Genomic DNA, 72,089 nt, shown 5'->3' with positions numbered 1-72,089 from the left:
TCCTGATGAATTTGATCAGATAGCGTGTGTTCTTATGTACGACATCTATCACAGGTGAAATGAATAGTCAAATGCTGTTCTTTTCAGACTAATACGTCACTTATAAGCGTAATACAATGTGCAATAAAATGATAGAAATAAACTACAAGGAGCTAAGGAACGGTTCTTCATGAACAAATTGTTGACCGTTATTCGCGTCCGATAACCTGCAACGACTCTACAAGGCGTTGAAGTTACAGGGACCAATGCCTGTCGCTAGGCCGCTCCTTCGGCTGCGAACGTAATGTCGTACACCAAGTAGTGATTGTTGAGACTCGCGTGGTCGCATTCGATGCGATCCAACGACATGAATGCTGTCAGGTTCATTGCGGTAAGTTCCGTCTAAGGTCTCTTAGCATACAAACTGAAGTGCGCTGTCAAAAGTGCGAACTAACGGTAGACAATAGCCCGTAAAACTTCGAAGAGGTGTAGACATATTAAATTACGTTTGCACACACGGGGTACTATCCTCAACTTTTTCCTAGAGACATCCGTATCGTTCTGCTACACCCAACAAACAACCAGAAGCATTCTGGCTTTTGTGTTGTCGCAGGCATTAGTGACGTCATTGGCCTCAACATCTTGTAATGTTAAATTGTTTAGTGATTTTCCAATTCACATTCCATTTTTGTATAAATCAAATGAAAATTATACTTCGGTAATTCAACCAATAATTTGAAGCAAAGGTTGAGATAGGAATTTCTTGACAAAAAAATTACTGACTTTCGTCGCAGCAATACACATCCGTGCAGACTTACCACCCGTGGAAAGGCAGGCAGTTCTGCTGCCGGCGCTGGAACGTCGCTGAAGCAGCGTGCTTCAAGATCCAAGTCCGCTGCAGTTTTTTCTTTTTCTGAGTCATCAGTCTTCTGACTGGTTTTATGCGGTCCGTCACAAATTCTTCTCCCGTGACAAACTTTACATCTCAGAGTAGCAATTGCAACCTGCGTCCTCAGTTGTTTGCTGGAAGTAATCTAGTGTCCGTCTTCCTCTACAGCTTTTGCCCTCTATAGCTCCCTCTAGAAGCATGGAAATTGTTCCTTGATGTCTTCACACAAGTCCCGTCATCTTGTCCATTCTTCTTCTTAGTGTTACCCACATCTTTCCTCTCCGAGTCTGCGGAGAGTCTCCTCATTTCCTGAAAGCCCATCTAATTCTCAACATTCTTCTGTAACACCACATCTCAAATGCATCCATTTTCTTCTGTTCCGCTTTCCCACAGTCCATATTTCACTACCGCACAATGCTGAGCTCTAAGCGTAGATTCTCAGAAATTTTGTTCCTCAGATCAAGGGCTATGTTTGATACTAGTAGACATCTCTTGGCCAAGAATATCATTTTTGTCAGTGCCAGTTCGGTTTTCATGTCCTTACTCCGTTCATCGCCGGCCGCGGTGGTCTAGCGGTTCTAGGCGCTCAGTCCGGAATCGCGCGACTGCTACGGTCGCAGGTTCGAATCCTGCCTCGGGCATGGATGTGTGTGATGTCCTTAGGTTAGTTAGGTTTAAGTAGTTCTAAGTTCTAGGGGACTGATGACCACATTTGTTAAGTCCCATAGTGCTCAGAGTCATTTGAACCATTTGAACTCCGTTCATCATTGGTTATTTTGCTGTGCAGGTAGCAGAATTTCTTACCTCCATATATTTCGTGATCGCCGGCCGATTTGACCGAGCGGTTCTAGGCGCTTCAGTCCGGAACTGCGCTGCTGCTTCGGTCGCAGGTTCGAACCCTGCCTCGGGCATGGATGTGTGTGATGTCCTTAGGTTAGTTAGGTTTAAGTAGTTCTAAGTTCTAGGGGACTGATGACCTCAGATGTTAAGTTCCATAGTGCTTAGAGCCATTTGAGCTTCGTGATCCTCAATTCTCATAAGCTTCTCACTGTCCTCATTTCTACTACTTTCCGTTACTTTCGTCTTTCCTCGATTTACTCTCAATCCATATTCTGCATTCATTACACTATTCATTCCATTCAACAAAGTCTGTAATTCTTCACTTCCATTGAGGATGGCAATGTCATCAGCGAATATTATAATGGATATACTTTGGCCCTAAATTTTAACCCCCCTTGCTTTTATTTCTGTTTTTGCTTCTTAGCTGTATAGATTGAACAGTAGGGGACAAAGATTTCATCCGTGTCTTAAACCCTTTTTAATCCGAGGGCTTCGTTCTTAGTCTTCCAGTCCTATTGTTTCCTCTTGGTTCTTGTACATACTGTATACTAGCCGCCTTCCCTGTAGCTTATCCCTATTTTCCTCTTGCACCATGCTACATTGTTGATCTCTTTTTGCCGGCCGATGTGGCCGAGAGGTTCTAGGCGCTTCAGTCTGGAACCGCGCGACCGCTACGGTCGCAGGATCGAATCCTGCCCCGGGCATGGATGTGTGTGATGTCCTTAGGTTAGTTAGGTTTAAGTAGTTCTAAGTTCTAGGGGACTGATGACCTCAGATGTTAAGTCCCATAGTGCTCAGAGCCATTTGAACCATTTTTGATCTCTTTTTCAGGTCGAGAAATCATATGAACGTGTCTTGATTTTCCTTCACTCTCGTCTTCAATTAATGCCACCACTTACAAGGACACCACGTAGAAATCAGACTTTTGTAATTTTCTGTATTTGCGGTACTTTAAGGCCAGAACACGAAAATCGGCCAAAGTGGATGAAAGAAATTCTCGAGAAAATCGACTTGGAAGTTTTCCGAGCTTCTTCAATACCCTACAGCACAATCGTCGTTTCCAGTAGACGTCGGGGCTGCGTCGTACAATGCTCATATGCTCATTTATCAAACGGGTAGCACACTTTCGATTCCGATCCCATTTAAAGTTTTAAACAAAGGTGCACGTTTTATGTACAGTTCCGCAAAGCGTGCACAATATGTAAGGATGAAATAAATTATTTATCTAGTTTCTTAAATTTAAAAATCTTTTTTAAAAAATGATATCAAGGATTTACATTTGCAACGAAAACTGGATGTTTGTGGAAGATATTTAATCAGAAATAAGAGTTTTAGTTTTCACAATATTGGCAATAATATATATCTGTTAATTAGCATGTATTTGACGAATTTTATATTTAAATGAGTAGGTATTCGAACTGATCCGAGAAACGCGAAAAAAAACGATAGATGAACCAGCGGATATCAGTCTCGAACGCTACTGATTTTTTTCCATGTTTATGTATCCTAAACTTCACGGAAATGCACCTTTGTTAAAAGAAGAAGTTTGCCGTAGACGAGCATTCCAGTACAGAGTTACGCTGCCTGCTGAGAAAAATTGACCGTACTTTAGCCTATTAAAGACGCTCGGACAACGTAAAAGTGGATTTTCTCGAGACTTTTTGAGAGTTACATCTATAAGCTTTGGTTCGTTGATATTTGTGTTCTGAACTTCAAGCAACATAAATATAAAAAATTACAAAAATTTGACTGCCGTGTGGTCTCCTCGTGAGACATAATTAGCGCACGTCGACGGTCCTATGTGGGCTAATCAGCTCCAGCTACGCCTAGCTCCATCATCCGCTAGCTGCTCAGGCACGAGCCGCTGCTGTACGTGATGATTCATTGGATCGAGACAGAACCACCAAGAGGGGGCACCCCGAGGATGACTTCATTCTGCCTCTGGTCTCCTACAAGGGATCCTCTGTTCAGGACCTGCGTGCCAGTACACACCACGCTCCTGACCGTCCGCTAGGACGATCGGTCGTCTGTCCAGCGCATGTGTCTGTTGCCTGCCGAACGCCTGACGTCTGTCCTGTGTATGCGGGGTCCACGGGAAATACGGGCTCTGCAATGAACCTATGACGTCACACTAGTCGCCTTGTACAACATAAATCGCGAACGCTCGGCTACGTTCGTGGACAGGCGGTAAATCAATATGTCAGCGAAAACTTACCTTTGGCATGTGTTATCGAGAGCTTGAGTCTATTTAAACGAGCAGCTACGAAGTATTAAAGTGGTTTCAAACAGTAACTCGCTTCCTGCTGGAGACGGTCACTGCAGCTCGTACGATCTGTAGCGTCAACTGCTGTGACGTATGCCCCGCGAGCTGTCTTCCTCGTGGGTCTCGTATGTATGCAAGGCCACTTGTTGCCGCTACCACTTTGCTTAGGCAGATCTCCTTCCCGGCACCCTCGCGCTGCTCAAGCCAAGCACGGCGCCTTTTGCTTTGCTGGAGAAGCATTTGCTACTGGGGGTCAACGCACGCTATCTGGCCGGTCACCATCAACCATTGTATGAGCGTATTCCTGAAAAAAAGAATGTAGTTACCAAATTCTTCTGATTCCACGACTGCCATGTTGCTGACACTGTACAACCTATCGTCCTGCACACACTATGTTAGTGTCTTGGCAAATAATGCTGTCTGCACTCCCGGCTCCATTGCAGTTAGCAGTGTAAAAGATTCAAGAAATTAATTATATTTCCCAGAACAGAGCAGAACTATTGTAATTCCATGAAACAAGTTTGCTCCCCCCCCCCCCCCCCTCCCTCACTTGAACCATGGACCTTGCTTTTGGTGGGGAGGCTTGCGTGCCTCAGCGATTCAGATAGCCGTACCATAGGTGCAACCACAACGGTGGCGTATCTGTTGAGAGGCCAGACAAACGTGTGGTTCCTGAAGAGGAGCAGCAGCCATTTCAGTAGTTGCTGGGGCAACAGTCTGGATGATTGACTGATCTCGCCTTGTAACATTAACCAAAACGGACTTGCTGTGCTGGTACTGCGAATGGCTGAAAGCAAGGGGAAACTACAGCCGTAATTTTTCCCGAGAGCGTGCAGCTTTACTGTGCGACACACACACACACACACACACACACACACACACACACACACATACACAAGACACAACACGTATAGACAACAAAGTGGCTGTTTAAAGTGTAGATTCATGACTGACGTTATTTACATTCAAGATTGTAATCGTGGCAGGGAGTTATGACTTGCATGAAACTGAAAGTTTTGTTGGATGATCTCCTTGGAAACAGTAACTACATGAGCAGATGTCGGAACGTTTTCCACTTTCATTACTTTCTCCAATAACTTGATTTAACAGTGTCAAATTCTGTTGATATAAGATTTTAAATTACTTGTATTCTGTCTGGAAACTCAGTCCGAAAAATCCTGGTTGGGCAGGGGTGATAAAGTGGTAAAGGCACCAGATTCAGAGGAATATGATTTAAGTCCCCATTCAGAGAGATTCAGGAGGAACATGGTTTTAATTCCTATAAAGCCATAATAATTTAGGTTCAGAGAGATTCAGGAGGAACATTGTTTGAATTCCCATAAAGCCACAATAATTTGGGTTACCACTGCTGGTTGACTCGTAATTTTGATTTTTGATTTATTTAAGATTTTAAACGCTGTAACTTTCTTAAACAAATGAGACTTCATACTAGAAACAGAAGCTTTTCAACATACGAAAATGAATAATTGTTCACATTCGAAAATAATCTGTTTTACAGTCAATACAGGATGTAAAACTACTGTGTCTCATTTTCTACCGCATGTGTTACCGGCATACGACTCAAATACAGGACTGCTCTCAAGAACGCGCAACACACTTGGAGCTGTGTGCTTAGCTCATTGTCTAGTGGCTAGCTTTCCTGCCTCTGGATCACACGATTCTGGGTTCGATTCCCAGCCAAGTTGGGGATTTTCTCTGCTCGGGGACTGGGTGTTTGTGTTGTCCTCTTCATTTCATCATCTTCATAATCATCATCATTCGTGACAGTGACTACATTGGATTGTGAAACGCAAATTGAACTGTGTAAAAATCGGGACTTTGTACAAGCGCTGATGACCATGGAGTTGAGCGCTCCAGAAACCAAACATCATCATCATCATCAACATCAAGCTTGGAGCTGTGGACGCATCGCTACTGTCACTTGTTAGGACGATATCGTTATAGGCATGAGTCATCGACAGATATCGCCAGCTGACATGGACCTGAGTTACAGAGCTGCACGTGGTTGTACTAGTAGGCGGCAGAGGTCAGCAGTTGATGGACAGTGCTAGCAGTCGTAGTCAAAACAATGTTGTAAAGTTATGTTTGATTAATATTTAATGTATTTACATAATTATAATTGTTTTATATGTGTAGTAATTAGCAGTGTGAGTGTTGTATGAGTGAAGAAGAACAGAAGTAAATGAAAATTGTTTTGTTTATTCACGAAGTACCAGTTAAACTATACAGGGGATTTACTATAATTAAATGTGCAGTAAATTTATGGTACTAATAAATCGTGAGTAGAACACAAATGAATCGGTAATTTCAGAAGAAGTAATTTTATATTTGATACTTTTCTAAATTTATTTATTTAGCAATTGCCATAGAAAGAAATGTTTTACTATGATTGGTCATTGAAGTAAAGCGCAGGTTAGAAACCTGATTTGCTGTTTGTGATGTCAGCCAATCAGAAAAATGCAGGCTCGCGCCAATCTATGCTGGGAACAAAGCCTTTGGTGCGATCTAGTCGGGTCGGGGATGAGGGTTCGAACTAGTAACATCTCACTGAAAGCAGCTCCGGCGAAAGTACTTCTAGTATGATAAAAAAAATATTATTATTATTATTACGTTAAATATATTTCAATTCTATCAATTTAAATCTGTATTTCATACCAGAATGTCGTGTTTCCAGTCTGGCACAGCTTTGCCACAGGAGAGACGAAAGCGGTCGAAGACGTCCGTCTTCTGGTCGGCTCCTGATCGTTGTCAGAAGGAGGCTAGTTTCTGATTACGCAAAGACTTCTATTATTTGGAAAAGAACAACCCGGATTTCTTTACGTAATTAGTATGAATTTTATAATTACCTAAGGGACCTTTCACAATGAACAGTAAAAAAAAAATGCATTTGCAAATGAAATCATTAATAAATGGGGCAGCTATGAATTGTATAGAAGACAAGGAGTGGCCTTCTGTCCACGACCAGGATGCCGCAGTATTCTCTGCTGTAGTAAAGGCTGTTTGACATTTATAAAAATAATATGGCATGGAGGATAAAAACGTATAAAGGAAAAGAACAGAATAAGAAGTCTGGTAAACACTAAATATATTCAAACAATTCTCACTAACAAAATTAGGGCTTATTTATAAACAATACAACTTACATAATTACTATTCTAACAGTATGGTGCGATCAGATTTCAGCCTGTCCTGTCCTGTCTCCTTGGTTCACGTTTGTCACAAATTATAGGCACTACTTTTCTCCTTTCGTTGAAGACAATTCTTGCACTGTTCAACACTTCCGATAACAATAACTTGCTGGTTTACAGTTTCGAACATGAATTACTTTAATTATTATTAATTAATAATGTTGTCTGCACGCTAGCAAGACCGCTCATTTTTTTAACTTAAAGTCGACCTCCTTTACGTTTTCACATAACAAACAGAAGCACATTAAAATCTGAAGATCTACGAAAGTTTTTTACCGTCATCTTTTATTTAGATCGAAGCGGAACGACAGTTCAGCTTCTGTTAAAATGTTTCTTTGACTGCGCAATCGATGTATTAGCGTCCGCGCTAGATGCGCATCTTTACAGTTATGTAAATTATACAAAACAAATGTCTTTCAAAGGGTACTCAAAGCTTTCATAGGACGGAAATACCAATAATATTACATCGCTTCCCGCGTGAGGAGTAATGAGTCTGAAAGATCGTTACGAGTCACGCGCAGTCGTAATATTATTGGATTCACGTACTTAGTGAATTAAGTATTTAAGGATCTCTCCTTGTAGGGAGCAAAACAAACATAATATAAGGCACATAGAATTATATACGTTTCATACTAAGTCGTCAAACCTACTCACAGTTGCCTGATCATTAACAAACTTGGTTGTGGCATGATGCCATCATAAGTGTTCAAGGATTTAACATAGGTTCTCAAGAACTACTCTCATTCAGTCAATTGAAACATTGAAATACTAACACAGATACAAGTACAAATTAAATACACATACAGATACAAATATACATAAATATTGACAATAAGAAAAAAAAAATCGATTACAGTATTGGTGCATTTCCACCAATTTTGAACAGAACATAAAAATTTATCAGTCTTTCTCGTAGTGACGTCACTCTTCACTTTGTAGCTGGGAGTATTTCCCATGAACTCGGGCGATTTTCACAGGGGAATTCTTTCATCGCCTTTCACTTTTCACTGCACTACAACTGGGGATCACCTTTTCACATTCTGGTGGAAAAACGCTGGGAATTTCTCTATGTGAATGGGGGAAGTGATATTTCTTGACTCGACGATCCATCGGGTCATGTCGGGAATCAGGAAAGTTGATGACTGGTTCAATGACGAATGAGTCAGTTTGGTGGCTGTCTTAATCTCATTCCAATTCATGTTTCAGCACATGAAAATACAGAAAAAAAATCTGTATTAGGACTTGGTCATTAACTAGCATCTTAATCTAAGGGAATATAGAGTAAGAATTTAAGACAATAAAAATTACTACATAGACTATGTACATATACATTGTATATTATTCATATTTTGTGTCTAGGTTTTATATTCTTTCGTTGGCAAATATTAGCAAAACACGTTTCGTCTTCTACAGGTCTTTCTTAGGCAATGTATTTAGCAATATTGCCGTAGCAATTTTCATAGTTAAGGAAAAGTCATCATTAGCGTCCTTTTAATGTAAATATAGTAAAATCGTGCGTAGTTTATCAACGTTTTATTATTTTTATGTCCATTTTCATCTCAAATCTGGAGCACGCTCGCGCCCGTTACGGAGAGGAATGCTTATTGTTGAGTACGGGCCGGCGAGCAGTCATTGAATGTTGCCAGAGTGCTTCACAGTCACGTGGTAACGAACTGGCGGTTTGACAGCGTTGGCAGTCCGCGTCCTGCACAAGGAAGATATTTCAGTGGCTACCAACCCTTCTCTTTTTTTTTAAATTTGTGCATTTTGTGGAATCGTGGGTACTGAAGCAGCCCGTCAAGGCGACATGGTCAACCTGGACGGTAAATTGACTGCACCAGCGACCAAGAACAGTCATCGATGAAAATGACTACTGTCACCTATTGCAGTGAGTACAATAGCTTGTCTATCCTTTGACTGATAGTCACTGTATCGTCGTTGCAACGTGAGAATACTTGTAATGCTACTTCACATGCGGAACATCACTCGTGTCCATAAGTTTATTACAGTTTTGATTCACACAAGGGATAACTAGTTTTTCGTGCCCGTACATGTGTCAAATTACGATTTTACACACGTGTCCATCATTTTGTCACTGAGTCACACGCAGCAATCCATACGTGTCCATATAGGTGTCTCTATACCACAGAGTAGCACAGGTAATGCTAAAATTACTTATCATGAAAGGATCATTTACAAAATAAACATAGTTTTTTTTAATTACTGTCCAAGACCTAACGAAAAACGTGTTTGCTATTCTGAATGGTGCTTCTGATGCACGTTAGATTTTATATATATTTTAAATCTGATTCTTTTCCTTTTCTTATTGTTCTATAACAGCCTTTTTTTTCGGTTACATCAATAATCAGTAAAATATACCCACTTTGGCGTGCCGAACAGTTCACGTTCAAAACTTCATCTAACAGAAATCGGGAAAATTATTCCTATTTCCTAGGCTGCTTTTGCTCACAGCAAATCAGATTTACATCACGTTTCGATAAGTAACTGCAGATATGCATTAACCAACGAGCCACGATCGTCAATACACACAGCATACACACGTCAAGTCTTTTGAACCAATTTCCAAATTTCTTCCCCTACCGGGTAGGGTAGAAAGGTAAGAATGCTAAAGAAGAAAACTACAATAGGATAGTGCAAGGAAATGAAAGATACGAAGATAGATAATAGGTGAAATAATCAGTTGAGCAAATTCATTCTTCGGCTCCACCGTTTTTTAGTGTCATCCACGTGGCATAACTTGACTTCAGTATTAAAATGTCGCTCAAATTCGCTTCCAAAGCATCTTCAAATATATTTCAAAATCACGGGATGCGGACATAGCAGAAGAATATAAGCAGATTATCTCAGCCCTCAACTAGGTGTATTAATATCGAAGGTTTCTGTATAATACTCGTGACATAGGAATAGTCTCTCTAAGTTTCTCCAATACAGGACCTAATTCTTATTATAAATGCAAATTTCTTAACTGGTTGACTCATAGTAATAAATAAATTAAAGTTGCTCTCCAGTTGTGAGTACCACTATTCATTTCTTTGTATATTAACTATATGTTGCTGCTTATACTCGGTGTAATCTACAGATTACAATGTATCAGTTTTGCATCTTACATGGTTCTAGCGACTTAAAATATCAGTCCTTTGAAAGCTTAACTTAGGTTAATACTTCACATATACGGACATTCTGGTTTGAATGAGGGATTTAAAGAAAACCTTTACTACTTGGTAAAAAGGAGATTTGCCATAACTTAAAACTAAAGCAGCAGGTGGCACTTTGGCACATCCCTTACTCAATTCAACGACTGCAGTCTTTTATTGCTCAAGAAACTTAAAACTACCTTAAAACTAAAGCAAATCTTATTTTCCAAATCCGTAGAGTACCTTCTTCAATCACTTCATATCTTTCAAGCTCCATCATTACTTTGTGTCCACCTCACTCAAATGATTACGTCACCTGCAGAATACATGTACATGCTGTTGATTCACATACTTTCTAAACAGATCACACTCTTGTTTCAAGTTGCAGCTTAACATAATAAATGATATTTTTTTTAATTTTTTTATGGTACTTCTTTAGGTCTACATGGTGGTAAAGTCCTTTTATTCGTCCACTAACTGGATCTGCCAACACGTAACAACCAATATGTGGCTTCCTGACTATAACAAACGGTCCTTCGTATAGGTGTTGCCACTTACGATTTTTACGTAAGATGAGAGATGGTTTGAAGTGTGTTCTCAGAAGAACACGCTCGTTCAGGCGATACGACAGAACTTTAGTGACATGCTTGTCAAATGCCTTTTTTCTTAAATTGGCATGAGTTGTGAGAGAGATCAGGGCTTATCTTAACTTATTATCTAGGTTGACCTCTGGACCTTCTATCTTGGGGATGGGATCAGTCCATTCATTGCTTTCCCTTTGCCTGGAGATTAGTTCTGAAGGTGTGAAACCGGTCAAAGTGTGCTTTTAGTTTTCCGCATGTTTATTAGATTGAATTTCGCTCACAATTACTTTTGAAGTACCGGGCGGTACGCTCGGTACGAAGTTTGCTTCCGTATTCCACCTAAGTTGCGAGCTATTTGCCGGAATTTCAGTCAAGATGGTGTGTGTTGGCGGGTTTGCTCGGGCATAATAGATGCGAGAATTTTGAGGTTCATGATTTTGACTTCGATAGTTGGTAAAAGGTGGAGGACTATTCCTAAAGTTTGGAGCATACTGTTGTTTGTATTGCTTGGAAGGATCTGGAGGATTTCTCCCTTGAGAACAGTGCTGGAATCTAGGCTGGTTACCATACTGCTGTTGATTGTTGGTGTTAATCCAACGTCCTTTTCCATTGAAATTATTATTATTTTGGCGATCGTTATTGTAGTGATAGCGATCATCATTGTCTGGTATATGGGGTGGTACCTGTTTTGATCCTGGAATTTATGTTTCTGCTTCCCGTTACGGCGATAGTAGTTGTTATTATCGCACGGAACGTCGTGTCCTTTACTGTTCTTGGGTTGGTATGACATACCTGAGTCTGCGCCTACACCGTGCGGCTGTGTAGTGTGCGGGCCAAGATTACAATTACTCCGCGCACTAGCACGCACGTCTTCTTGAATCATGTCAAGGTTGTCAAGTACTGACAGAAAAGCCTCCGTGTCGTCGTCACTGACATTTACTAACTTCTCCCTGATTGATACCGGTAGCTTTGACTTAAGGATCATAACTACGTCCTTCTTGGAAATGGGCGTGTCCCAATATTGTATTTTTTGCAGGTATTTCTCGAAGTACCTACGGAGACCAGCACTTCTCGTATTAAACGGTTCAGCATTATATACTTCCTTTCTAAGGCGTTGTTGTGTGCCTGAACTCCAGAGTTTGTTCAGAAATTGCTTTTCGAAGTCAGCGTAATTATTACATCTGTCAATTACTTCTGTTCCCCAGACAGAACCCTCTCCTTGAATGTAACCTACTATAAAGCGCATACGTTGCTTGTCATCCCAGCTCTCAGGAAAAACACCATTAAATGACTTCAGAAAAACCATTGGGTGGATATTGCGTTTCTCTGGCAGAAAAGGCTGGAATACGCGGTGCTTGAGAACGCTTTCTTCTTTCATTAGCTCGACAAGAGTTACTTGATCATTCTGGTTGCGTAATAACGGATTCTTACTGCTGTGTCCATGTACAAGTGGAGAGAATTCTACACGAGACACGGGATTATTATTGTATTCATGTTCTGAAGAAAGCAAGTGTGAATGCTCACTTCTATTGTCATTAGGAAAATCATTGACTTGTCGTTTCAATTGCTCTATTTCCTCAGTGAGGTGTCGTTTCCACTCGGGAAGATCTCGGTGAAAAACTCTACGAATCTTTCCTAATTCAGTGAGAATCGTATCTCCTGATGTACCTGGAGCAGCTAAAACTTCAACTGTGGCTGACTTAACGGCTTCTTTTAAGTCGTGTTGAACCTTGTTTTCTATGTACTGTTCCTTAGTCTCGACCCATTCTACAAATTCTTTTCCTATCGTGGAACATACGTTGGCTGCAGCATCATTCACCCTCTTTTCAATGTTTATTTCGGATAGCGCCTGTGTCAGGTCATTGACCTGGCCTTGCAGAGTGACGACATTGTCTGCAAGCTTGTTTACTTTAGCTCCGACCTCAGCGGACTTTTTTGAAATTTCTGTTGTAACTGCCTGGCAGCTTTCGATTTGTACTTTGATGTCTTTGTGCACGTTACCTACTGTGCTCTCACATGCATCTACCTTCTGCAGAATACCTTCTATCCTTTCATTAACTTTAGTACTTAATTCCGAGATATATTCCACCGTGACTGTCCTTATTCTTGCCTCTAAGTTGGCATCAATATTATCTAACCTATTTTTCATTGTACCAATCATGGTATTCAGGTCAAACCATTTTCGCTCTGTCTTCCGTTCCTTTTCTTGTCTATCTCGTTGTTTTTGTAATTTATAAGCTTCCCTTTCCCGTTTCTCCTGTTCTCTTTCTTGAAAAAAAATTCTCATCATTTCAACCATCGAATTTTCTCCCGCTTGCTGTGACGATGATTGCTGTGACGATACGTCACGCACACCATCATCGTCTGCCGTTCTCTCCATTCGCGAATCGGGTCTGCCTGTTCCCGTTCGCGAACGTAGTGGGTATGACTTGACAACAGTGTCATCACCGTCATCCACACTGTTTGTCGGCTTTCCTTTGTCATCTGCCATGTTTATTTTCAAGTTTGTGACGTAACTGCTCAAAGAAATATTTCGCGGCACGCCGATCGTCAACTCTCAGATGCGCGCGCTGATAGTCAAACGTCACACCGCGGTAGTTGACAATTGCAGAGCTATACCGGGTAGAAGACAAGATGGCACCTAACTTTGAAAATAAGTGACAAACACCTACTAGACACTTAATCCAGCTATTATGGCATCCATCTTGTGTTCTTAACCGTAGCAACAATGAAGATGCTCATAATACTAACAAATAAACTTTGCATGAAGAGATGATCAGAAATGAATTCTAACTACGTAAATAAGCAACTCTGCAAGAAAATAACAGCGATAGGATAAAATGAAGCAGTAAGGAAAGAAATTCCGGAAATCAGTTTTTTTATACAAGACGCGAGATTCTATGCGTAATGAAAACCGTACTTACATCAGTCGTTTTGCGCACTGTTGTTATTTTCGCATTTTTTTTTTATACTTCCTCGATTTCGTTCAGTACTTCCTTTACGGCTTCCCGATGTCCACCGGATGATGTCATGAAACAATAACAGAACAGATTAAAAAATTTTTATCAGGTCCCTGTTCGGGCGCCACATCTAGTATGATAAAAAAAATATTATTATTATTATTACGTTAAATATATTTCAATTCTATCAATTTAAATCTGTATTTCATACTAGAATGTCGTGTTTCCAGTCTGGCACAGCTTTGCCACAGGAGACACGAAAGCGGTCGAAGACGTCCGTCTTCTGGTCGGCTCCTGATCGTTGTCAGAAGGAGGCTAGTTTCTGATTACGCAAAGACTTCTATTATTTGGAAAAGAACAACCCGGATTTCTTTACGTAATTAGTATGAATTTTATAATTACCTAAGGGACCTTTCACAATGAACAGTAAAAAAAATGCATTTGCAAATGAAATCATTAATAAATGGGGCGGCTATGAATTGTATAGAAGACAAGGAGCGGCCTTCTGTCCACGACCAGGATGCCGCAGTATTCTCTGCTGTAGTAAAGGCTGTTTGACATTTATAAAAATAATATGGCATGGAGGATAAAAACGTATAAAGGAAAAGAACAGAATAAGAAGTCTGGTAAACACTAAATATATTCAAACAATTCTCACTAACAAAATTAGGGCTTATTTATAAACAATACAACTTACATAATTACTTTTCTAACAGTATGGTGCGATCAGATTTCAGCCTGTCCTGTGCTGTCTCCTTGGTTCACGTTTGTCACAAATTATAGGCACTACTTTTCTCCTTTCGTTGAAGACAATTCTTGCACTGTTCAACACTTCCGATAACAATAACTTGCTGATTTACAGTTTCGAACATGAATTACTTTAATTTTTATTAATTAATAATGTTGTCTGCACGCTAGCAAGACTGCTCATTTTTTTAACTTAAAGTCGACCTCCTTTACGTTTTCACATAACAAACAGAAGCACATTAAAATCTGAAGATCTACGAAAGTTTTTTACCGTCATCTTTTATTTAGATCGAAGCGGAACGACAGTTCAGCTTCTGTTAAAATGTTTCTTTGACTGCGCAATCGATGTATTAGCGTCCGCGCTAGATGCGCATCTTTACAGTTATGTAAATTATACAAAACAAATGTCTTTCAAAGGGTACTCAAAGCTTTCATAGGACGGAAATACCAATAATATTACATACTGTAAAATCGCAGAAAAATTCTAATTACGAGTTCGCGAAGTAGTACAAAGTGTATTTAAGTGAACGGTATAGTGGAAGTCGTGTGGAATTTCGGACGTAATATCAAAATTATTGCTTTTGACTGTTAGTTAAAACCGCGTGGCGTGCTGTGCGATCTAAGACTGGAACAGGTATTACGTGTAGAGCAGAGTGCACAACATTTGAGCGAGTATTTTCATTACTACACGATCCGGTGAACTCTATTAACTTCGGTAACGGGTGTAAATACCATAAGCTGGCTACGTGTGTGATTGTGGTGTGCGTGTGAACTTTACATTGTGTTGCCACTTAGTACGGACTTGGCAGTATTAACTGTGATCTTTATCGTAAAAATACACCTGAAAATTTACATTGCCAAGTTAAAACTTTTATTTCAGTAGCTAGCCACATCCCGTTTACCGGACAATTCTGTGTATGTTGCGACCTGCAATAGACAGTAGTGGTCTAGTATTTTCTACTACAGCTTTTGGCTAGACAAATGAACATTGCTGGACACTGGCAGGGCGGTCAAAAAGTAACGTGCCGCGCCGCAGTGTCACTGCTTCTGCAAGGGAAAACTGTACTCAATGGGCAGTGAAGTGACTACCCTGTTAACAGCACACTGGCTGCATGGAGCTAAATATGCATAATAGGTTGTGGGATGGAACTCTGAGGCTGCCTACTGCACTGAGAAGGTGCGAATTGTACTTTTTGTTTTCGGCTACTTACATTTTAACAGCAGGGAAAACGTAAGAACATTTTACTTAAATCTTTTTAATATCGTCACGATTATCGAAAAAGGAGATGAATGGAGGAAACTCATTTTTGTTTTGTGTAACGGTGCAGCGAGGAACGTACTACTTGCTTAATAGTTACGATTAAGAACAGTAGCATTTTAATAGTTACACCAGCTGTTGCGCATCCTTATTTGACAGTGTATTATTGAAATAGCCCAAGTGGAATGGTTCGTTTGATAAAGGACACTGATGTGCCGTTTGTGAGAATGAAATACAGATTATTTTTAGATAATGTCATTAAATTATAACTTTCCATCCTTCTCTATAATGCTTGATTATTATCCCGCAGAGGATAAAATATTAGCAGTCTTTGTAGATGAACACCGGATTTTCGGGGAATGTCTCTTTCTGACAGTTTTTATAAAAATCCCACTCGGCAGAATGACATCAAAGGGAAAAATGAGAACGAAGTAGCATAACGGCCGGTGCTCTTTGCGGCGCTGCAGCTGTATTATTCACAGACTCCTTCATCCTTCGCCACAGACGTGGATGGGCAACAGGGCTTGGCACTAACGGTTTCTTTCAAGTAAGTTATTATTGTCGGCACAATCGACATACATTGCAATTACAACCAACGAATGGGAAAGTGGACTGTAAAGTGGTGCAAAAATAAAATAAAAGTGAACGTATTGTTCAGTAGTTCAAGCAACTTTTACTGTATAGAGAAATAAAATATTCTGCACCTTCTGTGAAACTGCTTTTATCGCATAATCCGTCGGAATTATTAAAGAATAAATTTCTCTTATTTCTATCAATGATGAAAAAGCGTTTGGTCCTTAAACTACCGGTTTCGATCAGCAATGACCATCTTCAGATCTGTTTCATAATACGTCCTAATGCAATAAAACCATTGTGGCATCGTCACAAAATATACACAAAACCAGATTAGCATCGTCACACATATTTAAAATATGTATTGGGGGTAAGAAATGAAAAAGGAAGCCGTCTGGTAGAATTTTGCACAGAGCATAACTTAATCATAACTAACACTTGGTTCAAGAATCATAAAAGAAGGTTGTATACATGGAAGAATCCTGGAGATACTAGAAGGTATAAGATAGATTATACGTATAATGGTAAGACAGAGATTTAGGAACCAGGTTTTAAATTGTAAGAGATTTCCAGGAGCACATGTGGACCCTGACCACAATCTATTGGTTACGAACTGTAGATTAAAACTGAAGAAACTGCAAGAAGGTGGGAATATAAGGAGATGGGACCTGGATAAACTGACTAAATCAGAGGTTGTACAGAGTTTCACGGAGAGCATAAGGGAACAATTGACAGGAATGGGGGAAAGAAATACAGTAGAAGAGGAATGGGTAGCTTTGAGAGATGAAACAGTGAAGGCAGCAGAGGATCAAGTAGGTAAAAATACGAGGGCTAGTAAAAATCCTTGGGTAACAGAAGAAATATTGACTTTAATTGATGAAAGGAGAAAATATAAAAATGCAGTAAATGAAGCAGGCAAAAAGGAATAAAAACGTCTCATAAATCAGATCGACAGGAAGTGCAAAATGGCTAAGCAGGGATGGCTAGAGGACAAATGTAAGGATGTAGAGGCTTATCTCACTAGGGGTAAGATAGATACTGCCTACAGAAAAATTAAAGAGACCTTTGGAGAAAAGAGAGCCACTTGTATGAATATCAAGATCTCAGATGGAAACCCAGTTCTAAGCAAAGAAGGGAAAGCAGAAAGGTGGAAGGAGTATATAGAGGGTCTATACCAGGGCAATGTACTTGAGGACAATATTATGGAAATGGAAGAGGATGTAGATGAAGATGAAATGGGAGATATGATACTGCGTGAAGAGTTTGACAGAGCACTGAAAGACTTGAGTCGAAACAAGGCCCCGGGAGTAGACAACATTTCATTAGAACTACTGACGGCCTTGGGAGAGCCAGTCCTGACAAAACTCTACCATCTGGTGAGCAAGATGTATGAGACAGGCGAAATACCTTCAGACTTCAAGAAGAATATAATAATTCCAATCCCAAAGAAAGCAGGTGTTGACACATGTGAAAATTACCGGACTATCAGTTTAATAAGTCACAGCTGCAAAACACTTACGAGAATTATTTACAGACGAATGGAAAAACTGGTAGAAGCCGACCTCGGGGAAGATCAGTTTGGATTCCGTAGAAATGTTGGAACACGTGAGGCAATACTGACCTTACGACTTATCCTAGAAGATAGATTAAGGAAAGGCAAACCTACGTTTCTAGCATTTATAGACATAGAGAAAGCTTTTGACAATGTTGACTTGAATACTCTCTTTCAAATTCTAAAGGTGGTCCGCAGCTCGTGGTCGTGCGGTAGCGTTCTCGCTTCCCACGCCCGGGTTCCCGGGTTCGATTCCCGGCGGGGTTAGGGATTTTCTCTGCCTCGTGATGACTGGGTGTTGTGTGATGTCCTTAGGTTAGTTACGTTTAAGTAGTTCTAAGTTCTAGGGGACTGATGACCATAGATGTTAAGTCCCATAGTGCTCAGAGCAATTTGAACCATTTTTTTCTAAAGGTGGCAGGGGTAAAATACAGGGCGCGAAAGGCTATTTACAATTTTTACAGAAACCAGATGGCAGTTATAAGAGTCGAGGGGCACGAAAGGAAAGCAGTGGTTGGGAAGGGAGTAAGACAGGGTTGTAGCCTCTCCCCAATGTTATTCAATCTGAATATTGAGCAAGCAGTAAAGAAAACAAGGAAAAATTCGGAGTAGGTATGAAAATCCATGGAGAAGAAATAAAAACGTTGAGGTTCGCCGATGACATTGTAATTCTGTCAGAGACAGCAAAGGACTTGGAAGAGCAGTTGAACGGAATGGACAGTATCTTGAAAGGAGGATATAAAATGAACATCAACAAAAGCAAAAAGAGGATAATGGAATGTAGTCGAATTAAGTCGGGTGATGCTGAGGGAATTAGATTGGAAAATGAGACACTTAAAGTAGTAAAGGAGTTTTGATATTTGGGGAGCAAAATAACTGATGATGGTCGAAGTAGAGAGGACACAAAATGTAGACTGGCAATGGCAAGGAAAGCGTTTCTGAAGAACAGAAATTTGTTAACATCGAATATAGATTTAAGTGTCAGGAAGTCGTTTCTGAAAGTATTTGTATGGAGTGTAGCCATGTATGGAAGTGAAACATGGACAATAAATAGTTTGTACAAGAAGAGAATAGAAGCTTTCGAAATGTGGTGCTGCTGAAGATTAGATGGGTAGATGACATAACTAATGAGGAGGTATTGAATAGAATTGGGGAGAAGAGGAGTTTGTGGCTCAACTTGACAAGAAGAAGGGACCAGTTGATTGGACATGTTCTGAGGCATCATGGAATCACAAATTTAGCATTGGAGGGCAGCGTGGAGGGTAAAAATCGTAGAGGGAGACCATGAGATGAATACACTAAGCAGATTCAGAAGGATGTAGGTTGCAGTAAGTACTGGGGGATGAAGAAGCTTGCACAGGATAGAGTAGCATGGAGAGCTGCATCAAACCAGTCTCAGGACTGAAGACCACAACAACAACAGGTCACCGTGCCTAGGACATGTTATAAAACAGATCTGAAGATGGTCTTTGCTGACCGTCCTTAGGACGAAACCTTCTGTAATCATTGACGAAACTGAAATAAATTTGTCGCAGCTAGTGCACTATTAAAGAGTGTTCATTACATTCAGTCGAGTCGCTATAACTATATATGTTTAGTTTAGTTACGTATATTGTAGTCCATGGCTGTGTTTTACCTCAGTTACGCAGAATTAACCAGTTTAGGGTCTTTGTAACAAGAACTATAAATGCGTTTGCATACTGACTTACGAATGAGTATAAGAGAAAAATAAACTATATGCTAATAACAAAAGCAGGTATAAAATTATTTTACATGTCCTTAAACATCGCCATACATTTCCGACCTCTTCCCATTCGGTTTCCACACTTTTTGGAACTTCCGCAGTGCGGTCGAGACATCATTGGTGACAACGTATCAAATTCGGAGTGTAGGGAAGGTACTGGTAGAGGTGAAGTCATGAGAACAGGTCAGGAGCCGCACCTGGTGGGAGTATCCCCCGCAAAAGACAAGTTTCCGGATGTCACTTGCCGTCGGGAATCTCTGTAATAGCATGCGATACGTTTCAGAGTGAAAGTGTGTTCTTGATTTCAGTGTTCGTAAGTTCTTACAATTTTCCCTTCCCCAACTCACTGTCTCATCGTCGCCCTTGCGTTCCTTTATCTCGATCGCACTTCCGGTAAGAGAAGTCTGTGTGCCTAATATTTCCACTATATTTTCTTTCGTACTTCATCTGATCACTTGTTCCTGCTACACCGTATTTCAAATTCTTCCTGTGTCCTCTTCCGCATATCAACGTCACACAAAGCTGAGTTACAGATATACACTTCTAGGAATATCTTCATTCTGTTTCAGCTTTCAGTGATAATCGGCTTTCGACGTCTTACTTGATGGCTGACTAAAATCATGTGCCGGACTAAAACTCGGAACGAAAAACTTTACCTTTTAAGGCTAAGTGCTCTTGCTGGATAAAATCATACTTTCCAAACTTTGCAGCTCGCAGCTCTTCTGCACGTCTCGCTGGACCAGCACTCCTGGAATGAAGGATATAACACGGAAACGACTTGGCCACAGCCTCAGCGGTTGTTTCCGGAATGAGTTTGTGGTGTTGTCAAAGTTGTTGGCACGTTAAAAATGTTTTCTGGACAGGGAATGGAACGCGGAGCGTTTTTAATGTCTCTACTTAGACGAATAGCGACTAGGGCCGCATGAAACAATCATCAATGCATTTTGGCAACTTAAATAATCACCGAGATGCCACCAACAACTTTTTCCTGATGGGACTATGGTGTTTCTTCCATAAGGACATCGGATCTGCACGAGACAAATTACAGGATATGATTCTTTTATGCAGAGTGTCCCAGAAATGCTGCTACGAACTACGAGGGGTTGTAGAGGGCATTTTGAGGAACAAATTAGGGCTAGCAGGCCATGCCCGGAAACGTCATCCAACAACGCTACAGAGCAACGAAATTAAAAGCGTTAGCATCTGATATTAGGCCACCCACTCGGCAGCAAATTTGACTTAGTACGCTGATACAACTTATAGTATAGGATTTTATGTCTAGAAAATTCTCTGTTAAGACGAAACTTCACGTTACAACTTAATTTCTCTACTAATTCGGCAATTTTAACCGAATTTTAAAACCATGTCTTACGCAAAACGCTGCCACACCCAAGCTCAGAAGTCAGAACTTCGCTGGTGTTTGAATTTTTAATTTTGATATACTTCTTAATGCAATTCAAGAACATCTATTGGTATTCAGACCTCAATTTTCACATTCTAGGTTTTATAGGTACATTCACAATATCTAATTCAACAGTTCTCATTTTCGAACTTAAATTTTTCTTAATTACTGGTACGTAAATGTGATAATAAAATGAAGAAACTTCATTTGCGGTAATATTAATACATATTAGAATGAAAAAGTGTTAAGACTACTTCCTGAAAGAATGTCATCGAGACTGGTTAATGTACATGATGAAAAAATTTGGCAGTCACTTAGAAAAACTAACTTACGGGAAATGTAGTTTAAAATTTTATTAAAAAATGAATGTCAGTACAAGACACATTTCGACTAAAATTCGTCAGCACCATACGTTTTCCCTTCCTCCTCTTGTAAGGCTTCTTCTTCTAATGTCATGGCCAGGGTAGTTTTTTTTTTTTAATTTTCCTTCTGCAGGAAACATTTTGTGGACTAATTGTTCCGTCGTTGATCAATAGATAAGTAGATATTCTTCTGGGAGAGTGATAAAGGAATGCTGGGTGCTGGGACTCTTGCTTTCTACAGTCTTCAGATATCCCATATTGAAGTGGAAAATAGCGTCTACAGGACCCAAAAGTTTTTTTTAACACTGGGGCCATGTGAAACTGTATAAACTTACATCTGCACTTGATATCTTGCCATCAGTGCATCGTGGCAGCAGTGTATCAGTTGCAAGTCTCTGACAGACAGGTACCATCCTGACCACGTTGGTAGGTCAGTGTGTCACGGCCCCTTACACAATCCATATTTCAAGTATTTCTGAGTCGTGTTTGTAATTCGAATACAGGCAAATCGTTTAAGGACCTAAGAGTAAACACTTCAAAGATGTGTTAAAGCATTGTTCAAAGAAAATGAAGTTTTAAGATGGAGTCTCCTGTTTACGTTACAGGACCCGTTTGTCCCTTGCTATTTTCCGTCACTGTGTTTCATCCTCTCCCATATTTCTATTATCTCTCAGTACACTATTACTACCAACCACCCCCCCCCCCCCTCCACACACACATTATAGTTACCTGCAGTCAACAGATACACTGAAGACAGTTCTCATACCGTGTGGGACGAAGAAAGTACCTTTGAATTAAGCGGTTGAAGTTATCCCTCAAGGTTTCAGCAAACAATGTTATCCACTCTTTCTTTCTCATCTTCTTTTTCTCTGTTCCAAAGGAGTATGTCTTCTGTTACAAGCTTCCTTGTGTCACCAGAGTGTATATCAAATTCGTATCTTTGTATTTATTGTTAGTGCTAGCTGTAAATACACTGACTTGCTGCTAACTCATTTGAACGATTAGAAAAAACCACAAATTGGACTGCCCAGAGAAATTTTTTCACACGTAACTATCATCAGACTATTCACGTATAAACCATACTACCCCTGGAAAATACATAGATGTACAACAAAATTAAATAGTGAGAAAATTCTGGACTTCCTTTGCAGACTATGATTTTAACTAGTACGTCAGAGCATTTTTTAGACACGAATATGCACAGTGACAACTACACGAGGTTCAGAAACTTTTTTGTTGAACAGTAATGGCTATCATTTGTATTAGCCATGTTATCGGCAGAAAATATCAGCAAGCACATTACTGTTTGCTATAAAGTTTATTTCAATCAAATGCCTATGTCTTCCTGTTCGTCAGCATTTATGCCGATGCGACATCCCCCACAACTTACAGCTATTTGTAACTATCTGCGGACACAGATCGAATTAATAACTGGAAACCAATTAAATCATTCTATAGAATAATATGAAGTGATGTAAAGTTCACAGTGGAGTTCCGAGTATTTTGGACGAAAAACGTTATTTGTATGCATGGAATTTCACTCTTTTAACAGGCAAGTACCAAGAAAGGAAGTGTGGCTGACAAGGAGATAAACTGTGCAGTGCAACTAGAGGGAACGTCACGGCTTCCAATGAGTAGCTGATTATCATTTAAATGAGATAGTAGAATGTGGAGTTGGAGTTTTCTGTGACATGCAATGGATTACTATGCTAGTAACTACTGCATCAAAAACGCTCTTGCTAGAGAAGGAAATTGGGTTCCGTTAGCAGTAGACAGGCTTCGTGCGAGAAAATAAGTTTTGAGAAACAACATCGAATACTATCCAAGAACACAATTTTCTGGCACGTCAGACGCATACTTGAGGAAGCTGTCGACAGAAAAGGGGGCAAGAGGATGTACGGGTATTGCTTTTTTCTGCCATTTTTATCGGTTTATGATACTTCGAATGTTTCTGCTAAACGGGACGACGCGCCTAGTACACTACCTGATAAAAAAAGTGAAGAAAAATTGAGTACATGATCGTAATGTACACACCATCGGTGGAACTGAAAATGATGCGGGCTGCAGTTATCTGTGACAGAATTACCACCAGAGTGCATTGCTTGCTGTTCGTGTACAGTGTCGTTATCAGGTTTGGGGGGGGGGGGGGAGGGGTCAGACGTTGAGCGATCACTGTGAAGAGCATGGAAATGGTGAGTACTCGTGGATTACAGTGTTTTCTGCACCTGACAGGTTTGAAAGAGATATTATTGTGGGTTCCTATGTGACCAAATGGTTGAACCGTGTGGTATCCAGGTTAGTGGAAGCCTGCGGATGTTACAGCGACCCGATGTTGGATTGCAGGCAGACACATTCGTCATCAACGTTCCAGAGTATCACATCTGAGCGCATAAGCACACTAGCTCATTCGGACCCGCGCCTGCCATCCGAGAAGAAGTAATGAACTCCCCGCATCATTGTGTGTCACCTCGGACCATTCGTCGGTGACTAGCAGCTGCCGGACTAGCTATTAATGGTTCCATACACAGGTTGCCGTTAACATCACAACACAAAATGTTGTGTTTGGAGTGGTGCCGTAACCGGGAAACATGGACTACCGATGAATGGCTTCGCACTGTGTTCACCCCACCGATGAATCGCGGTTCTAGCCAACCCCAATGACCATCGTTGGCTTGTATGGTGGCGACTTAAGGAGAGGTCCCAGTCTTTCAATGTTTTGGGGAGGTACAACGGTGCTATTCCTCCTATAGTGTGATGAGCCATCAGATTTGACTTCAGGTCACGGCTGGTAGTGACCGAGGGAATTCAGACTGTATTACGGTACGTCGCACACAGATCCTGCGTCATAATGCGTTTTCTCCCGTGCGATAATATTGTGGTATCATTTTTCAGCAGGACAATGCTCTCTCATGTGTAGAACGTGTCTCTGTGAAGTATCTCCGTGATGTTGAGGTAATCCTGTGGCCTGCAAGATACTCAGATCTGTCAGCGACAGAACATGTGTTTGACTATCCCAGTGTCGGCATCCAAGGTATCGAGGACCAATTACGACTGTCTTTACAAGACGGGACAGAACTGTTTACGACGCCATTCCCAACAGAATCAGTGCATTTATCCGGATTAGATGGATCGTACATTGTGTGCGTTCAACTTCCTAAGTTATTTGTAAATGTGACTCGCTGAAATAACATCACACACCTTTTCAAAATGTGAAGTTTCATTTCGTTTCCTCCTCCCATTTTTGGTGCTTCACTTTTTTTGTCAGTCAGTGCATGTCGAAGTCAACAGACATTCGATACATGGCCAAAGCTATGTGGACACACGGTTACATTCGTGTTCCTACCGAGGTGGTGGGACTTGATCAGTAGAACCGGTTAACGGACGTGTGTAAGTGACGAGTGGGTAAGTGTTTTCGGGTGGAGCGCCTTCTTTGGTTACCTCTGGTTAAGCCATAGGAGGCGACACGCAAATTGGAATACGACCGAAACAGGTGGGGCAGTTGGTCATTTGATGGGAGTACACGAGAGATGTGGTCTGAACGGATACCAAATGGTTTGCGGTCAGTCGACGAAAACGAGCGAGTGGACTTACACAGTGCGTGTTGTACACTTTAAGTACCACATCGACTAACAGTTTTTTTAGAACATGGCGGTACGTCGACGATGTTCTACCCCCCCCCCCCCCCCCCCGTTTTGTTGCCCTTCATGGCAAGCCATCCTGGACTTATATTTGAACAAAGTAATGTCCGCCTGCACACGGCGAGAGTTGCTACTGCTTACCTTCGTGCTTGCCAAGCCGTACCGTGGCTAGCAAGGTCGCGGATCACTCCCATTTGAGAACGTTTCGAGCATTATGAGTAAGACCCTACAGCCGTATCGGGATCCTGACGCTCTAAGGCGCCTATTGCACAGAAACTGGCATGACATCCTGAGGAGGACATCCAAAAACTCCATCAATCATACAAAGTCGAATAAATGACTGCATAAGGGCCAGAGGTCGATCAACGTGTTATCGACTTGCTCAGTTTGTGAAGCTCTTTCTCTTGAATAAATCATACAGTTTGTCTGAATTTCCGATCCACTTGGATAATTGATTCGTGGTAGTCTTTCTGTCTTACAGTGTATTTTCCTTTGCACTATGACACTTCTCTTACTTCTTCACATTTCATTAATACCAGTGAGATCGCCTTGCTTTTTAATTCACGAGTAAAATTTTACAGGAAATGGTGAGTGGATTCGCATTTGTACGAGACTCATAACTGCTATGCCCTCTTAGGCTAAACATAATGAAGATTAAGACCATTCATCTGCTACATTTCGGGGACCTGAGAGTCTTTTTCCCCACTGGATTCGTGTAATTGTCTATGCCCATCTTGGGCTTACATCGCTTCCAAAGAGTACTAATCCACCTTCGATTATTCGCTCGACGCTTCTGGAGCTTCGTATGTAGTTTGTGCAAAGTATCTTCATTTACACCGATGACGCCTAAGGATGAGTATGGTACGGGATGTGCTCTTTTCTCAGAGAAGAGATAACTGGATATCGCGTTTTAGAACATCGCCCTATTTTTTTCTACGGAGCTATTTGCTCTTTATCAGGCTACCTTGTGCATAAAAGCGACAAGGAATCTCTGAATGTGTTGTACCCTGTGGTTACCTCAGTGATCTCCAGAGCCTCACTCTTGTTTACACGTACCACCGTAGAGTACAACGGATGCAGAAGTGCTTCCACTCGATCGCTGCCGCTGTCATCTCGTCCTCATGGATCCCTGAACAGGTCGAAGTGACAGGGAGGGAATGAGGCCTTTTAGCAACTTAGTCACCTCGGACGATCTCAGATTTGCTATGAGTATTCTATCACTATATTACAAGCAACCTGCCTCTCTGTGGGAAAATAAGCTGAGGGAGATCAGACCCCTTCCTATGGCTTGGACGACTTCCACAAATTCATGAGATAATTTCAAATGGTTCAAATGGCTCCAAGCAATATGAGACTTAACATCTGAGGTCATCAGTCCCCTAGACTTAGAACTACTTAAACCTAACTAACCTAAGGACATCACACACATCCATGGCCGAGGCAGGATTCGAACCTGCGGCCGTAGCAGCTGCACTGTCCCGGACTGAAGCACCTAGAACCGCTCGGCCAAGATAATTTCTCGTAGACTACGCAGTGAGCACTGTCTATCCAGCATTAGTCGTCTGTTAAGCGGCGACTGTACTGTGTAGACGTGTAAATCAGAATGCTGCTTATGTTTAAGAAGTTACAACAGTATGCGCCATGTACAAAACGTCACACGGTGTTTAACTAGCTTCCTGTTGCGTTACTACTCCAGTACACCTGCCGTCCAGCAAGCCAAAAATATGTACAGTGTAGTAGAAGATTTAAGCTATTCCACTCTCTTTTAATGACTATGCATATTGTTGCTTGTAAAGAAGGGAAACGTAGGCTAATAAATAAATAAATAAAATAAACACGCTTTACTTTACAACACGCAACGTGAGTTTAAAAGACTTATGTCAGCAACTCATTTATCACAGGTCCTTCTCGAGAGTAATGAACAATTAGGAAATCGTCTCAGCTCAGACTAATATTAAAAGGCAACATCTTATACAGTGTGTTTCAGAAGTGATGGTCAATAATTCACGCATAGAAAGTACGGACCAAAAGTTGCTGGAAAGCTCCAATAAGCATGGGTCCGCAACTCATCCGGTGCCGAGGTATCGCACTCATTCGAGCTGGGACTCAATTGTAGACGTCCATGGATACCGCTGTACTTATTTTGGTATCTCAACGTTTGGGATCAACTGTCTGTCTGTCTACGCATGCGCAACTACTTCCCCTTCTACCTCCTTGCACTTTGCCGTACCGGGCTCACAATTGGTTACGAACGTGAAGGCACCATGGACAGAGGTTACACCAATGAAGAGTACGCTGACATGAACAGCATGCATGAAAAAGCGAATGGCAGTGCTCTTGAGGCTGCATGGTGTATGAAGAAGCCTTTCCACTCCGGAGGTAGCCCGGCAAGCGTACGTTTAGCCGGTTACATCAGCGCCTTAGAGAAACCGGGAGATTCGCACACCATGTACGAGAAGATAGACCCAGATCCGCAACACCCGATGTTGAGGAGAGGGTGTTACGCATTGTACACGTGTACTTCAGCAAGGAGGATTGCTACCCAAGAGCGTGTCCTGAGTCATAACAGTGCATGGGGGGTTTTGCATCGGCGAGTACTATATCAATATCATCGCCAGTGAGTGCAAGCCCTCAAGAATTCAGACCTCCCTCCTAGAGAGAATTTCTGCCGACTGATGCAACAACACTGTACCCTGAATTCCTTGTTTGTAAGCAGTATTCTGTTCTCGGATGAGGCTGGATTTACCCGTGAAGGTATTTATAACTAGCACAACAGTCACATTTGGGCCGTTGCCAATCATAATGCAACGCACGTATCACGACATCAGCAGCGTCATTCGTTGAAAGTCTGGGCAGGACTTCTCGGAGATCGCATAATGGGACCATGCTTCCTACCACTGAGATTAACCGGACGGCAGTATATGTGGTTTCTGCGGACTGTACTTCCAGATGCGTATGATGATGTCCCACTGAACCAACGCATGAACTTGTGGTTCATGCATGACGGTGCTACAGCACATTTCCATTTACGAGTGCTCCAGCTTCTAACGTACGTTTGAAGCAGTCTTAGAGCATTTACAGACTTTCCCAGGACTGCCTGAGTGGATTCGCAACTAATTTCCGAGGCGAGTTCAAAGTTGCATTCAGACGCATGGACAACATTTCGAACACCTACTTTAACATTTAGAAATGCCATGTGTTCCTAGACACTGATGAACCGCAACAGAAAATGTGTTGTCTCTCGAAAACAGTTGACTTGTGGACCCATGTTCGTTGGAGCTTTTTAGCTACTTTTGGCCTATACGTTCCGTGTGTGAATTATTGACCATAACTTCTGAAGCACCCTGTATGGGTGAACACATTTTTTTTTTAAACTTCTGTATTCATAAAACTACATGAACTGTATTGAACCCACTACCTAAATACATAAGTGGGTCCTAAATTTACATTTGTATTTCAAATACTGCACCTTAGGTTGTTATTACTAAAGGTGTGTTAATACTTCTACTATTTTTCACTATGGGCATTGCTAAGTTTTACTGCTATTTTATGCTACATGTTTCTTTGATTACAAAGTTACTTTAGATTATTTCACTATTGCTGTTTTTATTTATATTTATGTGTGTGAACATTTACTTACGAGCAAGTGCTTTGAAACAACTCTTCGTAACGATATACGTGAAAACTGATCTCTTTTGTTTTGAGCCAAAAAATCAATCGCGGCAGATAAATTATACCTTTGAGCTTTGAACATAGCTGCTAATGTTCAGTGACCGTGTCAGAATTATATTGGAACAAATAAGCCCTCGGTCACAAGTATTAAGTCAAAATTGACCTGGTTTCGACGCTACTATGAGTCTCGTTGCAACCCTTGTCCACAGTACGAGCAGCCCTTAGCGGCTCGCCATCTCACAACTGTTCATGACGTAGCCTTTCCGGCTCAGATCTTTTTTAATATGCGACTTGTAAGTACTGCATCTTTTCCAGTCAGTACAAACTTTAATTTTATTGATGTACTATATACCTAATATGTTTTAGAACAGTTAGTCTAATTCTGAAGACGACGCTCATAGTATCGTCAAAACCAGGTCAATTTGGACTTAATATTTGTGACCGAGGGCTTATTTGTTCCAATATTATACCTTTGATCGTTTGGTCTGAGATCGTCCTCTACTCCTGCGGAGTACTGACAATTTAATTTGATGTGAATTGTTTTTCTTTTAGTATTGGTATGAGTAAAATTTATAATCCCTTTCTTTAGAATACGGTGTAACTAAGGTCGTTTGCAAATATTTTCTTTTATTATGAAAATGTCTCTTCTTATTTGGGAATTATCTGTGAATTTATTCGTTGGTCGCGGTGTATCGTAGCGTTAATGCAACCTCTGATTATATGCGATCACTTTCAGTGACTATGGAAAAGAACGACATAAATAAATGTTTGCTTTCCAAACAAAATTCCAGTTCCAATTACAAAATATGAATGATTTCAACTGTTTTTCATTAACCATTTTTCTCTCTTAGTACGTCATTACCTCTTGTTTACTGCTTTAGTTATGACATTAGCCAATATACGACCAACTTACTTTTCACCGATCAAAGACATGAATATACTCTTTACTTGGTGTTAATCAATTCTAGTCATTTATTTTCATTATTGGTTTTCTCCACCGCCAAATCATCAAAAATGGCAACTTTAGATTTCCTAGGCAAAGTGAAATTTTTAAATGTCTTTTTCTCTCAATAAAATTAAGTTCTAGTGCGCAGTATTAAAATATTTCGATAACAGACCAGAAATGTTACTATCTACTGAAATTAGCAATTAACATAAATACTTTATTTTATGTTACCCTTTTGCAACGCACATAGCTATTTTTATTTGAACTTAACACAATTCAGCACAGTTAAACGTAGCTTGTGTGCGAGTGCCAGCAACAAAACTGGTAAATCCCCCCACAAATGGTAAGGAAACTAAAAAAAAAGAAACAAAAATCCTACCTGCCACTGCCTCTTTCGTCCCTGAGAATTATACAATTGAAGAAAGCTCTGCCTCTTCAGCCGCTCACTCATCTTTGATAGTTAGTCAGGTCTCAGTTTTGCTACGTGTTGTTGGTTTGATGGTTCCTCTTTATTAAGTTTTTCTTTAAACAACGGTCAATGGCAGGATCAAATCAAGTTATTGTAGGAAAATTCAGTATTAACAAGCAAAGTAATTCTCGTCGTAATCTGCTAGCGAATATACTTCCAACAGTACGCACTCGAGATAGAAACTCTTTAGAGGCACCACAAAACCACCAAATTTTCGACACAATAACAATCCAATTACCTCTGGGAGTGCTTTCAGCCTACTAACAGGACGACGCCGAAAAATTCGGATAGCTTCCGATACAATCAGTTACGCCAGTAACCACCACCACGACAGTTCTTTCCTCGTAAACTATCAATCATTACTTCCGCTCACAAAATACTGCTAATAGTGATCTCCCTTGCCAGTACTAAATAATTCGTAGGAGCGAATACTACAAGCGGAGCCTACTCGAACGAAGTCGATCATAAATCAGTCTTGGGAGAAAAAAATCTCGCAGCTACACCGGTTAGCGGTAGTCTCTTCACAATTTTAGATTTACAGAACCCGTAAGTCTTGTTATCGGGAAGTCTGGCTCCACCAGACCGCAAATTGGCCTTCAACCAAGACGGGCTATGAGTATTGTCTTTTGACGAAATGACTCCTACGAATCTTATACGTGCTTATAAAAGTCATTTGGAACCATCATTGCGAAAAAAACACATTATGCCAGTTCAACTTTGGCAATGATTTCATTATTATCGCCAGCCTTCGGCGAACTCGAACGGTGGCCAGCTACTCCTCAGTGTCGTTACATCTCTGGTTTCTGCGACGACCATTGGCTGCCTCGCTGATACTGCGTTAACCGCCTTTTAGCCTCCAACGAATCGTGTTTATAGAACATTGTTACAGCTAACATACACATTTTTACATACACATATTGTCTTCCAGACCCACAAGCACTTGGGTGCCGAACAAGAGTAAAGTCGAACTTACCTTGTGCCCATGACACAGTACGCGGCCTTGCACTACTTTGCTCTCACTGTAAAAAATACTGAGAGCGTACCACTGTCACCCAGTGTCGTTTTTCTTACCTCTTATGCTTTAAAGTGGAACTGTCATCCGAAGTTTTAGCAGATACAGCAGAGGATCCGGTAACAGCATGGCTAAAGGGATTTGAATTTTGACCGTGGACACCTGTTGTCCTATAAACTCTTACCGAAAGGTCTCTTAAAAAAGGAGGGTCGTTTTAGTTGTTCATTTCAACCTTATAATATTTTTGTTACTCTTTAATTAGTATTCCACGTGCACTGTCGTTCGGTATATTTTTTCACGTGCATTGTCGTTCGGTATGATTTTACCCACCGGCAGCCACCGAGCCGAGAGGACGCGCAGAAGAGCAGCAGCAACACTTGTCTGATAAAATGTAAATTAATTTAGTCTTTGTCTTTTTTCACGTCCTTCTGCAAAGAAGGGAACTGTACGTATGTATATTACTGTGTAGGCTAGTGGTTAGAAAATAAATCGTAGTTTTTGTTGTTGCGTAAATCTTGTGAATATCCTTGTGTAGGGCGGCTTCCTAGTGTAAATTTTCCCGTCGCCAGAAACTTCGTCACGCCACTAAGGTTTAATTTTGTGCTAGTAGACAGCACACAGGATTTCTAATAACAGGTATCGGTAAATGCATTAACTTCACTAGGGAAATTTATTTCTATTTATAATAGCTTGCGGTCTCAGTGAGAAATCTGCACAGCAACTTTTAGTGTTACTTTATTCTCCTTTGGTATATTTTCAAACTCAGTAGCGCCATTTGAGACCTTATACCTATTTTATACACAGTACGATATGGCTAGGGACTGTGCTCGTTGTGAGCGGATACAAGGAGAGCTGTCTGCTGTCTGTAAACAGCTGGAAGCTGCGTTGGCTACCGGCGACAAGCGTCTAGCTAACGGTCAAAGTTGCGGTGACATCGGGGCGCCAGTGGCGAGACCTACAACACCTTTGGTCCCACTTGAAATATGCTCACTATTTTTATATACTGGATTTAGCATATTTCGTGACAGCACCTTTTCCGTGAAATGTTCACAAGACGATATTTGTCTTGGCTTCAGTCGTCTAGTGAAAGTATGATTCCATAATGCAGTTTCGTCGGCTGCAGAAATGAGCTGGTTCAATGCGCTTGCCTCATTGTTGGTGCTTCAAATACCATTTCTTCGAATGTGGTTTCTTCTTAAAGTTTATATATAAAAGTAGTAACATAATTCATTTTTCCTGTTCACTAGCAAATTATTATGACAGCGACCTGCACATTGTTGCACCGTCAACACACACCAAGAGTTCACTGCCGACCTGACTACGGTCAAAGACGACTCCAGCGTCAAAGACATTTTACACAACACACAAGCTTCCACTTGTAACCAGTCTCCTTGATATTCTTCTTCACATCTACTAATATTAATCAATATGCTGTCACTCTCAAAAATATAAGTAAATTAGCATAAAATAAGGCAAATTACAATTCACAAAAAATATTCTGACAAAAATATAAGAAAAAATTTACAAGTACCCTCATTAGATTTGGTATCAACAAATCCGATAGAAAATAACACATCTCCCAGATCCATTACACACTGGAATCCCCTGGTGACCCGGACGTCGCAGCTGCTTCTGATACGTAAAATCGGACCGGTCCATCCTCACTCCAGTGTGGGTGGCAGACAGCGGTGGGTTCGCGTGTCACTGGGCAGAAGGCGAAAGAGGGAGCAGGCCGTGCGGCTGGCTCCCTACGTCTTAGCAATAATTTTGTTACCCAGTGTTGATGATAACTCTGAGCCAGCACGGGATGCCACTACTGTTGGTCCAACGGTCGCTTTTCCTGCCCAGTCCGAACAAGTATAGATGGTGGGTAAGCTTATAATTGGGAGCTCCAATATTAGGTGGGTGATGGGGCCTCTGAGGGAGATTGCAGGCAAGGCGGGAAAGAATTCTAGTGTGCATTCGGTATCTTTGCCGAGTGGTCTCATCCGTGATGTGGAGGAGGCCCTGCCGGCGGCTATCGAGCGCACTGGATGCAACCGGCTGCATGTGGAGAACAAATGGCACATATCGGTACGAATGAAGCCTGCCACATTAGTTCTGAGGTCATTCTCTACTCCTTTCGGCGGCTGGCTGATTTTCTGAAAGCAACTAGCAACGCACGCGGGGTGTAGGCTTAGCTGTCTATTTGTTGCGTACCCAGGGTTGAATGCGGTCCTCTGGTTTGGAGCACAGTGGAAGGTCTAAACCAGAGGCTCAGACGGCTCTGCGACGGTATCGGATACGAATTTCTCGACCTCCGCTGTCGGGTGCAGAATTGTATGGTTCCCCTTAATAGGTCAGGCGTGCACTAGACACAGGAAGCGGCTACTAGGGTACCGGAGTACGTTTGGCGTGCACATAGGCTTTTTAGGGTAGAGAACCCCTCCTTTGGGATCAAAGACAATTTGCCTGTTAAATCAGCCACAGCGACCTCAGAGAATCTTGGTCCTAGGAGATCAGAGATAGAAAAGATTAATCCGATTTTAGTAAACTGCAGGAGCATCGAAGGAAAGGTTCCAAAATTAGTATCGTTTACTGATAGTATTGGGAACAGAGCGGGTTGAAACAAGACGTCAGTGACAACGAAATACTAAGTTCAGATTGGAATATTTATCACAAAGATTGGTTAGTCATCAATAGTGGCGGCGTGTTTATTGCAGTACAGAATTCGATAAAATCTAGCGAGGCTAACATGGGTTCCGAATGTGAATTAATCTGGGTGAAAGTGAGTATCAAAGAACGGTCAAGAAAGGTGATCGGATGCTTTTATAGACCACCTGGGTCAGGATATGTTGTTGTAGAGTGCTTTAGACTAAGACCTGGTAGCAGTCAAGGGAGGGCAGGATTCGGTTACGTTTGTGGACGGGACCGTAATCAGTTACTGTTGGATGCCTTTTACAATTACTCACAATTTATTTTAAACCAGCAATTCCAGACTCAACAATAAATAAAAAGTACCACACGTTATTAATGAATGAATAAACAACAGTGTAAATAATAGTGTTTTCACTGAGTTAAAATTTAGCAAATCCCCATTAAATACAGATGCAAAAGGTAATGTTTTAAAGGCAAGCCACTGTGATCTGGGCAGAAGGCTTTACACGGCAGGAATGGCAATAAGTTAAGGATTGTTTATAACTCGCTGCAACTTACAAATTACAGGAATTGAAATGTTAAAGGCAAGTCACCACAAACACAACAGACGGCATCAGGCGCCAGGAATGGCAGTAAATAAGGTTTTAAAGGCTTACTGCTAAAATACAAATACCAAATTAGAATTTTAAGGCAAATGACCGCAATCACAGCTGAAGGCCTTACACGCCAGGATCGGCAATAATACAAAAAAAAATTGAAACCTGCTGTAAAACAGCAAATACAATAGCAAAAGTTAATTAAAAAAAAACAAGCAACTGATCCAGACGGTGCTCCAGGAATCGACCTCTGAGAAGATCCGGCAACAAACACTTTCGCAAGGGATGAGATAGGCTGCGATGATTCGCATTCACTTCCCAAGATGGTAACTCAGACTAGTGACAGTCTAACGAATGACTAGTGATAATCTTGCTGAAGCTACCTGACGTCCGATAAACTAAATGCAACGATGGGACAGTACTCCAAAACCTGAACTGACGGTCTCGATAACCGCTGCTGCTGACACTAGCTGACAGGACACGCTTCCGAAACTGAGTGGCGCGAGTCAACACGAGATGAAGACAAACAACCGCAACCATGCCAACTAAACGATACCGTCTGGCCTCCAACAGAAGGCGGAAATCTACAAACAGCACCAACGCGAGCCGCAGCATGTCTCACAGGCAGAACTTGCAGAATATCGTAAGTAATTTTCCTGATCATGCCATTGTAATAGGGGTTAACTTGCCAGGTGTAGTTTGGGAATGTTATGCCATCAAAGCTGGTGCCGGAGACAGAGTCGTGTGGCATTGTTATGGATGTCTTGTCCGAAAATTACCTTGAGCAGATAGAGAACCAACTCCTGAGGGAAACGTCTTAGACCTCCTGGCAAAAAACAGACCTTACCTTTTCGAATCAGTTAACGTAGAGGAGGGTATCAGTGATCATAAGGCTGTGATAGCATCTATGACGACAGGTTCTACAAGGAATGTTAAGAAAGGTAGGAATGTATATTTGCCCAGCAAGGGGGACAAGATACAAATTTCAGAATATCTCAGCAGTCAGCATAAAATATTCTATGATGAGGACGAAGATGTGGAGAACAAATGGAAAAATTTCAACGGCATCGTTCAATGTGCCCTAGACAAGTATGTTCCGAGTAAGGTTTTAAGGGATGGGAAAGATCCACCAAGGTTTAATATCTGTGTTAGAAAAGCGCTACGTAAGCAAAGAGCACTTCATTTCAGATTCAAGAGAAGTGGAAACCTAGCTGACAAACAAAAGCCGAACGAAGCAAAAATGAGCGTAAGGAGACGAATGAGAGAACCTTTCAATGATTTTGAAAGTAAGACGTTGTCAAACGATCCTTGTAAAAACCCTAAGAGATTCTGGTCGTTTGCAAAATCAGTAAGTGGGTCCAAATCATCTATTCATTCTCTCAGCGACCACACCGCCACCGAGACGGAATGCAATAGAGACAAGGCCGAAATACTGAATTCGGCATTCCGAAGTTGTTTCACAGCGGAAGATGGTAGTACTGTCCCTCCTTCCAAACGTCGTACGAACATCGAAATGGAAGATATTGAGATAACCGATCGCGAAACTGAAAAGCAGCTACACTCGCTTAGTAGTGGAAAGGCTCCAGGATCAGACGAGATAGACTAGATACCTATAAGATTCTATAAAGATTCTGCGAAAAAACTTACTCCTCATCTAGCAGTAACTTATTACAGATCGCTTGAGGAACGAAAGGTACCTGACGACCGGGAAAAGGCGCAGATCATTCCCCTTTAAAAAAGAAAGGCCGTAAGACAGATCCACACGATTACAGACCTATATTGTGGACGTCAATCTGCTGTAGAATTATGGAACATGTTTTATGCTCAAGAATTATGAAGATCTTGGAAAATGAACATCTTCTCTGTAAAAATCAACTTGGATTCCGCAAACAGAGATCCTGCGAAACTCAACTCGCTCTGTTCCTCAATGAGATGCATGGTGCACTGGACAATGGCGATCAGGTTGATGCCGTGTTCCTTTGTTTTCAGTAAGGCATTTGACACCGTCTCGCATTACCGTTTAATGAAAAAAAATACAAGCTTACAGAGTATCGGAGGAGACCTACGATTGGATTCAAGACTCTCTTGCAGATAGAACTCCACACGTCGCTCTTAACGGAACTAAATCGACAGTACCTCAGGGAAGCGGGATAGGATCGTTGCTGTTTACAATATGTACAAATGATCTAGTAGAAAGCGTCGGATGCTCTTTAATGCTATTCGCAGATATTGCAGTTGTCTATAGTAAAGCAGCAACGCCAAAAGATAGTAAGAATTTGCAGAACGACCTGTAGAGATTTGATGAATGGTGCAGGCTCTGGCAGTTGACCCTGAACGTAAATAAATGTAACATACTGCACATACGTAGGAAAAGAAATCCACTACTGTACAGCTGCACTATTGATGACAAACAGCTCCAGAAGCGTCTGCCGTAAAATATCTAAGCCTAACCATCCAGAGCGACCATAAGTGGAGTGACCATATAAAACAGGTAGTGGAGAAAGAATGCATCATTGGAAGAATCTTAAGGAAATGTAACTCATCCAAGAAAGAAGTGGCTTGTATGGCGCTTGTTCGTCCGATTCTTGAGTATTTTTCATATGAGATCCCTATCAGGTAGAACTGATGAGAGGAGATCGAGAAGATCCAACGAAGAGCGGCGCGTTACGTCACGGGATCGTTTAGCTGCCGAGAGAGCGTTACGGAGATGCTAAACAAACTCCACTGGCATACGTTACAAGAGAGGCGCTGTGCATCACGGAAAGATTTACTATTGAAATTTCGGGACAGCACTTTTCAGCCGGACAACATATTACTTTCCTCCCATCCCCCCAGTCCCCTGCACCCCACCACACATACATCTCTTGTAGACCACGAGAAGAAAATTCGAGAAATTAGAGCCAATACAGAGGCTTACTGACAATCATTGTTCCCACGCACTATTTGCGAGTGGAACAGGGCTGGAGGAGGGATCAGATAGTAGTACCGAAAGTACCCTCCGCCACCCACCATTAGGTGGCTTGCAGACTATGTTGTAAATGTAGGGCGCCAACTTCAAGAACCACCGAGTGAAAAGAAACAAGGACAGAAAGAAAGAAAGGAAAGAAGATGCAAATAATGTGACTTAATAATGTTGTGAGAGCTTTCAAATTTCAAGAGAGACAAAGTGAACCTGCGAAAGTCATCTCTATGGTCGGAAAGAAGGCATGGGCGTAAGACATTGCAATGGTCAAACCAGTCATCTGGATGTGAACAGCTTTACTCTTTTACGTCAAAGTGGAAGATCTGATTAACAGTTGTTCTAAAAAGTATAGAAGAAAAATGTTTTTTTTTTTGTGTGTGTGTAAATGATTATTATTTTTAGTCTTTGCAAGTTGAAACTAAAAGTATCCTTGTTGTCTTACATTCATTCGCGTCATTCAAACCACTCTATACCCTTTTAACTATTTGATCCTCTTATAAAATGAAGTCCACTTAAATCTTACTAATTATAAAACCAGTGTGATACGTAATTCACTGTTATGAATTTGAACATTTTATACCCCTGTACTGAAAAGATAGCTGTTGGTTTTCAACAAGTTTCTTCTTTTACGCAGTTCTAATAGCTCTGAAGCACAGATACGTATAACCGGAAAGATTTTTTCATCCAAACGAATCAAAAACTTTGACAAATTTGAAGACAGTCAGCTCGATCCATCTTTCTGGACATCCTGTGCTTCCTGAGCTCCGGACTAAGACGGACTCTCTGGGTGAAATGGCGTGGATCTTTCGGCTCCGGCAAAGTTACTCCGTTACCGGAATGAGAGGTGTTGCTATGATTAAGGCACGGCACTCGCGTTCTGCAGGATCGAGCTTCACCTCCCCTACTTGCTATATAGGTTTGCATTCCCGTGGTATCATTAAGCTGATCAAAGTCAGGAGGCAGCCGACGTGCTAGCCTGACCTCGTTCAAGCAAAATTGGTACGCCTTCAGTCGTAACATTAATATCGGCGGGGCTTCAAGCATCAATATTCCTTTGCTTGGCCTGCGAATAATCAGTTTATGTCGGAACAAAGTGAAGGGCGTGACGCGAACATTTACACACTATTGTAAGAAATAATGAGATTTCGGTTTTGGACATGTTTTTAAAGAAACTAAATGTAATTTATTTTCTTGAGTTTAAGCAAGAAGGTGCTTGTTTATTCTTTAATTATTTGATACAATCTGATAACTGTTATAGCCCCCAAGACAAAAAAAAAAAAAGATTACCACGAATCAATTACCCGAATGCTACGGAAATCGGTAGATGTGACGTTTATGTACAAACAAATGATTACAGTTTCAGAAAAATGGAATGATTTAGTCGGGACAAAGAGCTTCCCAGATTGAGTAGGTCTATAATGCGTTGGTCCAGCTGTAGCTTTTATGCAATCAGTTATTCGGCTTGGCACCGATTGATAGAGTTGTTGGATGCTCTACTGAGGGATATCATGTCAAATTTTGTCCAATCGGACCCTTAGATTGTCCAAATTCCAAGCTTGTTGTAGCGCCCCGCCATAATTCTCCGTACTTTCCCAATTGGGGAGAGATTCGGGGACCTTGTAAGCCAAGGCAGTGGCTGGTAAGCACGAAGACTAGCAGTAGAAACTCTCACCGTATGTGGGTAGGCATTATCTTGCTGAAATGTAAGCCCAGGATGGATTGCCATGAAGGGCAATAAAACGGGTCGTAGAATATCGTCAACGTACCATTGTGCTGTAAGGGTGCCGTGGATGGCAACAAAAGGGATCCTGCTATGAAATCAAATGATGCAGAGGGTAATGGAAACTATTGCATTAAAGATACATAAGGTGTATTCACATGGTATGTGGCCTCTAACTGAAAAGTGTAATGAGGTGACTTCCATTAACCAAAGATTCCGGATTAGCCCATCATTCAATCTCGGGGAGAGACAAGGGGGAGGTGACCATGAGAAAAAGATGGAATAACGAGCGACAAAGTAAATTCTACGAATTCAAATACATAAAACTGTAAACAGTCACTTTTTTGAATAGTTATTTATTATTCCGTGAACCGGTTTTCGAACATTTTCAGGTTCTTCTTCAGATGGTTTTTCCGGAAGTAACATCACTATTTCTTGCATAATGATGGATGTTGGCTCTGTGACAAGAAGATAGAACACGCTTTAATGTATCGCCATGACTACTGTTTATCTGTCGATATGGAGGCAAATTTAGTTTTTTTTACTGCGAGCAGGCTTTTTTCGTTAGTGTCCATATATCTGCTTCCATTTTGATGGCCAGTTGGTACATCACTTCACACACTGTATTAATGTACACTGTGACGGCGAAACTTTGCCAGCATCCAGCATGTGCTATACAACTGTTGCTTCTAACAGAGATCTTGACAAAAAGGTGGACCTACTTTGCTCAGAGATGTAATTTGTTCTTGTTTACATGTATAGTCGATATAAGGGCACATATTTTAATGAGATTGGCAATAACATGACAGCACAAAATAAATAAATGAATTACTACAAGAAAAAGCTTTCAAGTGATCTGGTGTGACCATGACCTTTATATTTAAATTTAGAACAATAACAAGCCTTCAAATGAACTTTTGACTTATTTTTAATGTTATTTAATTTAATTTAAATATAAAGGTCCTGGTCATACAAACAGCTTTATCACATTGCAAATACTGTAACTCTTATTTTATTCCTGGGTATTCGTATTAATGCCAAACTTGATTAGAATATTTGCTTATAAACTGGCTCTATTTTACGTTAATATACGATCAGAAATAAAACATCTGATGACTTGAAGTTTGTTCTTGTAGTAATTCTTTTATTGATTTTATCTTGTGCTCTCATGCTACCACCAGTCTCATTAAAATATGTGCCCTTATATCGACTCTAATACATGTAAACAAGAACAGATTACATCTCTGAGCAAAGTAGGCCCACCTTTTTGTCAAGATCTTTGTTACAAGCAACAGCTGTATAGCACATGTTGGATGCTGGCAAAGTTTCGCCGTGACAGTGTTCTTTAATACAGATTGTGTAAAAGTGTGTGAAGTGATGTACCAACTGGCCATCAAAATGGAAGCAGACAGATGGACACTAACGAAAACAGCCTCCTCGCAGTAAGAAGAAACTAAATTTGCATCCATATCGACAGATAAACAATGGCCATGGCGATAAATTAAAGCGTGTTCCATCTCCTTGTCGCCTAGGCAGAATCCAGCATGATGCTAGAAATAGTGACGTAACTTCCAAAAAACCATCTGAAGAAGAACCTGAAAAGGTTCGAAAATCGGTTCATGGAATAATAAATAACTATTCAAAAAAGTGACTGTTTGCAGTTTTATGTATTTGCCTTCTATTAACAGTCGCGGGATCTAAAATATCCGTAATGAATAAGCTTAATAAATTCTACGAGTCGCAGCGTGAAAAACCGGATATCTGAATGTGGTACGATCGTTAGAAAACCTAACAAGCGAAATACAATGAGATATAGTGGAGATCAGTGAAGTGAAATAAAAATAATATAAAGTTTCCAAGTCAGACGAATACAGTGTAATATCAACAGCAGCAGAAAATGCTATAACAGGAGTGAGATTCGTTATGAATAGGGAAACAGGGCAGAAAGTGAGTTACTGCGAACAGTTCAGTAACAGAGTAGTTCTCATCAGAACTGATACCAAACCAAAGTCGACAACAATATTTCAGGTGTACATTCCGATGTCGCCATCAGAAGCTCAAGAGCTGGGAGAAAGTAGACAAGGATACTGAACAGGTAATTCAGTACGTATGGGCTTGGTAGTGGGAATGACAGAGGAGAAACACCCACTGAATTCTGCAGTAAATGTTGGTTAGTAACACAAAATATTCTGTTCAAGAATCACAAAAGGATTCTGTTCCATCTATACATCGAAGAAGCAATGATCGAAATGAAAGGAAGGTTAAAGAATGGGATTGAGGATGAAAGGATGTTAGTGATAAGATTCACATATGACACTGCTATGCTCTGTGAAGGTGGACAAGAATTACAGGATATGTTGAAAGGAACGAATAGTCTAAGTAAACCGAAGAAAGAATGTAATGAGACGGAGCAGAACTGAGAATAGCGAGAAGCTTAACATCAAAATTGGTGATTACGAATCAGGCGTGGTTAAGGTATTCTCCTACTTTGGACGCAAAGTAATACATGACGGAGCAAGCAAAGAGGACACCAAAACGCAGAATAGCACTGGAAAATAGGGAATTACGGCCAAGAGAAGTGTGCTAACATCTACATCTACATCTACATACATACTCCGCAATCCACCATACGGTGCGTGGCGGAGGGTACCTCGAACCACAACTAGCATCTTCTCTCCCTGTTCCACTCCCAAACAGAACGAGGGAAAAATAACTGCCTGTATGCCTCTGTACGAGCTCTAATCTCTCTTATCTTATCTTTGTGGTCTTTCCGCGAAATGTAAGTTGGCGGCAGTAAAATTATACTGCAGTCAGCCTCAAATGCTGGTCCGCAGTAGCGATTCACGAAAAGAACGTCTCCTTCCTTCTAGAGACTCCCACCCGAGTTCCTGAAGCATTTCCGTAACACTCGCGTGATGATCAAACCTACCAGTAACAAATCTAGCAGCCCGCCTCTGAATTGCTTCTATGTCCTCCCTCAATCCGACATGATAGGGATCCCAAACGCTCGAGCAGAACTTCAAACATGGGCCTTAATTTCAGGAAGAAATTTCTGAGAATGTACATTTGGAACACAGTATTATATGGTAATGAAACTGTGGGAAAATTGAAACAAAAAAGAATCGAAGCATTTGAGATGTGGTGTTACAGAAAAATGTTCAAAACTAGGTGGACTGATGAGAAATAAGGAGTTTGATCGCGGAATCGGCGAAGAAATGAACTGTGGAAAACACTGACAAAAAGAAGGGACAGTGTGATCGGATATGTTTTAAAACATCCGCGAATATCTTCCATGATACCAGAAAGACTGTTGAGGGTAAAATTTGTAGAAGCAGAGATTTGAATGCATCCAACAAATAACTGCGGATGTAGGATGCAAGTATTGCTCTGGAATAAGGAGGTGGGTACAGGAGCGAAATTTGTGGCGGTATGCATCAAAACAGCAGAAGGCTGATGGCTAAAAAGTGACAGTCTTCTTAAATAAAGTATGATGTTGATACTAGTGCATTTCTGATTCCATGACCACCGAAGCACTCGTACTATGCAACACATTGTCCTGCTTACCGTTCTGAGTAGAACAGCGTGACACTAAAAGTACTGTCAGCCAGCGATATCGAGCTCCGTCGTGGGGTAGCGTGTGGCATCATCATCGTAATGTGGTGAGTGATGACTTATCTGGCACTTTTATGTTTGAGTGGTTGAGAATGTCATGTCGATTAGACTGGAAGGTGGGGTTCAAAGTTCGGTTCTGAGCGTGTACTCAGGCAATGATTTGACAGAGTTTTGGGGGAACGCTAGAGAAACATACACTGGTATGTTCCCAGTGAAGCGTGCGCGCTGTCATTTGCTACGGACAGTACCCTTTGCGCTCAGTCCTAGCCGGAGGCCTCTTTCAAGTGTAATAGGCCTGGTAATTACGCCAGAAAATGCAGCGAGTGTGTCTGGTTGGTGCTGATGTGTAAGTGCTAAAATATTTGTGGAAAGTGTAGAATTGTTGATAATAGTAAGTCCGTGTGCCATGGCAGTTTTACTACTGTATTTATTCTATTATCATAGACACAGGTTTAGGTTAGGGAACAGGCGGTTACCACTCCAGAATCGTTAGATTTTTTGCTAGAACAAGTGGTTTAAATGAGGGCAGATAATATAGATAAGTCGTTAAAAGCTTTGAAAGAAAACGGATCCTCGTCCAGTTTATCGATACCTTTCCTAGATGATAGCGCAGGTAGCCTGGGAAATCCGTTTAGAGAAAAAGTAGGAGAGTGTGTCTTAGCTTTTTTGGAGAACCTGTTGGCAGGTCCGATCCTGAGTTGATGATCAGAGGAATAGTTGTTACATACGGTTCAGTTACGTTTAGTAGGAAATGCGAAAACGTACATAACGTATCATAGGTGTTAAGAAATGTTCAGACGTTCGAAATGCTGAAGAAAGGCTTCCTGCAGAGTTGTCGGAGGCAAGTACTGATGTTGTAGGTATTATGAACAACAGTTAAATAATGTTTCAGAAAGACAAGAAAAATTCATTCGGAGTTTCGAAGGTAGAATAAGGAAGCGCAGTGTCAGTATATATGAGTTGATGGACAGCGATGACACGAATAAGATCCATCTTCAAGAAGCAGAACACAGGGCGTGTAACGCATTTTTGCATGGGTTGTCACGTGATGTGTCAAGGAGTAGAGTTTCCTAAGGATTTAGGTGGGGCCTTAGGAACAGCACTGGCTTTAGAAGAGATAGATGCAGTACTCAAAGCCATGGCGAAACGGCTATTTTTTCAGCAGACATCGAATGTTACTGTTGTGGATGATCAGGCCACTTGGGATGAGATTGCAGTCAGCTGCACTGTAGGAAGTGGTAGGGTATCAGGAACAGGACTGTAGACAGGCCAGAGGGCACTACAGGAAGGGACAGATGGAATTAATCAACCGTTAAATGGCAGTGTTTGCCCAAAGGCCACCAAACTGCACTCCCAGTCAACTTTAGCACCGCTGAAACATGTAAAGAGGACGAATATTGCTTAACTGGCTTAGTGGATGGAAGAGAACACTATGTTCTGTTGGACACAGTCGCACTCGTGTCTGTGGCAAGGATGGACCTCATGAAAAATACGCAGTTCAACCCACCCGGCATAAGTGATGTGAATGGTACTGACAAGGGAACCTCCCCATCGCACCCCCCTCAGATTTAGTTATAAGTTGGCACAGTGGATAGACCTTGAAAAACTGAACACAGATCAATCGAGAAAACAGGAAGAAGTTGTGGAACTATGAAAAAAATAACCGAAATATACAAACTGAGTAGTCCATGCGCGACATAGGCAACATCAAGGACAGTGTGCGCTCAGGAGCGCTGTGGTCCCGTGGTTAGCGTGAGCAGCTGCGGAACGAGAGATCCTTGGTTCAAGTCTTCCCTCGAGTGAAAAGTTTACTTTCTTTATTTTCTAAAAGTTATGATCTGTCCGTTCGTTCATTGACGTCTCTGTCCACTGTAATAAGTTTAGTGTCTGTGTTTTGCGATCGCACCGCAAAACCGTGCGATTAGTAGACGAAAGGACGTGCCTCTCCAATGGAAACCGAAAACATTTCCTCCACAGGAAAACCCGTCTGATATATTCTATACGGCACTGGTGACGGCATGTGCGTCACATGACAGGAATATGTTGTCGACCCACCTAACTTGTGCACTTGGCGAATAGGTAAAAAGATTCCTCTACCTTGTCCGATTTAGGTTTTCTTGTGGATGTGATAATCACTCCCAAAAAAGTGATGAAAACATAAGAGTTTGTCACATAAACGCCAACAAATGAATGCAACAGTTTTACAGTCGCACAGTTTTCCCTGTGCTCTGTCAAAACATATGTTTTTAACGTTTTCAAATTTTTCCGTGTGTAGATCGTCAAATCCTGCATATGTCCAAGCAAATCTGAACATGTCCTGAAATTTTGGAGAGCGAAGTTGATGTCCAAGCAAATCTGAACATGTCCTGAAATTTTGGAGAGCGAAGTTGATTATGTGTGAGTGCCTAAACTCTGATAATTGTCTGAAAATAAAAACTTAAACTTTTCACTCGAGGGAAGACTTGAACCAAGGACCTCTCGTCTAGCAGCTGCTCACGCTAACCACGCGACCACGGCGCTCTTGAACTCACATCATCCTTGATGTGGCTCATGTTGCCCATGGACTACTCAGTTTGTATATTTTGCTTATTTTTTTCTTAGTTCCACACAACTTCTTCCTGTTTTCTCGAGCGATCTGTGTTCAGTTTTTCAAGGCCTATCCACTGTGCCAACTTATAACCAAATCTGAGGGGGGTGCTATGGGGAGGTTCCCTTGTGAGATACATTCACTAGCATTGAAGATATTGAGTTTTCGGGTAGAGGCAGAATATTTCCGGGAATTTATAGTAATTTTGCCTAAAAAAGGTGATGATTACTGCATGATCGTTTAGAGGCAACATATTCCCGGGAATGTATGGAAGTTTTGCCTCAAATAGGTGATGGTTACTGCATGATTTTAGGGATAGATTCCTTATAGAAACACGCTAAATTGACCTAGAACAACGTATAGTAGGAAATGGTTCAAATGGCTCTGAGAACTATGGGACTTAACATCTGAGGTCTTCAGTCCCGTAGAACTTAGAACTACTTAAACCTAACCAACCTAAGGACATCACACACATCCATGCTCGAGGCACGATTTTAACCTGCGACCGTAGCGGTCTCGCGGTTCCAGACTGAAGGGCCTAGAACCGCTAGGCCACTTCGGCCGGCACCGTATAGTAGAACTTTGTGGGACCGTTTCATCTGGGGAAAACTGTTTGTTGTCTGCCACTCTGCCACATGGTTCGTCTCTCCGGAAAGGTGAGCGAATTAAGCTGCGTACAGTAACACTAAGAATCAACTTGCTCGATGAAATACCAGAAGGTATGGGGAAATGCTATGGGTGAGTGCCGGAATGGATTGCTACGGGACGTGTCATCTACGGTTGAGAAATAATGATGAATTAGATACAGAATGGTGTTTTGCACGCAGGAGTGTTATATGTTTACTGAAGTAGGAATTAAGCAGGTGGTGCCTGTCGGAGTAGGTAATTTTAGGAACAAACATGGACTCTTCTAAGGGTTTGTTGGTCGCCAATTTAAAATTTTTGGAAGTAGTTGATATGCCTAGGATATACTGAGGCCCTAAAAATAAGCGAATCGCTAGGATAACTGCATTATTTGAGGAAGTGAAATATTTAGAACGAACGGAAAATTAGCGAAGAAGGAGTTATTAGTTTCTGGGCCTGTTTACTCCTCGGGGGTCTTTGCCAGCGATCCTGGCGTCGCAACATAGGATCCCAACTGGGAATCAGTTATAAATGTACCATGAACAATACCATCTAGCTCATCTACAACCAGCCGGCCGTGGTGGCCAAGCGGTTAAAGGCGCTACAGTCTGGAACCGCGCAGCCGCTACGGTCGCAGGTTCGAATCCTGCCTCGGGCATGGATGTGAGTGATGTCCTTAGGTTAGTTAGGTTTAAGTAGTTCTAAATTCTAGGGGACTGATGACCTTCGAAGTTAAGTCCCATAGTGCTCAGAGCCATTTTGAACCATGTACAACCAGTGATGGAAGAGTTCACTAACCAGCAGTTAAGTGATGGCGTTAGTGAAGAGAGTACCAGTCAGAGGGAATCACCAATGTTGACTGTGCCAAAAAAGGTGTGGGTTGTATCACAGCTTATCTTCTTTCCTGTGTCTCGATATATTTGTACAGTTTTATGATTATGGGCGCACATCAATATTAAATATAACAGAAACCTTAAATAATTTGGAGCAGTAAAGTATTTTTCCACTACAGACCTGTAGAGTGGCTACGGTCAACTAGTAGTAGTGGCACTGGAGGACACAGCAGATATAGCACTTACAGTTTCTTCAGGACATTACAAGTACCCTCATATGCCGTTTCGCCACATTTTATCACCCAATTGACAGAGTTTGAAGAGACTTAAAACAAAGGCAATGTTTGATGTATTAAGGTGATCTAATTGTTATGGCACCAGAAACTTTATCCCATGTGCCCATGTGATATTTAGAAGATGCAGTGGGTTATGCATTGAAGAAAATGGGCATTAGTTTGAAAATCTTACTTAAATGAACATTCCACCTCCAGAACATCCAGCTTGACAAATCCAATTATGTACAGCATATAACATCCATCCCTAAAATTTTTGAACATTTTTAGCTCTCTGCCTGCAGTTGATATAAGATGATTTCTAATTGACTTGAAGACAGTTGTTTTAAATACGGCATCTACATGATAGAAAAAAGTAATGATCTATTTAAGAAACTGGAACTTGTGAGTGTGATTCTCTGGAAAATAATTTGATGAACTATGTTCATAAATCCGCAGGAACAGTTAAGTTTATTACGTTTATCTTTTTAAATAAATGTCCCTTTCACTTATTGTTTTGTAAGTTAGAGACAAAAACACCGTATCTGAAGTACCCTGTAACACTGTGGTTCGCGATACTGCCTCTGAACGTCGTTCCTAGACGTATCAGGGATCCCATATCACTGCAACAGCTCACGCTCCGCACCATTACAGTGCCTCCACCAACTTGAACAATCTCCTGCTGACGCGCAGGGTCCATGGGTTCATGAGGGTGTCTCCATACCCGTACATGTCCAAAAATGTCGGTACTGACGAGCCCAGGTGAGGCGTAAAGCTTTGTGTCGTGCAGTCTGCAAGTGTACACCAATGGGCCTTCGGCTCCGAAAGCCGATATCGATGATGTCTCCTTGAATGTCTCGCACGCTGATACTTGCTGATGGCCCAGCATTGAAATCTGCAGCAATGTGCAGAAGGGTTGCGCTTCTGTCTCGTTGAACGGATTCTCTTCAGTCGTTGCTGGTTCTTGAAGGGTCTTCTTCTGGCTGCAGCGATGTCGGAGGTTTGATGTTTTATCGTATTCGTGATATTCACGGTACACTCGTGAAATGATCGCACGGGAAATCCCGACGTCATCGCTAAGTCGGATACGTTGTGTCTCATCGCTCGTTCGCCGACTATAAAAGCGCGTTCGGACTCATTTAAATTTTGGTATCCTGCCATTGTAGCAGCACTAACCGATCTAACAACTACGTCAGACACTTGTTGTCTTACATAGGCGTTGCCGACTACAGCGCCTCATTCCGCCTGTTTTCATATCTCTGTATTTGAATGCGCATCGCTGTACTAGTTGTCCTGCCGCTTCAGTGTAGTTTGACACAAGAATGAATGAAAACGAAACGAAACCTGTTTGGTTATTGTGTCGTGTTATATCATTTCTCTAATGTGCTTCAGTGGTTTTTCTGCACAGGGAAGGAAGAAGATGTGGGCCTACTATACTAACATTACAATGACCAGCGACACTTCAGTAAAAAAATTGGTTTAGGCAGCCTAAATTGGAATCAGGCGACACAGTTACAGTGAGAAAATCAAGATCACCATTTAGAACCTTTAAAGTGCATGTATTAAGTACTCGAGTTAGTAACAGACCTCAAGGATTGCCTTTTACAACCTGCAATTAAGAGTGCCATTGTAAAATATATTGCTTTAGAAGAAAGGAAGATTGGTTTGGGAGGGTAATCGGTTGAGCTCTTTCACACTAACCATCCTGGCATTCACCTTAGCAATTTAGGCGAATCTCAGAAAACGTAAATGTGGATGACTGGAAAGGGAATTGAACCACGGTACCACTTCTCTAAGGTGTTCGGTTTATCTCTACAGGGCAATGCTTTGATAATTTTCTTGAGTTACTGATAGCACTTTTGAGTTGTTCCTAAGGTCTTCCTCTTTTGATTGTGCGACCTGAGTCTTCTCCCGTCGGTGATACGTGGAAAAGGAGAGTAGTGTTTAACGTCCCGTGGACAACGAGGTCATTATAGCACTAGCTCGGATTATGGAAGGATGGGAAGGGAAATAGGCCATGCACTTTCAAAGGAACCATCCCGGCATTTGCCTGAAGTTATTTAGGGAAGTCACGGAAAACCTTAATCAGGATGGCCGGATGCGGGTTTGAATCGTCGTCTTGTCGAATGTGAGTCTAGTGTGCTAACCACTGCGCCACCTCTCTCGGTCGGTGATACGTGCTGAAACTGCGTGTGTCGTTCGTTCGAAGACGCTGCACGGAGCAAGAGTTAAGGCTTGCCCCTGTCTCTGGCCCTCCAAAAATACGCGGCTGTAACGAGGCGGCGAGTGAGACGCCTATGTTTACAAGGCAGCGGCCTGCCTTGTCAACGAAGAGCCCACCAGTCGCTAGGCGGTGCGGGACTCGTGCCATGGCTGCTAGGCCCTAGCAGGCCGTTCGCAGTAAGCAGGGCCCACTGCTGCAGAAGCGTAGAGTTTCTGCGATAGACACTGCTGTGCTATTCCAAAGTTATTTCCATGTGTTTGCTTACCTCTGCCATGTGCCTGACTACGAAATACCGCACCTTCTCGCCAATATATCGCTTCGTCGGCACAATGAACAGTAAAGTTCTTAATAGTGAGCTCCTGCATGTTCACCCGTGTGCATATTTCCATTTCCTGCGCAACGTTTCGACGACCGACCCAGCCGTCTTCTTCAGGTGCTGCGAGTTTTGCTGGAGTGTGTACTCGCTGCCTGGACTCCAACCACAATTTTAACTTTTGTTGGTCTCACGCCGCTAGTTACAGCCGAGTCCGGTTCCCAACCTCCGCTACTACCTTTGGTGCTCTTTTGTTTTTCAGAGTTCGCACAGATGCTCCGTGAAAAGGAAAATTCGCAGCACCTGCAGAAGACGGCTGTGTCGGTAGTCGGGCAAAAAAACACCCAGAAGTTCACTATAAGTCAGTCGGGCCGAAAAAATAATATCACGTTCTTGTTTTTCGTAAAATGCGTGGATTACCAATTCTGTAATAGGAAATACTAGTGTTGTACCTATTATATTTAGATTCATGCTTCTGCGCTGGTAAACGCAAGTAATGTCCCCAAAAGACAAACAGCTATCGTACTGAAGGAAGGGAGGAAAATTCGCTTTAACGTCCCGTCGACAAGTAGGTCATTACAGATGGAACACAAGCTCTCAAATGGCTCTGAGCACTATGGGACTTAACATCTGAGGTCATCAGACCAATAGAACTTAGAACGCGAGCGCAAGCTCTGATTTGTCAACGATGGGGAAGGAAATCGGCTGTGTCCTTTCGAAGGAACCATCCCGGCATTTAGGGAAGTGACTTAAAACTCAAATCTGGATGGCCGGATGCAGGTTTGAACCGTCGTCCTCCCGAATGCGAGTCCTGTGTGCTAACCGCTTCTCAGCCTCCCTCGGTAACTATCTATTGAGAGTTATTTGATAGTTAGCCGTTGTAGGCTGCCTCTACTGCTGAATCTACACACGAATGTTCATACAAGATTATGAACTTACTTATGCTCTGAAATATAACCCGAGCCAACGCGATGTGATTTATGAACAGCAACAAAAAACGGCAAAGGTCGCATAAAGGGCAACAAAATGGGGCAAGTGAAATTACCGAGAAGTAACACCAATGAGTCTTAAACACACACATAAGCTGTAAGCTACATATACGCAGCCTCAAAGCACAGAGTGTCCCACGTATAACAAGTACGTCTCACATCCAAGAACTAATGAACTAATTAAAAAAGAGCAGATAATAGTAAAGCTAAAAGGTATGTAGTTACTTTATAAGAGATGCTGGAATTGATGGCCATGGGCACCCAGGCATCGCTGACTTCGTGTGATGTTAACAGCAAAACGCTGTTAATTCTGTAGGCGTGATGGTTCAAATGGCTCTGAGCACTATGGGACTTAACATCTGAGGTCATCAGTCCCCTAGAACTTAGAACTACTTAAACCTATCCAACCTAAAGACATCACACACATCCATACGCGAGGAAGGATTCGATCCTGCGACCGTAGCTGTCGCACGGATCCAGACTGAAACGCCTAGAACTGCTCGACCACTACGGCCGGCGTAGGCGTGATGTTATTAATTTATCTAGTAGTGTTCCGTCCAAGATGATCTGTTGTGCGAGGATTATCAGCATACACTTTGCCTTTTAGTGTGCCCCGTAAATAAAAATTATGCGATTTTAAGTCTGGGACCTTGGGGCCAAGAGGCCTCTACTGACAAGTCTGTCTTGAGGCAACACGTTGCTGATGTGGGCCGTCCTATGGTTGGACGTGCGAGCGGTTGCCCCAACTTGTTGGAATTCTATATACAGCTTCTCCACGTCTGTTAATTGTGCATAGAAAGAGTCAAAAATCTGTAGATATCTGGCTCCATTTAAGATGTAATTAAAAAATTTGGGGCCAATAATGTGCATGCCGGACATTGCGCACCAGACACCTATCTTTTTTTTTGTGTACTGGTTGTTCATGCATAATATGTGGGTTGTCCTGCGGCCAGTATCAGCAATTCAGGGAGTTAACGTAACCTGACAAATGAAACCATGAAGTAAAGCAAGCGGTCCAATTAACTGTTAGCGATTGATGTTAACAGCCAGTTACAATTATGAGCTCTTTTTTCCTGACCTTCAAATATGAACCGTCGCAGCGTTCTCGCACGTTAGGCTTTTAATTTAGCATCTTTTAGTACACGATGACACGACGTACCTCCTTACCGACCTGATGGGACTTCTCGTAATGTCCATGCGAATTCTTCTATATTTTCAGGGGTCCTGACTGTCAGTCGCCTATTTGTCTGCACATTTTGAACTGATTTTACAGCCCTCCATTTCTTGCCCAAATCTTGCATAGAGCTGATTGTGGGGAATTTGCTACCAGAAAACTTCACTTGAAACATTTCTTTAGTTTCGTAGATGGAGCCTGTCTTCATGTAACACTTGACAATGTCACTTCGTCGTTCTAATGCAAATTGCCCAATTTCTGCAACAAATAAACAATACGAGCTTACCACAAAAACCGACGTACGAACACACATCTGCTTGTAACTCTCCGAGAAACTGCAATGCAGCTAACTTTCGAGACAGTGTTGCCACTTCATAAGCAATTCGACTAGAGATGATTGACCGGGAGGTGTGGTATATTAGTTTTTTGTGGCACACTGTGTGTGGTAAATCATACCTCGTAAGTCTGATTTGTACAAGGACAAATATTATCGTCGTAGGCTACGCACATTTGTTATTAATCTTAAAACGTCGACCTCGTGTGGTGATTGCAACGATTTGCGATTACGTCGCCTCATGAATAACTGGCCTGAAAGGAATGGAAAGTAAACGGGACGCTAAAGAGACTGGAAGGAAAGAATGATCTTCAGCCACGCAGGGCACTGCGGCAATGCTATGGCGAGAACTGGAAATTTGTGCCGGACCGGAACTCTAACCTGGATGTTCTGCTTCTCTACAACGATTGCCTTAACCGACTTCCCCACTCCCCTTGATTTTGCTCTCGGCATACTGTCTAGGCGGACGTCACATGACACCCCATTGAGTTCATCGTTGACTGCTTCACTCAGCTTTTTTTTATAGCAGAGGGCAGTCAGCCCTGTGTCCAAACACGCTGAGCTACCGTGGCGGCAACCCTCGTCCATCCGGACAGGCTTCTCGGACTGGATGACTCCCGCCCATTAAACCTCTACTCGCAGATTTGTGATTGCCATAGGAGTTCGGGCGTCGGTTGTCGATCCGCAGTGAAGCTGTTTAATGAAACAGCTGTCGCACCAATAGAATTATAAATACAAGTGGTGTGTGTTCTGTTGGATGTGCCCGACTGAACAAACATCACTCTTTTATAGTACGGCGTTTCAGCCTCAGAATATCTCTGAGAACTACATCAGCCTCAACTTACCTGCATTCCTTAAAACTTCTCACCCAAAGAAAATAAAAGTTGTTGGGACATATGCAGTGTAATCAATTAGCAAATGCAGTGTAAGTGTCAGAACGCGTTCCTCATGAATCCAAGTTTAAAAATTCAAACATGGTGGCAACATCCATGTGGCAGAACTGTTACAGTAAAAACCGTGTAAGGTAATGAATTGCCAATGTCGAAATGAATGAGGAAACCAGTATAATTTACAAGCAGACTCGCTTGGTGGCTGTGAACAAACATCGAGTCGGAGTATCTAACATCTTTTCCGAAGAACGTACAACAGAATCACGAAAGAAATAAAGTTACAGATCACTTGAAAATATAGTGGGGAGCTGTTCGTGAGCCACTTGAATTTATAGATGCCTATCTCAGAGACGCTTTCAGAATACCGCCTGTTCTGAGGTAACTTAAAATGAGACCCAGCGTTCTGCCCTTGGAGTCCGTATGAAAAGGACAGAGCGGAAAAGACACGATTCTATCTAACTTTAATGTTATCAAGGATCTTAGTCTTATGAATGGAACTGAAATACTCGCTCCTTGCTCCAGTCTCACCATTATATCGAAGGTTGCTAGTAGGCGTGCATATAAAGCAGAGGCAAATGTCTGTCCATGGGTAAGGACGCCGCTAGAGGAGGGTGCCTTCGTGTTTCAAAGCATGATGAAACTAAGATAAACTCTGCCACCTAGCGTTCTCATTGGCTGTCTCCATCAAAGCTGGTTTTGGTAAAGATTCATCGCTCTCAGAAAGAGGGGACTGTGAATCAACATGTGACTTACACCGAGCGCAGAGCAGTTCTGCGGTGTATGAAAGGCGCGCGCTACGAGAAGACCGCCTTTGAAAGTGACCCGACCACCACCTGCGGCTGGTGCCAGAAATATGTCTTCTCACAGATCTGATCCTAGAGTGCAGGAGTTCACAAGTAAAAGAAACAGGAAATCACGGAGCAGCATCTAAATTATGTCGGGACGCTGACCGATACGAAAGCAACGTTTCGACAGTTTTCCTGCTTGTGGTCTCTATTTTCAGTATGCTATTCTAGGTTTTCTTTGCTAGACGGAGGATGGTAACCGTCCTCTCTGGAGTGAACATCAGGTGAACCAATCTTGCATCTTTGGTGGAGGTGGCGCCTGTCCATATCGGTAGCTGAACCGAAGGCACTAGCTCATGTCTGTCCTGTGTCCATCGATTTGGTGTCTGCCAGTTTGAAGAACTGACGGAACATCAAGGCAAATTGCACTCGTCCCCCTTCCATCACTCCTTCCCCCACCCCAACCCCCCTCTCTCTAACACACACACCCACACCCACACACACACACACACACACACACACACACACACACACACACACACACACAGGCCCATGCATTGTCATCAACAACACAAACACGACACTAAACTCCATCAACACTCTAGACACGATCCTCAAGCTTCGCGGAGGAGAGATGCTATTGTGCGCTAAGAAAGAAAATCTTTAGCATTAAGTGACGTAAGTTTCACTGTTTGGAGTTCCAGCCAACAGTGGATACGACTGTCTTTCTGTCGTCACAATTTCTGCCGTCTGGTAGCCTCAGAATCTCGGGTAGTATCATGGTACCATTTACGTCTTCTCTTTGTCCTCACTTCTGGATATAGGGAAGAATATGAACTGTACTAACACACAAATCAAAAAAAAGGTTGGAATAGAAGCAACATAAACATCATTTCCACCCTTTTTATTGTTCATGAAAACCACACACTGCATGTTGTACCACCATACAGCGAGACCTTCAGAGGTGGTGGTCCAGATTGCTGTACACACCGGTACCTCTAATACACAGTAGCACGTCCTCTTGCATTGATGCATGCCTGTATTCATTTTTATTTATTTATTTATTGTTCCGTGGGACCAAATTAAGGAGAAGTCTCCATGGTCATGGAACGAGTCAATACATCAAATTATAACACGATATTAGAAACAGATAAAATGAAATATAAAAAAAAAACATATTCAGGTGACAAGTCGTAAATTTAAATAAAGAAAATCAACAATGTAACACTGGAATTTGCTTAATTTTTTAGCTCTTCCAGGAGCTCCTCGACAGAATAGAAGGAGTGAGCCATGAGGAAACTCTTCAGTTTAGACTTAAAAGTGTTTGGGGTACTGCTAAGATTTTTGAGTTCTGGTGGTAGCTTATTGAAAATGGATGCAGCAGAATACTGCACTCCTTTCTGCACAAGAGTCAAGGAAGTGCATTCCACATGCAGATTGGATTTCTGCCTAGTATTAACTGAGTGAAAGCTGCTAACTCTTGGGAATAGGCTAATATTGCTAACAACAAACGACATTAAAGAAAATATATACTGTGAGGGCAATGTCAGAATTCGCAGACTATTGAATAGGGGTCGACAAGAGGTTCTCGAACTTACACCACATATAGCTCGAACAGCCCGTTTTTGAGCCAAAAATACCCTTTTTGAATCAGAAGAATTACCCCAAAAAATAATACCATACGGCATAAGCGTATGGAAATATGCGAAGTAGACTACTTTTCGTGTTGAAGTGTCACTTATTTCAGATACTGTTCTAATGGTAAATAAAGCAGCATTTAGTTTCTGAACAAGATCCTGAACATGGGCTTTCCACAACAGCTTACTATCTATCCACACTCCTAGGAACTTGAACTGTTCCGTCTCGCTTATAATATGCCCATTCTGTCTGATCAAAATACCGGTTCTTGTTGAATTGTGTGTTAGAAACTGTAAAAACTGAGTCTTACTGTGATTTAGCATCAAATTATTTTCCACAAGCCACGAACTTATTTCATGAACTACGTTATTTGATACTGTTTCAATATTACACACAAGATCCTTCACTATCAAGCTGGTGTCATCAGCAAACAGAAATATTTTTGAATCACCTGTAATAATAGAAGGCATATCATTTATATAAATAAGAAACAGCAGTGGTCCCAGCACCGACCCTTGGGGAACGTCCCACTTAACAGTGCCCCATTGGGACTGAACATCACTACCACTCTCAATATTGCGGAGAATTACCTTCTGCTTTCTGTTCTTAAGGTAAGAGGCGAACCAATTGTAAGCTACTCCCCTTACTCCATAATGGTCCAACTTCTGCAGTAACATTTTGTGGTCAACACAGTCAAAAGCCTTCGTTAAATCAAAGAAAACACTTAGCGTTCGCAACCTTTTATTTAATCCATCCAAAACCTCACAGAGAAAAGAGAATATAGCATTTCCAGTTGTTAAACCATTTCTAAAACCAAACTGAACATTTGACAGCAAATTATGCGAATTTAAATGCTCCAGTAACCTTGCATATACAACCTTCTCGATAACTTTAGCAAACACCGATGGCATAGAAATAGGTCTATAATTGTCAACATTATCCCTGTCTCCCTTTTTATAAAGTGGCTTCACTACCGAGTACTTTAATCGGTCAGGAAACCGACCACTCCTAAAGGAAAAGTTACATATATGGCTAAGTACTGGGCTAACATACATAGAACAATACTTCAGTATTCTGCTAGATACCCCGTCATATCCATGAGAGTTCTTGGTATTTAGTGATTTAATTATTAACTCAATCTCCCTCTTGTCAGTATCATGGAGGAGCATTTCAGGTAACAGTCTCGGAACACTTTTTTCTAAGAGCGCTATATGATTCCCTGTTGGGACTAAGTTTCTATTTAGTTCACCTGCTATATTCAGAAATTGATTATTGAATACTGTACATATATGCGACTTATCAGTAACACGGACATTCCCACTATGCACTGATTCTATATCCTCGACCTGTCTCTGAAGACCAACCACTTCCTTTACGACTGACCATACGGTTTTAATTTTATCCTGAGACTTAGCTATTCTATCTGCATACCACACACTTTTTGCCTTCCTAATAACATTTTTAAGCACCTTACAATACTGTTTGTAATGGACAGCTGCATTTAGATTTTGACTAACGTTTTGATATAATTGCCACTTTGTTCTACAAGATATTCTTATCCCTCTAGTCAGCCACCCAGGCTGCCTGTTTGTGCTAGTACCCTGTTTTGAACGTTGTAATGGAAGGCAACTTTCAAAGAGCACGAGAAAAGTCTCGAGAAAAGCATTATGTTTATCGTCTACTGTATCAGCGCTATGAACATCTTGCCACTCTTGTTCCTTGATAGGGTTTACAAAGGTCTCTACAGCAACTGGATCAGCTTTCCTAAACAGCTGATGACTATATTTAACACGTGTTGCAGCACAAAAATCTTTTAGAGTTAAAATTTGCGCATCATGATCTGAAAGGCCATTCACCTTTTTGCTAACAGAATGCCCTTCTAGTAATGAGGAATGAACAAAAATGTTGTCTATGGTTGTTCTACTGTTCCCTTGCACTCTCGTTGGAAAGAATACTGTTTGCATAAGATTATATGAATTAAGGAGGTCTACCAGCATCCTTTTCCTTGCACAATCACTTATACAATTAATACTGAAGTCACCACATATCACTAACTTTTTGTATTTCCTATAAAGTGGACCAAGAACCTCCTCTAGCTTTAGCAAAAATGTTGTGAAATCGGCGTCTGGGGATCTATAAATAACAACAGTTAGAAGTTTAGCTCCGTTAAATTTAACCACACCTGCACAACATTCAAACACCTTTTCAGTGCAGTTCTTTGCAACATCAATTGACTCAAATGCGATGCCGTTTTTCACATACATGGCTACTCCCCCACACCACAAAGAGCTCCTCGAAAAGCTGCCAGCCAACCCGTATCCTGGTAAAGGAAGCCTCTGAATCATCTGCTTATTTAAGAAGTGTTCAGATATACCAATAATTTCAGAGTCAACATCTATAAGCAGTTCACTAACTTTATCTCTAATACCTTGTATATTTTGATGAAATATACTAATTCCCTCATTACTCGGATACCTAAGCTTTGTCAAAAGTGGTTCCTTTGTTAGAGAGACTTCCCTTAAGCAGGAATACATATCAGCTGACTTCAATCTAAAAAAGGTGCAGTTCTAACACCCACTAGTGTAGGAATTTTCCCATGAGTGATCCCACCAACCCCACCTATGCTGTCGCCTATAAGCTTTGCCAACCTCCCCTTCCCATACCTGTTGAGGTGCAGACCATGACTCGTGAAACCCGTCCTGCTGATAGACTCCACCGACGCCACTGAAATGTGACTCATGCCTTCTGTCAACAGCGCACCCCCAAGTCTCATGTTATTACGCCTGACGGCTGTATTAAGATGAGGCCGATCGTGACGCTGAAACAGTTTCACGAAATGCACATTCGTGTTGCCAGTCTGAGTGGCTATCTTTTCCAGGTCACCATCTATGTCATACTCCCCATCCCTATCAATACTGTTACCAGCCCTACCCACAATCACTACCTGATCCTCTTTAGTAAAATCCCTACATAACCCCCCTATGTTAACAGTCACCTGAGCCAATCCTGCATTAGGCTTCACAATGCTGGTGACCTGGTACTCACTCCCCAGCACTGCCTGCAACTGCTGGCCTACACCTCTGCCATGAGAACTACCTAACAGCAGAACCTTCTTCTTCCTCTTCGACTTTGCAACTGTTCTAGCCACCGTAGCTACTGAGGTCTGCTGCATACTTCCTACATCTACAGCTACTAGAGATTCCTCTCCACTAGACTCTGATAGTTGGTCATATCTATTGTAAACACCAATAGTAAAACTACCTGAAAATCTTCTTCTCGTAGCAGATCTCTTGCCAACAGCCAGCTCCCATTCCCCAACCCCCTTCTCCCTCCTCATCCTATCTAGCTCCTCCTGTGCGTTTTTCAACTGCACCTGAAGGGCACAGATCTTACGCTCCTGCTCCTCTATCAACTTACTCTTGCTAAGTAACCTGCAGTTCCAGGAGAGGATCTCACCAGAATGCCCACTGGCTTCCCCACTGCATTCCCCCTAGTGAAAATACTTCGAACAAGTCTCACACCGCAATCCACTACTCACGAACCTACGGCAAAGTCCACACTTCTCACTCATGGTAAAATTTTACTTTTTCTAAGTTCCGCTACTACAATAAGAAGATGTTAAAAACCTACAATAAACACAAACTTACTCTACAAGGGAAGTAACTACTGTTATTAACAGTATTAATAAACAACAAATGCCGGCCGGTGTGGTCGTGCGGTTCTAGGCGCTTCAGTCTGGAACCGCGTGACCGCTACGGTCGCAGGTTCGAATCCTGCCTCGGGCATGGATGTGTGTGATGTCGTTAGGTTAGTTAGGTTTTAGTAGTTCTAAGTTCTGGGGGACTGATGACCACAGATGTTAAGTCCCATAGTGCTCAGAGCCATTTGAACCATTTTTTGAAACAACAAATCTGAATAAAACAAAAGACTAATACAGAAACAGAATCAAACGTCTAATGAGACAGTAACGAAGCTGAAAACAGTTCCCAAAAGGTTCTTCCGAAATTATTTCACCAGAAAACACTAAAAACTCCGGTTGAAGACTATTATAGTTCCTAAATAAACCACTATACACAAACAATTAATTAGTACTTAGCTTTCGATGCGCCGCTACAGCTGTAACTGGTCAGCGCGGAATGTAAACACAGGTAAGAGGTTACGTTCGTCGTGGTTCAAATGGCTCTGAGCACTATGGGACTTAAGTTCTAAGGTCATCAATCCCCTAGACCTTAGAACTACTTAAACCTAACTAACCTGAGGACATCACATACATCCATGCCCAAGGTAGGATTCGAACCTGCCACCGTAGCGGTCGCACGGTTTCAGACTGTAGCGCCTAGAACCGCTCGGCCACTACGTCGTGGCATACTATCCAAAAGTTCGTCAAGCCACTGTTGGTCTATCGTCCCACTCCTCAACGGCGATTCGGCGTAATTCCCTCAGTGTGGTTGGTGAGTCACGTCGTCCATAAACAGCCCTTTTCAATCTATCCCAGACATGCTCGATGGAATTCATGTCTGGAGAACATGCTGCCCACTCTAGTCGAGCGATGTCGTTATCCTGAAGGAAGTCATTCACAAGATGCACACGATGGAGCGCTAATTGTCGTCCATGAAGACGAATGCCTCGCCAGTATGCTGCCGATATAGTAGCATTATTATATCGTGCAGCCGTCACGGCGACTTCCATGACCACCAGCGGCGTACGTCGGCCCCACATAATGCCAGCCCAAAAGAGCAGAGAACCTCCACCTTGCTGCACTCGCTGAACAGTGTATCTAAGGCGTTCAGCCTGACCGGGTTCCCTCCAAACACGTCTCCGACATTGTCTGGTTGAAGGCATATGCGACACTCATCGGTGAAGACAATATGATGCCAATCCTGAACGGTCCATTCGGCGTGTTGTTGGGCCCATCGGTACCTAGCTGCATGGTGTAGTGGTTGCAAAGATGGACTTCGTCATGGAGTCAGGAGTGCAGTCGCGCGTCATGCAGGCTATTTTGCACAGTTTGAGTCGTAACACGACGTCCTGTGGCTGCGCGAAAAGCATTATTCAACATGGTGCCGTTGCGTCAGGGTTCCTGCGAGCGATAATCCGTAGGTAGCGGTGATCTACTGCAGTAGTAGCCCTTGGGCTGCCTGAACGAGGCATGTTGTCGACAGTTTCTCTCTCTCTGTATCTCCTCCATGTTGACATCACTTTGATTCACTCCGAGACGACTAGTTGAGAGCCCTTCCTAGCACAAAGTTACACTGTGGACGCGAACGAACGATATTGACCGCCTAGGCATGGTTGAACTACAGACAACACAAGCCGTGTACCTCCTTCCTGGTGGACTGACTGGAACTGACTGGCTGTCGGACCACCTACATCTTATAGGCGCTGCTCATGAATGGTTGTTTACATCTTTGGGCGGGTTTATTGACATAGCTGAACAGTCAAATGAACTGTGTCTGTGATGCAATATCCACGGTCAACGCCGGCTGTAGTGGCCGAGCGGTTCTAGGCACTACAGTCTGGAGCTGCGCGACCGCTACGGTCGCAGGTTCGAATCGTGCCTCGGGCATGGATGTGAGTGATGTCCTTAGGTTAGTTAGTTTTAAGTAGTTCCAAGTTCTATGGGACTGATGACCTCAGAAGTTAAGTCCCATGGTGCTCAGAGCCATTTGAACCATTTGAATCCACGGTCAACGTCTGTCTTCAGGAGTTCTTGGCACCGGGGCGTTGCAAATTTTTTTTTTTGATGTGTGTAAAAAAAATATGAAATTAAAGAAAACGACATACCGCGGAGGAATTATCCGAATTGGATGGAAATTATTAGATGTAAATATACAGGGTAATGACATTTTCAGAAGAATTGGATGATTTCTTCAAGAGAAAGAACTGAGCTTCAAAAGTTGAACGGGTCAGTAAGGCTTTGGTCCACCTCTGGCCCATATCCAGGCGGTCATTCTGTCTGGCATGGATTGATGGGGTTATTGGATGTTCTCCAGAGGGATATCGTGCCAAATACTGTCCAACTGGCGCATTAGGTCGTCAGAAACCGGAGATGGTAGGAGGACCCACCCATAATGCTCCTAACGTTCTCAGATAGGGAGATACCCAGCGACCTTGTTGGTCAAGGTAGGGTTTGCCAAACACGAAGATGAGCAGTAGAACCTCTTAGGGGTCGAGGGAGGCATTAACTTGTGAAAGGTAAGCGCAGTATGGCTTGCCATGAAGGGCACCAAACGGTGCTTAATACATCGTCGACGTAATGCTATGTTGTAAGCGTGGAGCGAATGACAAACAAATGGATTTCTCGTTGTCGGGCCGTATGGAGGGTGACAGTCAGGTTGGTAACCCACTGCTGTCTGAGGCGTCTCCAGACACGACCGCGCTGGTTATCGGGGTTCAGTTAGAAGCAGGACTTGCGAATGAAGACAAATCTACTACGGTCAGTCGTATTCCTCGCTGATGTGGTCGACCCACTGCAAACGGGCTTGTTGGTGTACAGCGATCAATGGTAGTCCGCACAAGGAGAGCCGTGGGCTAACCCCATACCCACATCCGCAGCGCCCTACCGGCCTCCCTCGCTGTCCTCGTGGTGTCTGAAGCACCATCTGCACGTCGTATCGACGATAGTGATGAATCTGGAGCTCTGAGTGCCTCTGACGATTGCTCAGTCCTAGCGTTCTGTCTTCTCCCTATGTTGACTGCTTCCTTCTTGATGTTGTGTTTGGCCACGGTTCAGCTATTTCTGCCAAAGTTGTCGAATAGTGGCATTGCTCCTGTTCCAATTTCGAACGATTCGCCGGTTACTGCAACAGGCTTCTTTGAGACCATCTAAGCATCCTCTCTCAAACGCTGACATGTGCGTATATTGTTCACGTGCCTGTCGGGGCAAAATTACTGATCAACAGAGAACAAGGAATGATATTCCACTTTATGCGCTGGTATCTACATGTGCCCTGCTTACTATCCTTGCTAGCTGCGCGGTGAAATTATGCTGCAGCGTTACACATTCATCCATAGGCTGACAAGTTTACAGTTTTGCATTTGCCTAAGATACCTCAATGACCAATTTGCTTAACGCCTTCGAGGCACGACGTTTTTTGTCTAAGAGTTTCTATATAATAAAAGTAAAACTTGAGATGCTTATGGGTTGAGAGGTCTTGGGGCAAAAAGTTTTCCGGTTTGTATGAAAGCTTTGATTCATGTAGGTATGGTTATTCAGTATGTCTGATATTTCTGGGGCTTTTCAGGAGGAGATCGCAACACGGTATGCCTAGTGGACGTGCATATACGGCCTGTCGCCATATTTCGAGCTTTGAGAGAAATCGAATCGTTGACATGTGGCACGTGGGAGCATCGCAACCGACAAATTGCACAGACAGCTGACTGTAGTGCAGTAACTACTGAGCGAATCGTGACGGGATGGGTCACGGCAGAAGTAGTATCTCTAGAAGGACCGCTCCACGACAAGATCGTAGGATTGTTCGACTACCTCTAACGGACAGATGGGCGACTCAGCTACTGTCTGGGCAGAGGTTACAGGCTGAGTATCATCACGAACTCTCGCAGAAAGATTACTGGAAGCTGTTCCTACATGTAGTTTACCACTGACGCCGTACCTCCCATAACAGGGACTTGTATGATGTAGACCCACAGACAACTGTGACAGCATGTGACATTCTCTGGCGAACAGCTATTAGTCTGACTACTGTTTGTCGCCAACGAACCGTAGAAAGGTCATAAGAAACACAGATCCTCGATACTCATACACCATCGTCTCCTAGGTATGGGGAACTTTTGCTTATGCCGACTGGCGTGAGGCGATAATTGTTGAAGAGAGGCTGACTGCTAGACAGTATGTGGTCATGTCGTTCATTATCAGAAAACCAAATAGCATATTCCAGCAGGATAATGCAAGTTCCCTCCATGACGGTTCACATCACAAACATCTTGAGCAATGTGTAGTTATTTCTACTAATTTACCCATTTCACTGATGCAGCATCCACAGAGTCTGTCTTGGATGCGATTGGTTACATTGCACAGTAACCATGATCAACAGTTCAGTGTGCGCAAACATTATCGAATAAAACTATTTAAAGTTCAGTAACTTTATTTAGTTAATGAAAAATCGTAGGAAACCACCTCAATGACACAATTCTTTCCCAAGTTTATACTTCTTTGTGTCAGAAACAGGATACGAGACTAACATCATTTCCCCACAGAAGATAAAGAGGCCACCAACGAAATAATAACGTAAGTAACTTTAATAACTCTATATGGGGATGACGGATTCGATGCAACTTCCTTAGAATAAATGATCAGTGCCTGCTTCGAAGACAGACGACTGAACACAATGCATAGTAGACCTCATTACAAGTGGTAGCGCAGTGTACTGTAAGGCTATTTCCTCATGCGCTGATTCTTTTTCTTCTTCTTCTTACTTTTCGTCTGAAGATAACGTTTTAATTGCATCTCCGAATAATAGTATTTGTCGTGCCGTTTCGCAGCAAACGGATTCTTCTTGCTGCAGATGATACGAGCTTCGAGAACCTCTGCGTGCCATCCGACTTACCCTGCATCAGAATTTTCAGGAAATTAGACTTCCATTTGATTGTTTCTACGTGTCAGTTTGCTGCATGCGCCATGTCTTAGGACTTTTAAAGAAAATTGTTCACCATGTGACCAAACCTCCAAACTGTCGTCCAGATAGCTGCTGAACGCTTTTGGAGTCAGGAGGGTGGTTCTGAAACCTGTTAAATCGAAGCGCTCCATATGTAAATTCTGAAACCCTTGACCTAGAGGCGATCTCATACATACACTATCCATTTGTTCATAAAATATACTGCCGTAAGTGGTTTTGCAAGTGTGCTTAACAAGTTGACTCCGGCAATGAGGCATTTTCAGAAAGAGGAACGTCTAAACAAAATTTTCGTCAATGCTCATGTATACGAACACCATCACAAACGAAAAACAATATTTAACTTGCTGGGGCAATGATCCACAGGAACGTTGCGGGTATATGGCTAAATCAAAGGTTAGCTAGTATACTTCGTTCGCCGATGGACATAATAATACACGGTATTGGGGTATCTCCGGGAGTCCACAATCAAGCATTCACTAAAATTTAATTTCCAGAATGTCTTCCGTGCTCATTGGCTCTGAATTAAATTGAAAGCGCGGAACAGTTTTCTGTTCGGTTGTCATTTCTACTCGTATTTTCGCATATACCCTCCATTTGTGAAGTGTAGAATTCTCACTCCTCTACAGCAGTCTCAGATACGTATCTACAGAGCTTTTATCACTTCAGAATGAGCTGCGTGTAGTTAACCTAAAATAGCTTAATACGCTGTTGAGCGGTAGGACTGTACCAGAAGGCAAAAAGCAGCGTTCACAGTTGAAAACACGCATAATCTTATTTAAATAAAAGTTAACAACCTTGTTACGTCAGTAAAATAGCATTTTAAAAACAAGTACGAAACTAAATAACTTATCGAATATTAAAGAGGAACTGAAATTAGTAACTGACGTCAGCAAAAGATCTTTTAAACAGTTAAGGAATGAAGCATTTTGTCAAGCATTTACAGATACCTGAAGTCAGCCTAGCTTCACATTACTAAAACAAAACCTTGACATTTTCAAAACTTTTCAATTGGCTTTTAAATATATAATCCCAAATGACTGCAGTAGATTGGTAACAATTAACAGAAGCAAGCCAAGCGAATCATCATGCCCATTGGTGACATAAGTTCAGAATTAGGAGAAGCTGTTTAGGAACAATTCTGCCCCGCGATAGGCGGAATAGCCCGACGGACAGGGTGGGCGGTGTGAACTCGTCACCCACGGGGGTGCTGGTGGATGGGGCAGGTCCCATACAACGTGAGCTACGACAGACTAAGAAGTAACCTTAGAAAACTAGTTACAGTGCACTGCTTTGCAAAGGCGGCACATATTTCATTATATTACCATTTAAGAACCAAACATAAAATAATAAACATAAGGCTAATGAAGGTTATGTGCCCCCAAAATAAATTGACAGTACTTGTGCTGATTATGCAGCAGGAATAGCCATTTAACACTATTTGGAAACGAAGAGAATTCAAAGTCACTGACCTCTAACATGTTTTGCGATAAGATCAGTAGCGAATCGGGCAGCTCTTACTAACGTAAACTCCACTATTTCAGATAGGTAAGCAAATGAATATCAGATATCAGTCTGCTCGCAACAACTGCAGTGGAAAATTCTTTGAGGTACGTATCGTCTATGCAACACTCGTAAGTGAAGGCATTTTGTTTATTGCCATACGCGTTTCGGTTCGTTTATTTGGGAAGCATCATCAGTGGTCTGAAGTACATGTCTCCTTTTGTACATACAATAAACATATTATGTGCTAGATATAATATACTGCTATATTAAAATAGCTCTGAGCACTGTGGGACTCAACTTCTGAGGTCATCAGTCCCCTAGAACTTAGAACTACTTAAACCTAACTAACCTAAGGACATCACACACATCCTTGCCCGAGGCAGAATTCGAACCTGCGACCGTAGCGGTCGCGCGGTTCCAGACTGTAGCGCCTAGAACCGCTCGGCCACACAGGTCGGCCTGGTATATTACATTTTTTTCCTATTGCTTTTTAGGCTAGAAGCAACTTTTGCAGCACAAGTCCTTGTTGTGAATGTATCGTTCGGTGTTACTTACGGTTTCCAGCGCTGTTAACACATGTGTGCCGCCCTGGAGATGTATTTGTTAGTTTACATTATGAAACGTCCCCTTAGAACAATTTATACACGACAGTGCTTAAACTGACACACAATGTTTTTAGCGCAACGCAATCTGACTATCAAAGATCCCTGCAAAAGAATGGCCCTGAGTAACATTAAACTATACCTTTCAGAAATCACTTACCTCACAAAAATCTTCATTACTCGAACTACTGCAATACAGCGAGCGCCACTACTGCCAGCTAAATAAAAGATTCAAACTACGGAAGGCACTAACTACTGATAGGGATAGTTAGCAAATGAAAGATATTAATAGAGAACAAACAATGTATTTACCTTAATAGTCATAATATATATAGCAGTTAATGACAAATTACAAAACTCCGCCATCTCTCTCCCCACATCCACCACTGCTGGCGGCTCACCTTCAACTGCGCAACGCTACGTGCTGTTCACATCCAGCTGCCGCTGCCCAACACTACAATGGCAGACAACAATGCAAACTAGCCACAGACTGCACACAGCACAGCCAGTGATTTTCATACAGAGCGCTATGTATCGTTGCCAATAAGAAACCATAAACAGCCTACTTACATAGCCCCCATGCTCCCCACAAAAAATTTTACAAATTTTTTTTGGGCAGTCGCCAATAATGATTTGATAAAATTTTTCATAATTGTAATTACAATAACAAAGAAATCAAATGCACACACTTATTGATATAATGTTGGTCAAAAGCTAAAATTTTCCCACAGTCCATAAAGATAGTCCTGATCATTCATCATAATAGTAATTACAGTTTTTTTTTCACAAAGTCTCATTAGTAAAAGAAATTGCACACAGAAGTAGTGGATTTCCATGCAGTCTTGAAGAAGTAGTGTTGTCCTTCCAACGGAAAGACAGTGCTGACTCTTGACATGCTGACAGGTAATGGGCCACAACAGAGCAAACCCACAGCAGAGTCATTCGACGTTTTGAAGAAGATTGGTAGGTAGGTCATCACAGAGTAGACCCACTGTAGTCCTGGTAGAGATTGTGGTATTGGTGGGCCACCAGAGGTGCAGACCTACTGCAGTCCTTGTAGAAATTGTGGACAGGCCCACTGTAGTCCTGGTAGAGATTGTGGTATTGGTGGGCCACCAGAGGTGCAGGCCTACTGCAGTCCTTGTAGAAATAATGATATTGGTGGGCCATCAAAGATGCAGACCCACTGTAGTCCTTGTAGAGACAGCCAGCAGCCATCTGTTGCAACTGTGCAGGTGCACAATCACCATTGAAGAGTCTTGCGGATAATAGAGCAAGTCCATAACCACCTCTTGTGTACTCACAAAGTTTTTGGAATTGTCCTTAGAACCAGCAATGCTGTTATCCAGTCCCTTGCTGAATTATTAATACACGTGCAAACACTAACAGTCACAACTTCTCACATTTTGTGCATTACTGTGACCAACAGAAATGTGTGCAGTGAAATGAATGCTTACAAGTTACTTATTTTGATTAACTGGTGTCAATTACAATATTATAATATGAGAATACAATTACAGAGGTACAAAATACATCATTAAAAACATAACAATACAGATAACATTTGTAGTACAGGCTTTACAACAGAATAGAAATAAACATATACATCAGTGTTACAGGAATTATGCCATGATTACATACATAAAAGATCAGAATAACTTGCGAAACATCAACTTCACACATGAGCATTAAAACAAAACAGAATAAATAATGTCTAAGCATATTTATAAGGTAAATAACATATTATTAATGCCAATTATATTTGAGGATAACAGTATTCCTCATCATAGTGAACGTAGCTTAGTATTAGAAGAAGTAAAAATTCTATGAAACTACACAGAGACAGGAAGAAAACAAATACACAAGGGTACACAAACACATAGTGGGATAACACAAAAGGAAAGGACAGGGTTTGTTTTACTGCAGTATTTTGCATGGAGATCTACCTTCGTTCATCATTATTCCCAAAAGTCCTATCTAAGCCTGCTTTCTGTATTCTGTTCACATCCTCTGTCAAAAATAGTTTTTCTCCACTGTACAGTATCCTTTTTTTTTGCCCAAACTATTTTCATATAGCTTCTCAATACATTTCTTCCAAGTCATCATAGTTAGTTTCTTATATAGTCTACCCCTCTTAAGCTAACATAAGTCTACTGAGCTCAGATATATATACCAAGGGACGAGGCAATGCAGCATCACATAAAACAATTAATATAAACAGCAATGAAAAAAAACGCAGATTTGCGAAGCAAGCAGCATTAAGAAATTAGCAAAGCAATTGTAATATTACAACTAATATAAGGCAATGTGCAGCAAACAATAAAAATAAATCATTGTAAAACTGGCTTAACAGAATAATACAAAGTCAAATTCAATAACACTATGCCTGGCAAACAGCAGCAACTTATACCTAAACATGACATAGCTCAAGCAGAAAAAATATTACAGTAAAAACAACAATGCAGATAAGGGAAATGTATATTCACATCTTAATGTCTATGTAATTAAAGTGGTGCACCACAACAACTTATTGTAAAAAAAATATTACCATGTACTTGAAAAGAAAATTATGTGTCCAGTTACTGTTACTAGTCCCTTCTTATTGTTCTTTCCTTTCCAAGTGCTGCTTTTTTAAAGAATGTGGATTACAAAATTATCATTTAATAGATCTGTTGACAGAAAGTGTTCACATTAGCAAATGCATCTAAGTTTATTTTATAAAACTAATGCTGTAACACAGCTGGAAAACAGGTATCAAATGAAATAAGCAATTATGCAAACCAAAGCATAAAAACATCATTCAATAGCTATGTGGCATTTCGTAAGTCAGTAGCTCTCAACTCTCGTAGAAAGACACTTGTCATAATCAGGTGTGCAGATGTACGAATATTTCCCATCAATTCATAAGCATTTCAGTAATTAGCACAAAGTACGAGTAATCATATGTTTTCAAGTAATGAGCACGTAATATTTGCGATGTTTTCTCTAAAGGAATGTCAATGGCGAGGATAATGGCCTCCCTTTTTTTTTTTCACCTAATGGCTTTCTTTTGTCAGACGACTACCTCTCAGCTGGGCGCCGAAAACGCATTACGTGCAGGTGGTCACTTAACTTTCTTACGGAAATATTTACGACACCAGTTTCCGCTACAGTGACAGTCTCATATAAAAATATTTCACAGGTCAAGAATTTACGTTGCAAATGTGTAGAAACAAAATCCTATAAATATAACAGTGTCCAAAAAGTTTTCCTCGGCATTGTGATACATTCGCGCATTTACACACGTTTCATAACTCTTAAAGTACGATTCTTGGTTTCCAACATCCTTTTTCACAAGTCGAGAGTCCCTACCCACTATTCATTACTCCTTACCTTATTACACATATACGTATTCATCGACACTCTTCAATATTTCATCATTATAAATATGAAGCATAATCAAATAACTCATATAGCCTCAGCCTATTAATCATAAACATACCTCAGCAGCATAATACACATCGTCGTCATAATAATAAAATCATAACACCTCAGTCAAATCTCAAAAACGTCGTAGCTTTCTGCACTAATTTCAAAACCTAAAGAAAATTCTCTGCTCATTTCAGTAGTGTCATCTACCTCAAACGTACTTAAAAAATCATGATCTCATACCAAATACATCATTCAAAGCTCTCATAGTACCACAATGGTCTTAAAAAAATATGAACAGTTCACAAAGTACAGACAAAATACAATTTCGTAAGTGTGAAGTTATCCAACTGTGTAATTGTGTAAACATGTGTCACTGACATAGTAAAAAAAATGTTTATCTCTCAGTTAAATGATCAGATAGCTGTGTAATTTGTGTCTTGGAGAAATATGGTACCGATGTGTAAAGTTGTATAAGCAAATACCATATTAGCTAGGGCTCCTTGTGCTTGACAAACACATGGTACACAAAGCAGGCATGTACCCTCCTGAGGATTATTGTAATTATACCCTCAGCTGTTACAGATTACAGCAATGGAATGAAATGTATCACGGAAAAATTTCTTTGTAATTCAAAAATCTTTAAAAATAAATGTTTTAAGTTCAAAATTAATCACTCAAATACGTGTCCTGTAGCGTTAAATGTGCGTTTTGCTGTAAGATAATCTCTGTGGAAGTGTTGTAGTTATCGTCCTCCAAAAGCTAAGTTCTGCAGAAGTCAATGTACTTACCTCATGATAAACAAAAGTTTAATGCTTTGCATATAGATATCTTACTTATTACGCTTATTGCCGTGATGAAGAAAGTACTGTGCTGTAACGTATTGTTGTGCTACAGAAAAGGCTGTCTCCTTGTTACTACTAAAACATGTTTTGCTTTCCAGAAGAATTCAGAAAAACCGTGCAGATATAAAACAGATACTCCGCAAAAGCAACAATGTAAATTGTGTCACACATTAGTAACGTCGTGATATAATCGTGTAACTGTTACATAAACTAACCACTGTGTCATCTGGTATCTGATCAGAAAGTACTTTAAATCCGGAATGTATTTTCAAGTAAACCAAAATGTTGCATTAGAATCTCATTAGCAGTACCAGTATATGTTCTAAGTATGTGAGCCTTATAGTCGTTACGTAATCGTGCAACTAACAAGCAAGAATGTACACACACAATAACACTGTGTCATCTGTTCGCAATAACAATGCATTCGTAATTTCTGTTTGAATAAGTTCTCTTGGTTCTTGACTGGATATTTAACTTTAAACATTGTTGCATGGTAACAGTTTCTAAAGCATACTAGTAACGTGAAGTGAAACGTTTTATGGCAAAGACAAAGTTAAAAAGCAGATTATCTTTCAATAAATTGTTTCACATGTGAAATGTGGTGTAGCCCTTTGCTCTTCCTAGTACGCAGAGTTTCAACTTTAACGCAATTATCATGTGGTATACTTCGGTAAAGAATACTGGAATTTTTCTCAAGGTTAGCGTCTATGTTATTTTTCCCTGAGCCAGAGGGCGCAAGTGGCTGCCTGCGGTGCGAGTCATTGTCTGTTTCTTTGTTGGCGTGCGTCGTTCCTGGGATTAGGAGACCTAACTTCTACAAATTCGCTTTGACGAGACGGCTCTTCCCTGTTTGAAACTCGCCAGTTCTGATGAAATTCAGGTCTGTCGTTATGTCGGTAGTTGACATAGTTTCTTGTTTGTCGGTCATGTGGTGGAGAATTTCTCCTGGAATCGTAATTGCGTGGTGGACCGTTGTGTCTGAAGTTATTCTGTCTCCCTTGATAATAATTATTTTGGATCCCATATTGTCTGTTTCTATGGTTGTCTCTGTCACATTCATTACTATGGAAAAGCGATCTTTCTCTGTAACTATTACTCTGCCAGTGGTTGTCATACGGGTGGTGTCTGTTTTGGTCACGATTTACGTTGTAAGAATAGGCTTGTCGTGTCCAGTTATTGTTTCTGTCGCCACGGGATTGTGACGGATGTGACCTGTAGTAATTGTTTTCCTGTTTTTGCATCCCGCGACTGTCAGTGTCAATTTCTAGTTCTTGTAACAGTCCCTGAAAAGCTTCAATGTCGTCTTTGCAACGTGCTGCCAAAATAATATGCCGTAAATGTTCAGGTAATTTGATTAAGCAAATGCGGATGAGTTCTGAGGGGCTGTATGGGTTTGACAGGTACTGATTCTTGTACAACATGTCTTCAAAATATTTGACAAGACTGGAAAATTCAGATTGTTCAAAGTGTTTCATCATCATGATGCTATGTTTTACTCGGTCTTGTGTAGCTTGTGACCAATATGCTGAGAGGAACGCATGGTAAAATTCTCCTTCACTGTGACAATCGTGAATGACCGATCGCATTCTTACAGCTGGTTCATTCTCCAAGTAGCCACACATAAATTCTAACATGTGCTCCAATGACCAGT

Source organism: Schistocerca cancellata, chromosome 1 (genome assembly GCF_023864275.1).
Source record: "Schistocerca cancellata isolate TAMUIC-IGC-003103 chromosome 1, iqSchCanc2.1, whole genome shotgun sequence".
Taxonomy (NCBI): domain Eukaryota; kingdom Metazoa; phylum Arthropoda; class Insecta; order Orthoptera; family Acrididae; genus Schistocerca; species Schistocerca cancellata.
This window is presented reverse-complemented; position numbering follows the sequence as displayed.